General features: G+C 39.5%; 3 protein-coding genes, 1 non-coding gene and 1 pseudogene across 8 annotated transcripts in view; 1 reads left to right on the top strand and 4 right to left on the bottom strand.

Annotated features, from left to right (window-relative positions):
* Positions 1–3,769: 3,769 nt before the first annotated feature.
* On the bottom strand, positions 3,770–15,837 carry LOC124863701 (alpha-2,8-sialyltransferase 8F-like). The gene is made up of 7 exons (XM_047358138.1): positions 15,734–15,837; positions 14,211–14,285; positions 14,005–14,079; positions 13,278–13,422; positions 4,651–4,763; positions 4,472–4,564; positions 3,770–4,391 (listed from the first exon to the last, which is right to left on the bottom strand). The coding sequence occupies exons 1-7, from the start codon at positions 15,820–15,822 to the stop codon at positions 3,914–3,916; spliced, it is 1,068 nt and encodes a 355-aa protein (XP_047214094.1). The 5' UTR covers positions 15,823–15,837; the 3' UTR covers positions 3,770–3,913.
* A 3,556-nt stretch (positions 15,838–19,393) lies between these two features.
* On the bottom strand, positions 19,394–32,331 carry LOC124864174 (annotated as a pseudogene).
* Positions 32,332–38,519: 6,188 nt separating this feature from the next.
* LOC124864518 (60S ribosomal protein L19) lies at positions 38,520–41,224 on the bottom strand. The gene is made up of 6 exons (XM_047359325.1): positions 41,198–41,224; positions 40,754–40,860; positions 39,315–39,437; positions 39,112–39,232; positions 38,873–38,983; positions 38,520–38,713 (listed from the first exon to the last, which is right to left on the bottom strand). The coding sequence occupies exons 1-6, from the start codon at positions 41,200–41,202 to the stop codon at positions 38,590–38,592; spliced, it is 591 nt and encodes a 196-aa protein (XP_047215281.1). The 5' UTR covers positions 41,203–41,224; the 3' UTR covers positions 38,520–38,589.
* A 3,788-nt stretch (positions 41,225–45,012) lies between these two features.
* Positions 45,013–72,089, top strand: part of LOC124864790 (voltage-dependent L-type calcium channel subunit beta-1-like) — a 48,523-nt gene continuing 21,446 nt past the window's right edge. For 3 of the 5 annotated variants that reach the window (XM_047359698.1, XM_047359699.1, XM_047359701.1), the window contains exons 1-4: positions 45,014–45,291; positions 52,776–52,862; positions 71,216–71,335; positions 71,458–71,580. In XM_047359698.1, coding sequence (XP_047215654.1) covers positions 45,199–45,291; positions 52,776–52,862; positions 71,216–71,335; positions 71,458–71,580 — 423 coding nt within the window. In that variant the 5' untranslated portion in view covers positions 45,014–45,198. Of the gene's footprint in view, positions 45,292–52,775; positions 52,863–60,074; positions 60,286–71,215; positions 71,336–71,457; positions 71,581–72,089 lie in introns of those variants that run through there. The other 2 variants (XM_047359697.1, XM_047359702.1) reach the window with 2 other exon arrangements.
* On the bottom strand, positions 52,120–52,191 carry trnac-gca. Its single transcript has one exon. It is a non-coding gene; the product is annotated as a tRNA-Cys (tRNA).

The raw sequence follows: 72,089 nt of genomic DNA on the forward strand, positions 1-72,089 counted from the left end.
TGTTTGTGTTGATTTGGTTTTTAATGGTTATCCTGCTTAAAAACCCAGTGATGACCTTGAGGTGCTTTTCATCATATTTATTCTTTGTTTCACATTAGACCCACCTGAGGTTTTTGCTACCAGTCTGAAAGTGTGGTGGAAAAGCAGTCAAACTCGAGTCAAAAATTTAATTACTTTAGACCCGACATAAAAACACACGCGGATGTTTGCTAGGATCCCACCAATTCTGACATGTGCTGCAAATTTTACCTGCATTACTATTTGTTAGAGCTTGTTTATATAATTTGAATGACTACCGACCAGTTGCAATGACACCAGTGCTCGTGAAATCCTTTTAACATCTGGTAAGGGATCACATCACTCCTCACAAAAATACTTCGACTCCAACCAGCTCGCCTACAGAGCTAATAAATCCACTGAGGATACAGTAGCCACAGACCTTCATGCTGCACTGTCCCATCTAGAACAGCAGGGGAGCTACATGCATCTGCTTTTTGTGGACTGCAGGTCATCATTCAACACCATCATCCCCACAGACTGGTGGACAAACTGAGGGACACTGGACTGCCACACTCCACCTGCATGTGGATCCACAGCTTGCTGTTGGGATTAGCCTGGGTCAGCCCCCTGCTCTTTACCTTTTACACCTACGACTGCACCCCCACTCACCACACCAACACTATTGTCAAGTTTGCAGATGACACCACAGTACTAGAGTTCATCTCTGGGGTGATGAGTCTGCCTATAGGGACGAGGTGAAGCAGCTGACAGCGTGCTACACAAAGAACAACTTGTTGCTCCACATTTCCATAACCAAGGAGATAATAGTGGACATTAGGAAAAAAGAGGATGGATATTTCATCACTGATCATCAAGCGGGGACGGTGTGGAGAGGTTGGCTGACTTCCGCTTCCTGGCAGTCCACATCGAATAGAACCTGACCTGGAGCATAAACATCTCTGAGCTGCTGATTAAGTCCCAGTAGAGAGTGTGCTTCCTGAGGGTTCTTAGGAGAATTAACATCACACAGAGACTGCTGGTGTTCTTGTATCAGTGCTCTTCTGAGAGCAAAATGACCTACTGCATCTGTGTGGTACAACAGCTGTACAGTAACTCAGAGGAAAGCGCTCCAGAGGGTCTTTAATGTGGCCCAAAAGATTGTTGGTAGCCCTCTCCACACACTTAAACAACTTCACAGTTTCCACTGTCTCCAAAAGGCCCAGAACATAAGATCTGATTCACGATCTGTTTGATTTGTTATCATCAGTTAGATCAACTGAAGCAAGAACAAACAGGTTTAACAACAGTTTCCATCCAACAGCAATAGCTAAACTCAAAACAACTAAAATGTAAAGTAGGATTCAATAAAGGGAAAGCGCAGATAGTATGAATGTGTACATGTGCTGTGTTTCCAATCTTTTTATTTTATTCTTTTAACAACTGCTTTTATTTTTCTATTTACATAAACTATTTATTGCTCATGCACCGACCAGAGAGTTTTTTTCTCAATTTGGTTGTAGTTCTGATTCTAAATAAAGTAGTATGTTCAAGATCTTGCGTCACAACTGTGTTTTAACTGTTCCTTAGTCTAGAACAGAAACATGTAAACCAAAAGAAAGGTGAAGGACAATACCATAGCCTTTTCAGATGATTTGTCAGTGTCAGGACATTTTGACATGCCTGTTCTTTAAATACGATGACAGAATAAACAAAGGCATTGAAGCCTTTTTAATTTAGTCATGGGGCATATAAAAAAAACAGTTGAAATGCCAGTAAGAACACTGATTAATACATGTACCTGGGTGTGATGTGATTTCTGGTATGATGAGGTTTTGTTTTAGTTTGATTCATGAAATTCCTCAACAGCCATTCTTGTCACTCCTTGCCAACAGAACTGACATCCAAAGTGAATTCAGCAGTACTACGTGAACTCCAGCAGATGGATTTACAAAAGTGTCATTACAAGCAGGAGACTTGTCAGAGTTGATACGTTGATGTGACAATCATATTGGAGTTTGATCTTTAGGCTGTACTGGGATCTCAGAGTAAGACTATTAGTGGGGTTATTACCTACTATTGCCATTGCTCTGTTTGAATTTCTCACCTGAAAGTAAGAATTTATGACTTCAGAGTACAGAGTAATCATCAGACCGAGATGTCCATAAAACTGGTTGTGTCATTTCAGCTACTGATACCAATCAGGTGTGGTACACAGAAAAGTAATGTGCAAACATGAAAATTAGTAAGATCTGACAAAAGTTGAAAAAACTGTTGCAAAAAAAAACTCTCGTGAACAAAATTTTGCTCTTAAATTGTCTCTTCATGATCATATTTTCTTACTTCAGGCTGTAAATATTGCATTTATTAATTTACAACTGCGCCAGTACATGTGTATTACCAGCTGTGGGGAGCTGTACAATGCAGACAAAGCCCCTCATACCTTTGAAGTCTCCATATTTAACCTGCTTTACTATTTGTTTGTGGAAAATACATTCATTACTATCAGTTTTTCTAATTACAAACATTTTTCTTAACTAAGTTACACTTTGTTTAAACAGGTTAAAAGCTTTGTTATGGAAAAATGTCTAAAGAAGTTTCCTAGTCAGTGTGAAAGTGGTTTCATTGAAAATGCTCAACCCAGGGCAATGGGCCACCTTGAAAATACAATAACTGTGATTTGAAAAGTTATAATTAGTAACTAAAAGACAGGACTGACTGCAGACTTACAATAACAATGATTCAAAATACCTGTTTGTGCATTCTTATTACAACAAACTTCCCGTGTTTCAACAGCTTAAACTATGTTTAACACCAGTAACTCTCAGTAGTCACTGTCTGTTTAACATTTAGTGTCTCACATTTTAAAGAGGATTTTTAGCCCATTCTCCTTACAACATTATTTTAGTTTGTTGAGGTTCGTCTGTTTATTTCTGCACATCTTTCTCAAGGTCTTGTTGCAGCAATTTAATCAGGTTAAGGTCTGGACTTTGACTGGTCCATCACAACAGCTTTATTTATTTGTTTTTTATCCACTCTGCTGTCAATCTGATGCTACATTTGACATTATTGTCCTGTTTAATTTGGGTCAAGCATTGGCAGTTGCATAGCACTCTACATTGTGGTTGTGGCTCATTTAGTTGCAGCCTTGCAAACTGATTGCGTTGCCATGTTCATTATTTAAAGAGAAGAGGCTTTCTTCTGGCAACTCCCATGAAGTCATACACGTTCAGACGGACGATGGAGTTGGCGACGCGGTTAAATTAAGGCGTAAGCCTGATTCTGTCTCTCCCCTTCAAAGTGCACAGCCTCTCCTGCATCACTTTCGTCTGCTCCACTCGGGCTTTCACAACATCAAAATGTTCAACATCCACATGTGGCTAATATGCAAAAGCTGTGTTTCACATGTGATTACAACATGTGTAACTTCACATGTGGTTAAAACCAGATGTTAATTTCATATGTTTTGTCTGTCAGGGCAGCTTAATAATTAGTAACACATAGCTGCCACCTCCTCTGTTTATTCTACATGGAGAAATCAATGGAACATCTACATTTCCTCCTGGGTGCATTGACAGCACATTTTATTACTTCTGGTACTGAGATGTCATTAGTTATTAGTGTTGTTAAATCAAATGGAATACCCTTTTCTGTGCAGCCTCTTTTGTAAATCTCAAACACCTTAAGAAAGCTATTGGGCAGGTTGGTTCTTATTTGCTGTTTTTGTCAATTATTATCAATATAAACAGACCTTACCTCTTTTGAAGAATACATTGTATGTTATGGTAGTTTAACAAGCCTAGAAAATGTTTTTCAATATTTGCACTAGGCACAGTCCCTTCTTCAAAAAGGATTAAGTGTGCCAATCATTTGCATCCTGTCATCACCAAGCAAAGACTCTTTATCCCTTACGTGATTAGTAATCATTTGGCTTACACTCGCCAAGGTGTAGGCGTAGCACACCCTGTTTGTGTAGCTGCAACAAAATGTTAAACTCAACTGGCATGGAGTGAAAATTTGTACTTGGCTTCATGTCATCATAATAGTGGTTGGTCAGGTTCTTGAAGCTGTATGGATGAACACTGAAGGGCCAAAACCCGTAAAGATGCACATTGTCACAGAGCTCCAAAGCCAGGCTTGTCATCATGACTCCAGTGCTGAGCCGTGCTTCTTTCAGCCCGTGTGAGCGCCAAAAGAGAGAGAGTTTATAGAGGTACTCAGGGTTGAAGAAAACAGGTTGGATGGCACTTTGAAAGTCCTGGATGGTGTAAAGAGCCCGCATACATACAGCTGTGTTCATTCCAAAGGAGAAGGCAGGAAGGAGCACCATCGAGTTGCCGTAGCTGCTCAGCTTTTCCATTAGTGGACGTCGGCGTCCTACAAGAGACTCAAACCTACAAATAAAACATATTTTGAGAAACACAACTATATGTAATATTTGTAAGGTGACAATTGAATTTTAATATCTACTCACTTTTTAAAGAAGATTGTTGGGTTTGCAGTCACAAGGTCTGTCTTGGTACCAACATGTTTCTCATATCCATCTGACAAAGGAGGTAGGTTGCATCTGAAGAACAAACATGAATTCAGATTTGAAAATGTTTTTATTTTTTTCATTTTGAAGATGGGTTTTACCCTCGGTGACTTTCTCACCTGATAACAAACTCAGCTGAGTTGATCATTTCTCCACAGTTGCTGTTTGCCAGGATCCCACCATTCCCGACGACAGCACATGTGTCCCATCTTTTGTTTGAGAAAGGATGCCCCTAGAATCATCACCAACAGAAGATTTATCACTGACTTGGTGCTCAGGGTCAAGTGAGATGAATATCTCAGCTGTCAACAAAGGAAGGGCAATGTACAGCCCAATGCATCACATCATTACCACAAAGACACACAAAGGCAGACAAGCACGCATGTACTTACACCTAATTGCAATTTAAAGTTACCAACTATCCTAACACACATTTATTATTGGGGGCAGGAGATATTGGAAGAGCCGGGAGAACTTGGAGGAAACCCACATGCACAGGAAGCACATGAAAACTCCACAAAGAACGTCCATAGTTATTTTCTAATTTATAACGGTAAACTTCAACTATCAAAATGTATAAAATATAAACTAAAATAGGCACAAAAAGTAATGAAATTTGTGTTTGGTTGATTAGTTCTTGGCAATAAATCCTATACTGTTGGAAAATTTCAGGGTTTCAAGGCAAGCCTATGTTCCACTTAAGAAAAAAGTTGCTATAAGGCAGACATCTACTTAAAAAGAAATTTGGGCAACAGTCGTAGCTGATAAATAGAAGAGGAAGAAATGCTGACTGGATACTTTTGCGAATCACAGAAGTTGTAAAAATATACAGTGCCACGAAATAGTATTGACTTCTTCAGGTGGTTGTTGGTGGGAAGCACTTGGACTTAAGCTTTTGAATTTGTACAGACAAACATGGAATTTGACTCCGGTACACTTTGCTCTGAATAATAAAGAATATCTTTTTAAATGTACATGTATACACAATTTACTTTACAATCGAATAAAATTTGAGATCGGTACAAGTATGCATGGTATTGTTCTGGAGCTCTGACAAGTGTTCATCAGAAAACAGCCTGGTGGAAGAAATTGTCTCTGTGGGAGCTGGTTTTACCAGGCAGCACTCTGTAGCGCCAACCTGAAGGTAAAGAAAATGAGAGAGCAGAGCTCCCAGGCTCCAATCAGTAGCGCCATTGTGGTCTTGGATTCATTAATTACGATATAAAAAATTATACATTTATTGGATAAACTAATAATAAACTGTGCAGTGTAAACCTACAGGTCCTTCTCAAAATATTAACATATTGTGATAAAGTTCATTATTTTCCATAATGTAATGATGAAAATTTAACATTCATATATTTTAGATTCATTGCACACTAACTGAAATATTTCAGGACTTTTATTGTCTTAATACGGATGATTTTGGCATATAGCTCATGAAAACCCAAAATTCCTATCTCACAAAATTAGCATATTTCATCCGACCAATAAAAGAAAAGTGTTTTTAATACAAAAAACGTCAACCTTCAAATAATCATGTACAGTTATGCACTCAATACTTGGTCGGGAATCCTTTGGCAGACATGACTGCTTCAATGCGGCGTGGCATGGAGGCAATCAGCCTGTGGCACTGCTGAGGTCTTATGGAGGCCCAGGATGCTTCGATAGCGGCCTTTAGCTCATCCAGAGTGTTGGGTCTTGAGTCTCTCAACGTTCTCTTCACAATATCCCACAGATTCTCTATGGGGTTCAGGTCAGAAGAGTTGGCAGGCCAATTGAGCACAGTTATACCATGGTCAGTAAACCATTTACCAGTGGTTTTGGCACTGTGAGCAGGTGCCAGGTCGTGCTGAAAAATGAAATCTTCATCTCCATAAAGCTTTTCAGCAGATGGAAGCATGAAATGCTCCAAAATCTGCTGATAGCTAGCTGCATTGACCCTGCCCTTGATAAAACACAGTGGACCAACACCAGCAGCTGACACGGCACCCCAGACCATCACTGACTGTGGGTACTTGACACTGGACCTCTGGCATTTTGGCATTTCCTTCTCCCCAGTCTTCCTCCAGACTCTGGCACCTTGATTTCCGAATGACATGCAGAATTTGCTTTCATCCGAAAAAAGTACTTTGGACCACTGAGCAACAGTCCAGTGCTGCTTTTCTGCGCTTCTGCCGCTGTTTCTGGTTCAAAAGTGGCTTGACCTGGGGAATGCGGCACCTGTAGCCCATTTCCTGCACACGCCTGTGCACGGTGGCTCTGGATGTTTCTACTCCAGACTCAGTCCACTGCTTCCGCAGGTCCCCCAGGGTCTGGAATCGGCCCTTCTCCACAATCTTCCTCAGGGTCCGGTCACCTTTTCTCGTTGTGCAGCGTTTTCTGCCACACTTTTTCCTTCCCACAGACTTCCCACTGAGGTGCCTTAATACAGCACTCTGGGAACAGCCTATTTGTTCAGAAATTTCTTTCTGTGTCTTACCCTCTTGTTTGAGGGTGTCAATAGTGGCCTTCTGGACAGCAGTCAGGTCGGCAGTCTTACCCATGATTGGGGTTTTGAGTGATGAACCAGGCTGGGAGTTTTAAAGGCCTCAGGAATCTTTTGCAGGTGTTTAGAGTTAACTCGTTGATTCAGATGATTAGGTTCATAGCTCGTTTAGAGACCCTTTTAATAATATGCTAATTTTGTGAGATAGGAATTTTGGGTTTTCATGAGCTGTATGCCAAAATCATCCGTATTAAGACAATAAAAGACCTGAAATATTTCAGTTAGTGTGCAATGAATCTTAAATATATGAATGTTAAATTTTCATCATGACATTATGGAAAATAATGAATTTTATCACAATATGCTAATATTTTGAGAAGGATATGCTATATGCTATGTATATGCTATATGAATTTCTGTTTACATGAGTAAAAATCAGATATCCGAATGCAAGTACAGTAGTTGCAAATGAAGAGAGTAGAGGGCAGTAGCATGTCAAGACGTGATTAAACAGCACTAAATAATGTAAAGTATGTTGAACACCACAGAGCTTCAACATTTAAAATTTAAAACCAAATAAACAACTTGACATGTGTCAGTGTCGCCATGCCATCATACTTTTAATCCAGATGGTTTTTTGCATAAACTTTATTGTCTTTTGGTTAATTGTGCACCATTCAAACTAGGGGGGTGAGGCTGTGGAAAAATCCACTACATGAAGAGGATTTAAATATCACATTGAACAGTTCTGAATTTAGAAGCACATGGCAGAAACCCTGTTCTGTAAAATACTAATTTAGCTTTTTTCTCAACATAGTTGCATGATATAGCGGACTATAAAGAGTAAAGCTGCTGATAGACTTGCCCTAAGTATATCAGCAGGATGTGGCTTCGTCGGCTTTTTGGGGATGAAGCTCTCCTGTGGGAGTGTGCCCATGTGCTGTGGGGGGGTGGCCCAGTGGGGAGATTCATGTCGGGTTCATTGAGGATGGAGGGCTCATGGGGTTGGGATCGGAATTCATTGGGGGTTGGGGCTATTTTCTTCTGTGGCGGCTCTGGTTAGCAGGCTTGTTTAGACCATGTAGACCCCTCTTTTGTACATGGCCCCCTCCCCGGATGAGGATGGGGGTGGTTGGAGACTGGGGTGGGGGCGTGGGGGTCGGGGTCCGGGCCGGGGTCACTCAGGTTCAGGCACGAGCCCGGGCAGTCTGCCTGTCTCCACCCACCTCCTGCGTCAGGGAGCTGGTTGTCCCAATGGGCTATCGGCACCTGGACCTGGGAGTACAGAGTATGTATGGGGAGTGTGAATGAGTGTACGACGTCCATTGTTGTTCGTCTTTACGTTGGTTGCGTGGGTGTGAATGTTTTTATGTGTACGCATGAGGGTGGGAATGTGTGATTGTGATTGTGTGTGCCTGTTTTTTGTGCCAGGTCGGGTCTTGGGCTGCTCCCTCTCCTGGATCAGTTTAGGCCCCCATCGAATGTGGGGCCTATTCCCTCCATGCCATACTACCTGCCGGTGGTTGGTATCTCTTCAACCATCTTTTTTTCCTCCATTCTATTCTGCTTCTCTCCCCTTTTCCTTTTTGCCCCCCTTTCACTCTTTTGTGCTTCTTTTTTTTGCCTTTCCATTTCTGTCTCCGTAACAATTGAAATAATTCCAAAGCAGTTTCTAATAAAGTTTATTTTTATGAATATCAAGCAGAGCTTTAAAGTGTTAGCTGTAATGCTCCACTTGTGAAAGTAAATCGATTGGGCTTTTTCTTGGCACTCAGACAACAAATCAGAGAGTGCTACTCTGCCGAACAGGACACGGTAGAAAAGAAAAAAAAAAAAAAAAGACTTGCCCCAAGACGTTTTGTCCTATTGACAAAACGTCTTGGGGCAACACCACCACTCCCCCTCCCCTCCAATAATGAATTCACTGTGATTAACCACATAAGCACAGGTCAGTTTCACTGGTAACCCCCAGACTTGATGACCTGATTTAATTTGCAAAGCAACCATGTTGATGAGACCTTACACTTTTTCACTCGAAATTCCAATTTCCAATAAACTTTTAGTTTAGTTTTCTTACATTAAAGTTGAAAAATGTATATCACTTTTGGCTTGGTTTATAACATACCATAAAAATGGTAAAACTACCTTTTTAACACTTATGTCAACATGGTGATACTTGGTATCTACAACATTTGTTTGTTGAGTTTAACTGTGGGAAAATAATGTTAGAAATATACTTGAAAGTCTCCACACAATATAAATTTACACAATCCCAGGCTTGTTTTAGCAGAAGGCCATACCATACACCTTAGTGCGGGGATGTCAAAGTCAAATACACCGAGGGCCAAAAAACCAAATTTGCTACAAGCCAAGGGCCAGACTGGTTCAATGTTTATTAAAACTTATTGAAATGATTGCACATAGCCTATTGAACCAAGACCTAACACAGAGTACATTATTTAATAATTAAATGAATAAAGCAATATTTTGTTATGGCTCTGTCAGTAACCTCAAGGGGAAACATTTTCAACAGGCAAACAGCAAAATATGTAATTGGTTTGAAAAACAAAGTATGTTTCTTAATATCAAGTTGAATACATAAATAAAAGTGTGTGCATTATAAACTTTATATTGCATTATATTCTTTCATTACAGCCAAACTTTCTACACAGAAGACACACAGGTTTGCCTTTTGCCTCCGTGAACATGTACTCAGCCTCCCACCTGGCTTGCAACCCCCTGTTCTCAGCGTCCACCTTACGTTTAGCCATGTTTGAGGAGCGGGGTACCTGAAAGTTGATCTCTGCTGTGATTGCTGATGAACAATGAAGCCGCTTGTGTGCGCTACAGTGACTTCGCGGACTACCATTGCATTGTGGGGAATGTAGTGTTGGTGCGTGCAAAACGCCAGTGGGAGGCTGTGGCCTGCGGGCCGGTTCTAATAGTAATTAAATATCATCCAGGGGGCCGGAGTCGGCCCGCGGGCCTTGACTTTGACATATGTGCCTTAGTGTGTTCCTAGGAAGGCTTAACAAGACAAAGAAAACTGGATACAGCCCAGGCCTGGAGATAAGCTGTCTGGAATGAGATACTCTGTGCTGAAAGCAGGCTTTGATAGTCGGCTCTGTTCTGTTAAAAAGTTGCAGGTCAAACAGTTTCTAGGCTGTCAGTCTGTGAACATGAACAAAATAAATGGAAATTGCCTTACTGCAGATTACAGGTGCTCGGTTGTATGAGTTGAATCATAAAAAAGTTTACCTGCATATATGACCAAAAGTTCAAGTTGAAAATCCATTGTCCCTCTGATAGAGCAGTGCCGGTTTTTCCACATTTTTCCCATGAGTGTTTGACTAGGGATCAAGAGATCCTCAGTGTCATACAAGTTGTTAAAAGATCCATTGATGCCAGCCTCTTTTCATTTTAATTCCGTTCTGTTTTGCTATACATTGCATTGTAAGTTTAATTACCTGAAGTATTTTTTTTAAACGATTCGATTATTTTAGCATTTTTAGCCTAACTTTTCTTAAAATTGGAGCAGCGTTACTACAAATTTTAATCATTAGATAAATCACAGTGCCCAAAGGGTAAATAAATCTTTTCAATACATTTGTAGTTTCCCAGTTTATAGTTTATATTTTAAGGTAAAGTGAAATTGTAGGTCTTAATTAATTTTCGTTAATCTAGAATAACATCGGATACAAACCAAGACGTTTCACAGCTGAAATCTGGGTTTTCTTTTATGTGTTTCACCCCTTTCACAAAACATTTCAATACAGGATTACAACACTTTTATGTTGTCTCTATGGCATAGGCCCGCTTCAGCGAACTCGTCTGGGGGCAAGCCGATTGGGTGCTACTGTAAGACCTCAAAAAGCAACAAAATGCATAAACAAAATAAATAATGGGTGCCCTTTTCTCATGCTCTGTATTAACAATAAAAAAGAATACATTTAGAAAATATAAACAACAAACTTTTGTAAGGATTATGATTATTGATTAATTAATATTAATCAAGAATTATAATTTAAAATCATACTTTGAATTTTTTTTATTTCTTAACCAAAAATAATTACTTACGAATAGAAATTATAGATGTCCTCTGGTGTTGTGATTATGGGCTCAAAGCTCTTTAATAATTACAAATTATTAACCAAACCACAAACTGTCACTGTTTATTCAACCACCGAAGGTAGGGGAACTTCAACCTTGTTTTGACAGATAAATCACTCTTGCACGAAATAAACACAAATGCTTTTCTTAATTAAATATATGAAGATTTATTGAAGCCAAATAATCCTGATATATCATTATTCTGGTCCAAAAACCTTCCCCTAACTAACAAGCACCATTCTACACAAAGGGAATAAAAATGACTACCTAACAATAATAATAAAAGAAAAACATATATGTGCATTTAGTGTCTATGAAGATCAAACCAGTAGTTTTATGGACAAAATGTGTAATTTGGGTTAAATGGAGAGAGAAGTTCTCCTGGTGCTGATGTCTCGAATGAAGCGATCGCCCCAAATCTTAACAAAGGATCATAAACTCTGAGGCGGGAACTCAGTGGACAATCTCCAGCAATAAAACTGGAACAAAGAGTGGTCGGGTGAGGCCCAGACCGCAGTTGCCTTGAATGAAAAACTTTTAAAAGTCCAACTTCTAACTCCTGGCTGATTTGAGATCAGCCGGACAAAACATGAACCACACACAATTCAGCAGCAAATCAAACACAGCTCAGCATAACATAATTCAATCAGTACTGCATGCAACAAGTTAATACCTGAGATTAACTACTCGTGATCCTACATCACTTTAACTGCCTCATCCTGCCCAGACCTCTAAATGCACCTATCCGCTTTAATATGAAAAGAACGAAATTACTTTGATGTTGATTTCTTCTCTCCACCGGTTGAGGAGGTATCAGGTCTGAAGAAAAAGGAGGGGAGGGGGACCAGGCGTCCGTGATCAAATTAAAGAAAAAAAACCCGGTAATTTCTCATCCGTCCAGGAGGGGAAAAGATGAACCGTTAGTCGACTGCATACACAAGGAGGAAAACTCTTCTCCTTGGACATAGCACCTCTCTGGGTTTCCACCTGTGCTGGGTGTCGGCGTGGTCTTCGATCGGTAAATAAATCTCCTGATCTTCTCGTATCAGACAGATTTACAACTTTCAAGCTCTTCCGGGAATGGCCTTATGGAGCAAAAGTTCACCTGTGAGCTTTTGTCTCTCCAGATATGCGCCTCCGTTGCGCTGTCCTGTGAGACAGGCGGGAAATGGCAACGAAGCATCTCAGCCGGTTTATGCTCCCATTGATGTCTGTTGAGCTGCGCATGTCAAAATGTGCGACCAAAATGGATGACCCCAACACGTTATAGTCTTGGCTAAATTTCGCTAAGTTTCTGAAAGTGCATGTTAGCCTTTAATTTAGCTAAATACTTTTAGCAGACAGGATTAACTATCATTAAAAGCTGACATGAACATATAGTTTGTAGCCTCGGAAAAAAGGCTGCTAGGAGTTGTGCCACAATTTAAACTCCTGGAAGTGTTGAATCAGATGCCAAATTCAATGTTATATTTTCCACCTGAAACAGCTGTAAGGTGATGTTTGAACAGTTTTAGAGCTGAATGGTTGCTGGACTGTATTTACCCTTTGGACAATCCAAGGAGAGGCAATAAAAGGTGGGAAATAATCTTTTAATTGCGTTGTAAAATAATTCATAAATAGAAACAACTCAGTTATTATGACCCGCTCGAGGCACTAGAACTGTATAACTGCTTTTAAGTGATTGAAAAGGATAGGTACTCAAGATCAAGCTTCACTTACCATCTCATCTGTTTTTATTTTACCAACAATATATGAATGAAATACTAAAGAATACTATCTTGCCCTCGTATAAATATTCTAATATTAGCAGAGAGATTTAAAGATTGCAGCATCTTGTATTGCTGGTGAGGAACATAGCTGAAGTAAATGTTGTTTGGTTGTAACAGCTTAGTCACTGCCATACTGTTTGTGATTTTTGGATGTAGTACAAGGTGCAGCTTGACTTTTGCTCAATGTTGGGGTGCTGATCTTCTGTCAGTATATAGTTCAGAATAGTTTGTACATCCCGTCTGACTACAAAGAACAATGCGTGGGTTTTGCTTTATAAACTGCTGAACTGGATTGGATTTTTCCAGTCTTTTACGATATTCTTTCTTGATCATGTTAAAAATATGTTTTGTCGTAACTCATAATTAGAAAACAACTTACTTTTGGAAATGAGTTGAAAATCTGTGGATTCACATCATAGGTCCTCTTTCTTTCCCCATCATAAACAAGTGTCGATCCCACTGGGGTGTTCGTCTGGCTTATGATGGCCTCATCAAAACCGTTGACGTTGGCTTTTAAGTCCAACCTGTGAAACCATGAAAAAAACTTGTCAGCATTTTCTTTTTTGGCATAGTATACTTAATAAATATAGTATACCAGAAAACTGTAAAAGAGCCGAAACTCTAAATTGCTTTAAATCAAGATTAAAAACCTATTTGTTTTAGAGGCCTTTGACTGTGCCATCTAAACATTATTAGTTACATTTTCAGTCCAATTTTCCTTTCATTTTCTTCTCCATCATTCTATTCTCTTTATTTTTATTTTTTTTTTAATTACCTCTGTTGTTTGATTTTCTGTATCATTGTAATGTTGTTCCGTATGTACAACGCCTTGAGTGCCTTGTTGCTGAAAAGCGCTATATAAACTTGACTTGACTTGACTATACTATATTTACTACAACAAAGTTTATATTTACTTGTTCATTTAGGTTTGTCTCATTGTAAAAAAAATGTAATAAAAATTAAAGAAACTCAATAAATAATATCTTTTTAAATAGAAGATAATACCTTTTAAATTGACCTAAAAATACATTAATTCAAAAGGATATGGTGGTACAGTAAATAAAAAGTTAAGTTAAATCAGAATATTAATTTGGAAACATCCTTACCTGAATTTTTCATAATTGTAGTCCTGTTTCTTCCAGGTTTCATAGTAAACCTCTAAAGCTTTCTTAATATTCTCCCTGAGACACATAAACACATTCAACACGGAAGTAAGGTCTTTACGCCTTTTAGTGTTAACATATCTTGATGTGATTCTGACATAACCAAAGAGACCACTAAAGGAAATAGCTGCAGCCGTTGCTTTTCTTACCCGCAGTTTTTACAGGAAGCAAAGGAGCGTGGTGCATTTCTCATCTGGGGCTGAAATTGGTTACTTTTTGCATTACTGTGATACCAACAAGAGAAAAACAGCCAACAGATCAACAAAATGATGACCATATACAAATGCACAAAAAAAATCAAAAGTTGTATTAGTTTCATTTTTTAGAAACCCTGTTATTATTAGTTATTACATCTTTTTTTATATATTATTTTCCTTTTATCAGCTCTGACGGGTTCAGATAACATACTGTGCGTAGACTACTGCCATCTTTAGTAAGACACCTTCCTGCAATAGTAATCCATTATTAAGCATGTACAAATCTTAGCATGTCAGCTAATGTCAGTATTTTAGCAAATAATACCAAATAAGTTGCTGCATACTAGATAGAGTGTGTTCATCTTACCTAACACTGAAGTATTACCCAACATGGTTATGCCAACTAATTATCAAATGATAGCACATAATCTGCAGTTAGTATAGCAGATAGTGTTAGTTTTGATTAGCTAACATGTTGTTAGCACATTATATAACTTTAGCATAATAGATAATGTTTGCTATTCATAGCCCACATGCTATCCCTCCTATTGTGTCTAATCCAGGAATCAACAAGGCAATAGTTTGGACTTTCAAAATAAAGTTTAGAAATACTTTTTAAAAAACTTAAAGCTGATTTATCATAGATTACTACAGTACAAGTGGAGGAGTTAGAGTATCTTGGGGTCTTGTTCACGAGTGAGGGGAGAATGGAGCGCCCCCTTTACTGCGGGTCCGTTGTAGTGAAGATAGAGTTGAGCGAAAGCGAAACTCTCAATTTACGGTCTACGTTCCTACCCTCACCTATGGCCATGAACTTTGGGTCATGACCGAAAGAACGAAGTTTTCATCTTTATAAAGTTTTGCAAACTGTCAGGTTCCATATTATTAATAGCCCTAAACCTGGTATGAAAAAGGGATTCTTTACCAGTCAAAGTAAAGCTCACACAATAAGTATTTTCTATGCATTAAATGTTAGAAATGTAGGAGATGCCTGCAGGGCCAGAAAGTACTAAAAAAACAGAAAACTTGTAAACTAGTGGAACTGGTTAGATGACATTGTTTAAGTATTTCAGACAGATTTTTTGTACCAATAATACAATTTCCACAAGAAGGGTTATTTCCATCACACTGAAAATCACAGTGACATTATTACATAAATAATAAAACATTTTAATCAGTTGATTTTTTCTAAAGATTTCACAAAATTTTCCCGAGTAAATTTGTTTGTTGTCCTCAATAAAAAGAACAACTGTTGGGATAATCATGGAATGAGAAACCTGATTCTTACTGTTTAAGTCACAGAAAAAGGAGTGCCTTTGTGTGGATACATTTCAAAAACCCAGACATGTTGCTTTTGAATGATGTGCTGTAAAAGCAAAGTTCACGGCTTCCTTAATAAACAATAAATAAATTAATTAACATTTTCTAACTGCAAAAATTTGTTTTTGTCTTCTATAAATGTAAAAAATGCTTACTTTTTGTCCAACGTGTACCACATGAGAATAATCAACACGCTCCCCATAAAGACGAAGGAGGCAATAAAAGTGAATATCTGTCTCCCCATCTTTTTTTTTCCCTTCTGCTAACCTTTCCAGCCGGTCACCTCAGCTTTTGTCTTTTTCTTTTCCTTTCTTCAACTGATAACCTTCAGGATGTTTCTTCTGCTGGGTGTCACACTGGGTGTCACACCTCTGATAATTCATGAACCATCCCCTTCCTGCCAGAGGTACTTGCTGTGAGAATGCAAATACACACATAGGCTTCATCCCTGTTTGACTGTTTCATGTGACCTGTAGTGTTTAGTTTCGACTGTATCCTTTTCCTGACTTTCTGGTTAGACTCGGTAAGCGTCTTTTTTCTGGGGAAAGTATGTGCAAGTCATTTTGCTTTTTTTTTTTGCCTCTAATTAAGGCAATTCAATCAACCTCTAAAGGTTTTGACAAGAATTATCTGTTAATAGATGCATGGTCATTTAGACAATTTTAGTTTCAATTTACAATCATCATTCTGCAGTATTGGAAAAATGGTAGCTGGAATAATGTCACTGTCATCATGTATAATGTCCAAATGCATTGAGGGCTTTATACAGGTCCTTCTCAAAAAATTAGCATATTGGGATAAAGTTCATTATTTTCTATAATGTAATGATGAAAATTTAATATTCATATATTTTAGATTCATTGCACACTAACTGAAATATTTCAGGTCCTTTATTGTCTTAATACAGATGATTTTGGCATACAGCTCATGAAAACCCAAAATTCCTATCTCACAAAATTAGCATATTTCATCCGACCAATAAAAGAAAAGTGTTTTTAATACAAAAAACGTCAACCTTCAAATAATCATGTACAGTTATGCACTCAATCCTTGGTCGGGAATCCTTTTGCAGAAATGACTGCTTCAATGCGGCGTGGCATGGAGGCAATCAGCCTGTGGCACTGCTGAGGTCTTATGGAGGCCCAGGATGCTTTGATAGCGGCCTTTAGCTCATCCAGAGTGTTGGGTCTTGAGTCTCTCAACGTTCTCTTCACAATATCCCACAGATTCTCTATGGGGTTCAGGTCAGGAGAGTTGGCAGGCCAATTGAGCACAGTGATACCATGGTCAGTAAACCATTTACCAGTGGTTTTAGCACTGTGAGCAGGTGCCAGGTCGTGCTGAAAAATGAAATCTTCATCTCCATAAAGCTTTTCAGCAGATGGAAGCATGAAGTGCTCCAAAATCTCCTGATAGCTAGCTGCATTGACCCTGCCCTTGATAAAACACAGTGGACCAACACCAGCAGCTGACACGGCACCCCAGACCATCACTGACTGTGGGTACTTGACACTGGACTTCTGGCATTTTGGCATTTCCTTCTCCCCAGTCTTCCTCCAGACTCTGGCACCTTGATTTCCGAATGACATGCAGAATTTGCTTTCATCCGAAAAAAGTACTTTGGACCACTGAGCAACAGTCCAGTGCTGCTTCTCTGTAGCCCAGGTCTGGGGAATGCGGCACCTGTAGCCCATTTCCTGCACACGCCTGTGCACGGTGGCTCTGGATGTTTCTACTCCAGACTCAGTCCACTGCTTCCGCAAGTCCCCCAAGGTCTGGAATCGGCCCTTCTCCACAATCTTCCTCAGGGTCCGGTCACCTCTTCTCGTTGTGCAGCGTTTTCTGCCACACTTTTTCCTTCCCACAGACTTCCCACTGAGGTGCCTTGATACAGCACTCTGGGAACAGCCTATTTGTTCAGAAATTTCTTTCTGTGTCTTACCCTCTTGCTTGAGGGTGTCAATAGTGGCCTTCTGGACAGCAGTCAGGTCGGCAGTCTTACCCATGATTGGGGTTTTGAGTGATGAACCAGGCTGGGAGTTTTGAAGGCCTCAGGAATCTTTTGCAGGTGTTTAGAGTTAACTCGTTGATTCAGATGATGAGGTTCATAGCTCATTTAGAGACCCTTTTAATGATATGCTAATTTTGTGAGATAGGAATTTTGGGTTTTCATGAGCTGTATGCCAAAATCATCCGTATTAAGACAATAAAAGACCTGAAATATTTCAGTTAGTGTGCAATGAATCTAAAATATATGAATGTAAAATTTTCATCATTACATTATGGAAAATAATGAACTTTATCACAATATGCTAATTTTTTGAGAAGGACCTGTACATGTCATGGTGGCTAAAACAAAAAGTACACACCTCTGTTAAAATTCCAGGTTTTTTAAACTAAAAGAATTGAAAGCATAATCAATCATTTCAAAACTTTTTCCACCTTAACTGTCATATATATCCTGTACAATTCAAGTGAAATACAAATCTGTTATGGGGGAAAAATATAAAAAATAAATGAAAATGCAACATGTTGCTTGCTTAATCGTGCATACCCTTCAACTAATACTTAGTTGAACAATTTTTAGATTTAGTTTCAGCCTTTGTTGTTAGGTCTCTTTCGTGCTCTTTATTTCAGACCACCTCTTTGATCAGTAGACAGCACCACCTACTGGTATTGGGGTAAGAAGAAAAAAATGCCTTTTTACAGCTTGTTGCATCTTTTGTCAAAAAATAAAGCCTTTGAATGTTGCCCTGAAATTCTGAGATAATAGTGATCTGTAGCTTGTAAAAATTGTTTATAAAGTTCCAGTAAAAAGTATTTTTAAGGCTCTTTATTATCAAGATAAGCACAAAACTGAACCTCCCTCCTTTAGCGGAGCCTTCACTCTGTCAAACCTTCTTGACTTTGGTAGATACATGCAAGGTTTCTTCCCTCTCTAGTGACAATAGACACAAAAAATTGTTTTAAATATCTATGTTTGCTTTATTTTCTCCCAAAGAGGTTTGATTTATTCCACCACAACAAACACTTAAAATACAAATGTAACGTTTGAGCTCATTACCATTGGAAAAAGGAAAATAAATACCAGTAAACTATTTGAAATATTACAGCTAGTGGAGTAATTAGTAAAATCAACAAAAAATATGTTTTTCTTATAGAAAAAAATCCACTTAAACCCTCAGCACCACTATAGGTGTATGTCTGTCTCCAAACTAAGTTTGCTTCACACTCTGGTTTATAATCTAACTGGTTATGACAAGACATAGTAATTGTGGCATTTATACTTGTATTAACATGTGGTAAGTAAAAAAAAAAGGATTCAGGTTCAGGATCTGTTAGAGACCCGTTAAACCAATGGTAAAATATGGACAAGGTGAGATTTAGTTTAACCTGTTCTGGGTTCTGTTATGACCTCTTCGATGGGTCGTTGATGCACTCTTGGAGTAATTTTGGTTGACCAGCTGCTAAGATCTACCTCGGTTTTCTCCATTTGTGGATAATGGCTCTCACAAGGGTTTGGAATGTACAAAAATATTATGATAGCATTCTTTGTGTAACCTACAACTACTTAAGGCATGAATTTACGTGGGAAATGTATCACACTGGTGGATTTCTTTTCGTCACTGTAATAAAGCCTAACAATATAACAATAAACCACGGGTTTCCCATCCTAAAGAGACTAAACTGTGTCATGGTAAGGTAATTGCAAGCACATTGCAAAAAGCACATGTTTAGAGTGGGTCTACCCCATCACAAAGAAGTTTTATTTAAAAGAAGATTAGGTTCCTTGCCAGCTTGATCATTTTTTGTGACTAATAATAATCTGGTTCACAGTCCCCCAAGTGTAGCTGTAGCACACCTTGGGTGCGCTGAACTCAGTTGGCATGGCATGGACATCCTTTTTAGCTGGTTTATCATCATAATAATGGTTGGTCAGGTCTTGGAAGCTGTGTGGGTGAACACTGAAGGGCCAGAATCCATACAGAGGCACATTGTTACAAAGTTCCAGTGCCAGACTTGTCATCATAATGCCAGTGCTGAGACGTACTGCCTTCATGCCCTGAGAGTCCCAGAAGAGGGCCAGACTTTCAAGGTACTGTGGGTTGAGGAAGACAGGCCGAATAGGGCTTTGAAAGTCCTCAACGGTGTAGAAAGCCCGCAGAGACACAAGGGTGTTCACACCATAGGAGAAGGCGGGAAGAAGCAGCGTAGAGTCACCGTAGCTACATAGCTTCTCCATTAATGGACGCCGACGTTCCATTAGAGACCCATACTTATGAATATAAAGCACACATGAAGAGACTTGGCTATATATAACTTTTAGGGTACAAATAACCTCTTAGATTATTTTACTTACTTACTTATCTAAGAGGATCTTCGGGTTTACAGTCACAAGGTTCGTCTTGCTACCCACATGTTTCTCATATCCGTTTGAAACAGGAGGTAGGTTGCACCTTAGATGCAAAATAAACACAGATGCTGTTAGATGGAGTTTTTATAGCTAAGTCTTATCTTCACTGGACAGCTTTCTCACTTGATGACAAACTCAGCTGAATCAATCATTTTTCCACATTTGCTGTTTGTCAGGATTCCACCGTTTCCAACAACAGCACAAGTGGACCTTGCTTTATTTGAGAAAGGATCCCCCTGGAATCAAAGTTCAAAGAATTAATCATTATTTGCCAGTTTTTGGCTACTTTCTTGCTTTGTGAGTGGTCTGATATATTTGTTCATCTTTTCCATTTTCAGATTTGTTTTTGTTATTGACTTCTGGACTTTAAGTTTGGTTTTGACTGGGCTCTGTGCTTCTTTGATGCTTTCTTGTGCATAGTTGTAGTTTCATAGATCCATTGCTTGCACACAGATTTTCAGCACTGGCAAAACCTTTTCCATGGGACCAATTCAAAACATTGTCTCTGTTGTCCTTGGGTCAGTGTGTTACAGATGTGGCTGTATCATTAGGGTCATTGTCCATCTGGACAGGGTCTTTTACATTTCCTCTGGGCTGGATGCACACATTTCGCACCAAAACACATTTATCCCTCAGACCCTGAACACGTTCCTTTCACAAACAATATGATGGCTGAACATTTAGATACTGTTTAGGCTTGCTTGTAATTGTCTGAAAACTTGAACCTTTGGCATGTTCAGGCATCTGGAAATTGTACCCAAGGATGAACCAGACTTGTGTATGTTCATAAATCTCATTTGAATATTTTGCCTCATTTATGTAGATCTTTCCATGACGTCACAGAAGAGAGCAGTGTGTTTGAGGAGTTAAATACATTAAAATACATTCAAAGGTGGGCCTGCGTTTAACTCAAATGTTGCGAATTAATTTTATCGGAAGCTGACTTAACAACGGCATCATGAGCTTGGCTTTCTCAAATTCTTTAAAGACATAGTAATTTTATGTATGTATGTAAATCTCTGACTTTGAAGGAATTAATTAAAGAATCACCCCCGAAAAATCTCTTACTCTTGTAATACTAGCATGTAGCAAATATAAATTATTTTGGAAATCTTAAGTACACTAAAAAGAGAAACAGCTTAGACTCCTTTTGTGTCTAACAGTGAGGAAAAAAGGGTATCAACTGTATATACAGATTACCTTTAATTGTTAATATTTAAGGCAAGTTTTCATATTTTTTTCTATTTTCTATAGGGTTGAACTGATGAAATTGAAATCTATGTCCGAGTTTCCTATAGTGTTCTTTATTAAAAGATCTATGGGAGTGTCTGAGGTTGATTTTATGTGGTAGTTAATAGCACTGTGTCCTCATAGTAAGTGGACCTATGATCTGAATACCAACTAGGACCATTTTGTATGGGGTTTGCCTATTTTTGTCTTTGCATATGTGTGATTTCTCTTGGAACTTCAGCTTCTCCTCACAGTACAAAGAAATAGATGTTAGATTAACTGGTATCTTTGAGGTGTGAGGGTGCAAATGCATGTGTGCCTCTGTGCTGCCCAGGGTGTACCTCAAACCACCTATCGCTGGAAATACAGACTGATAATGGTTTTAAAAAATCTAGACAAGGCTTTCATCAACATATATGTAGTTTTTATTTTAACAACATTTAAAAAACAGAAAAACTTACTTTTGGGAAGGTGTTGAAGATTTCTGGCTTCACTTGGAGGGTCCTCTTCTTTTCACCATCATAAACAAGCTTCAATCCCAGTGGAGTGTTTGTTTGGGTAATGATGGCCTTATCAAAGCCGTGGCATCGGCTGCTGAGCTGAAACCTGGGGAACCGCAAGTACTTTGTTGACACTCAATTTCAGTTAGCAAAGATGTTTCACTGAAAGATCAGGCATTGTAAAATTAGACAAACATATAATGATCTGTTATAAAGTAAATAAATCTGCCATTAATGAGCTCAGTGATGGACCGTACTCCTCCATCGACCAGCAAAGTTAAAGTATTGTTATTTGTCTCTTTTGGGAGAAATTTGCTTTGGACAGAGAAAAGGTAAAAGATCGATGTCCTTATTGAATTTTTGCATTTCGTTGAAAGGAATAATTGAAGCAGTCTTGGGTTTTTTTTTTAGGAAGAAATCTGTTATGCACTTAAACCATTCCATATCAGTCTATTTTTACTGAAAAGCTTACATTTGAAATATAATTCAGTTTACAAATTAGATTACAGGTTAGGACTTCAAATCAATCGAAAATAACTAAGTGAACTCCTGTTAGTAGATATTATCTATCATAATCACATAACTATTTCTTAAAGTAGAGTGAATTTGGTTATTAAAGCAGATAAAATTAGTGCCTGGTCAATATAGAACGTCTTGGGTCAGACGGCTCCCTGGCAAATGGAAATCACCAGAAATATGCACTTTTTTACTGATATACACTACCACTCAAATGTTTGGGGTCACCCAAAAATGTCAAATTTTTCCAAGAAAAGTCACATTTTATTAATCAAATAAGTTGCAAATGAATAGAAAACATATTCACGCCATTCTTTAGGTCAGAAACAAACTTTTGCACTTGAAATAATTTTGTCCTTCAAATTTTGTTTTCATTGAAGAATCTTCCATTTGCAGCAATTAAAGCTTTGCAGACCTTTGGCATTGTAGCTGTTAGTTTGTTAAGGTAACCGGAGGAAATTTCACTCCATGCTTCCTGAAGCACCTCCCACAAGTTGGATTGGCTTGATGGGCACTTATTACGCACCATACGGCCAAGCTGGTCCCAAAACAGCTCAGATAGTTTAGAACTATGCTTTGGGTTATTGTCTTGTGGACCAAAATTGGCTCCAGTAAAGCGCTGTCCACAGGATATGGCATGGCGCTGTAAAATGGAGTGATGGTCTTTCCTATTCAATATTCCCTTTCTCCTGTACAAATCTCCAACTTCATCCAGCAGTGTCAAGTACTCCTCCAGTATCTTCCCATTTTTTCTGCGTCTCACAAATGTTCTTCTTTGTGATCCAAACACCTCAGACTTAGAATTATCTGTCCATAACACCCTTTTTCAATCCACCTCTGTCCAGTCTTTGTGTTCTTTTGCCCATCCTAACCTTTTCATTCTGTTGGCTAGTCTCAGATATGGCTTTTTCGTTGCTACCACACCAAGTATACCAGCACCCTAAAGTCGCCTGTTTACAGTTGACTAGTGTTGTTTGCATAAAATTTTATTAGGCTGCCAATAGAGGACCTGTGAGGCATCTGTTTCTCAAAATAGAGTCCCTGATGTGCTTACTCACTGGCTCAGTTGTGCACCGGGGCCTAACACTTCTTGTCCTATTTGGGTTAGAGCCAGTTTGCGCTTTTCTTTGAAGCGAGTAGCACATACCGTTGTGTGAGGTCTTCAGTTTTTTGACAACTTTTCTCAGTTCCTCAAAACAAAATATGACTGATCAGTTTCAGTTGAAAGTTCCTGTTTTTTGGACATTTTAAGACTATCGTCAAATGCACAAATGTTGATGCTCCAGACACTCAACTAGCCAAATGAAGACCAATTTTTTGGCTTCTATAATCAGTAGAACAGTTTTCAGCTTTTTAAATGATCATTTTGCCTTTTACATTTTATACTTGGATTGGCTAACAGAATCTGCCACTGGAACACAGAAGTGATTGTTGCTGAAAAAGGGCCTCTGTACACCTATGTAAACATTACAGCAAAGATCCTGCTATATTGGACATTTACCTCTCTAGACTGTATTTCAAAATAATTCAGTGTTATTTTAATTGAAGAAAGTTCAGTGCTTTTTAATGAAAAATAAGGACATTTCAAGGTGATCCCAAACTTTTGAGCGGTACTGTAAAACCACACAGCTGTATTCAATATTACTAATTACGTGACTCATGAAGGGATTTTGTTCCACTGGATATTATTTAAGGGTTTCAGATTAACTGGAGCTAAACTTAAAACGCAAGCAGCGCTTTTTATTTACCTTTTGCTTGCAAATATTTTTTTTAAATAGAGTATGTATCCTTTCTTAGCAACATCACAATTAGGCAGCTCCTTTGCATTGGTCTTTAACATTAGATTCATTTGAATCACAGTGAAGTTTGTGATTGTAATGTGAAAAAACTTTAATGAAGTGTGGAAAAGTTAAAAGGTTGCAGACTCGGCTCTCAGATTTGTCTACATAAGACTGGAAATTTAATCAAGGCAAAGGAAATACCTAAAACCAACCAAAAAATTCAACAAAATAGGCTTTTACCTAAAATGTCGAAAATTGTCCTCTTGTTTTTTCCAGGTTTTGTAGGAGAATACAGATGATGTAAGTATATGGAGGCCATTGAACATACATAAAACGAAACAAGGCTCCAACAATTTGTTCTCACCCGCAGTTTTTGCAGGAATTAGTGGACCGAGGCACAATTTTCATTTTGGGCAGGTGTCTGCGAAACTTCATATATCTGATGAGATACCAACAAAAGTATCTGTATTATTGTTATTATTGTTTTTGTGTGATTGATTACTTAGCTTGACGTGCCGCTGTTGGTTGGGTTGTGTTTATATTTGCCGTGTTAACCCCTGTAAAGCACTTTGTGATACACTTGGCTGTATAAAGGTTGCTTAATTAATAAAGATTGATTAATTGAAGGTGGAAAAATAAAAAAGTACAAACTTAACACAAAGTATTTTTCTCAAGACTCAATATAAACTGTTTCTTAAGTAAGACATATCTTACGATCTATTTTAGGTCACAGAAAGAAAAACTTTATCAGTAAAAATGGATGCAGACAAAGTTAAAAAATTTATTTGTCATAGGTTCTTTTTTAAGCACCTTCTACCACTTTTGACAAACTGCAGCAATGTTCACAGCAAATAAAGCCAACTTACTTCTTGTCCAGCATGTACAACATAAGAGAGGTCAGCAGGCTCCCCAGAAAGAGGAGAGTGATCATGAAAGAGAAAAACTGCCCCATCATGCTTCTCCTTTGGCTCTTCTCACCCATCACCCCCTTCATGATCTGCCTCCTTCTCTGACTGTTTCACAAGCATTACTCGCCCTCTGCCTCCTGCCACGCCTGCTGTAATTTTCAGAGTGTTATCCACCCTTCCCCATGGGATGTTTGCTCCTTGTATGAACACATATTCAAATACTTCTGCTAGTATGTTGCCTCTTTCTGTCATTCCAGGTAGTTCTCCAGATCCAGACTTCTTTGCTACTTCTTTCTTGGAAGAGTTTGTCCGGACATTTTCTGTCGTTTGGTTGTTGCATGTGATTTGCATTTACATTTACATGTGTGAATGCTGCATAAAGCCACTGGTTTCAATGTCTATCACAATGCAGAAGGAAGACAAGGCCTCAAGCTTGTTTCTTTTTTTATCAATGGCAGAAAATGATAAAAACGACCTGAGTTCCCAGCACTGAATTAGTCCACAGTTTTTCTCTTGTCAAGGACTTGATGCAGTTTTTAACATCAATGAATGATGCGTTCTTCAGCTGCGATAAGCAGCAATCTCTCCAGATAAAATATTTATTAAAACAAAAATATATTTTGTGTTTTTTTGTTTTCATCAGCTGCTTGAGACTTCATTTGTGTTCATTGTGCAAATGGGGCCACCTTGTCACACGGGCAGTTAAAAGGGGTCACAGATGTTTAGACAGTATGAAGAAACTAGCAGATTATTAAGGCCTGGAAAAATTCAAGAGATGTAGTTCATGCAAAGGTTTTCAAAGTAAAGCATTCTGTGCTTTTAAGACTTCTACTGAGTATACTACAAGGTTTACTTATCAAGCCCACAATGATGGTTGAGTTTGTCAGTCTCCCCTGGCACCATTCCCTTAACCTCACCTTCTTAAACTGCACATAAACCACTCCCTGTCCATCACCACTCATAAAAGAGAGTTTTAAAATCATTGGGAAGTGCATTTCTAAAGAAACAGTTTTTGTTAAAAATCATCCTCACCAGTCTGCAAAGAGAAAAGAAACAGGGAAAGAACATGAGAATAACTGTTGATAGAGAGCTTTGCACAAATGTTCAAATTAAATATTCATTTTGTCAAGCTGAAACCCCCAAACCTCAAAGTATTTAAGTGGGATTCTTTGAAGGTTTTTAATTCTTTCACGATTAAATTCTGAAACGTGTGGTGTACATTTGTATTCAGCCCTTCAAAGGCAGTAGTTTGCAGAATCACCTTTCCATTGCAATGTAATAAAACATGTTACCTGAAAGCGTCTCTGTAGCTGTCTTTTATCTGTCCATCTATTTTTTGTACCCGTTTCTTCTATACAGGTTCGCAGGGAGCTGGTGCCTATCTCCAGTGGTCTACAGGCGAGAGGTTATTTACACCCTGGACATGTCCCTAGTCCATTACAGGGCAACACAGAGACACACAGGACAAACAACCTTGTACACAACCATTCATACCTAAGGGCAATTCAGAGAGACCAGTTAACCTAACAGTCATGTTTTTGGACTTAAGCAGGAAGCCAGAGTATGCATGAGAGAGAATCCATGCATGCATGGTGAGAACATGCAAACTCCACGCTGAACCCAGGACCTTCTTTCTGTGGGGCAACAGTGCTACAAACCGTGCAGCCCAGTCTTTTAAATAGCTTTAACTTAATGCCCATTGGAAGTACCACATAACTTCTATTGTGAACTCCTACATCCAAGCAATGGCATTTCTCTGGCTGTGCTGTTACAACCATGTTTATTGATTTTTGCCAAATGCCTCACATATGCCCAAGTAGCTAATAGAAAAAGGTGAAAACAATTCAGCAAGTGTATAACTGTAACATGTACATTTTGCATTTTCAGTCAGTCAGTCAGTCATTTTCTACCGCTTATTCCATAGTGGGTCGCAGGGGAGCTGGTGCCTATCTCCAGCAGTCTATGGGCGAGAGGCAGGGTACACCCTGGACAGATCGCCAGTCCATCGCCAGTTCTTCTATACAGGTTCGCAGGGAGCTGGTGCCTATCTCCAGTGGTCTACGGGCGAGAGGTTATTTACACCCTGGACATGTCCCTAGTCCATTACAGGGCAACACAGAGACACACAGGACAAACAACCTTGTACACAACCATTCATACCTAAGGGCGATTCAGAGAGACCAGTTAACCTAACAGTCATGTTTTTGGACTTAAGCAGGAAGCCAGAGTATGCATGAGAGAGAATCCATGCATGCATGGTGAGAACATGCAAACTCCACGCTGAACCCAGGACCTTCTTTCTGTGGGGCAACAGTGCTACAAACCGTGCAGATAAAATAGATATGGCTCCTTAATCATCATCGTGTAAGATAAAATAGATATGGCTCCTTATCCTGTCTCTTTTTTTCTTCTTTCTTCATAAAACTGCTGCTCCAAGTCATAAGATATCACTGCTTGGTCCATCTGTGGAACTGTCGTACCCTGCGTTGGCATTTTGGCAAAAGCGATCTCTCCTCTCTCACTTTGGTTACTTCTCAGAGGGCCTTCACATATCTAGCCGGTGAGATTGTTTGCTTAACCACATGCCACACCGGTGCATGGCGCTGACCTCCATCCATATGAAGTCTTGCTCTTCTGATCTGGGAGTCTTCATCATCCATGTCTTCCAGCACCAACCTCTTATAATGTCTCTGAGCTGTTCCTTGTTTGACTGAGGGATGTGCTGTTACATGGCTCAACCATAATATTTTGGCCTCATCACTTTCAGTAGCATTGGTAATCATCGGCCACACATCTTTGATGTAATCTTAATTTCTTTCTTCTGGTCTTTTCTCTGTAACTAAGGTCTTGATCTTTTTGTACTCACGGAAAACATCGGTTTCTGGACTGGATGCATTTTTCCTATGGGCTTGCTTGTGGAATGCAGTGCTGGCGGCTGTGAAGGTTCTTCCTCTTCTTCCTCAGCTGACAGCTCATCAACCTTCTCTTGTGCATACTTGCATCCCGCTTTCTTTAGTCTTCTTAACATCACATCATGCACAACACCTACATAAGCGGTCCTGAATTAGCTGGTCAGGGGTTGAGAAGTTGCTAGGGTGTGGTAGGATGGCATCATTAAGATGTTGGCCCATTCCCCGACTGTTGCCTTTACCTTGAGTTCGACTTTGTCTTCCAGGCAGCCCATACAGCCGGGATGTGGTAGTCTCTCTGTCCAGCTTTTGGTATGCATGCTATAATAATATAATAATAATTATTGCATGGATTACACCAAAAGATGAGAATTTCCATTCATTTAACTGTGAGCAGTTAATGAGTGCTGCATGGATTACATGGAAAGATCTCACCTCATTTTGACACTGTGGAAATGGATGTTGCATTCAAACAGTGGATGCATAAATCTGTTTGCAATGAAAAAGCAAACAAAAGAACATATGGATATCTTCTTTTCTGCGTAAATAAACAGTATTGTCAACAGTTTTGGCAGGTTTGAGGTCATGTTACAGCATCTCAATGGGATTTAAGTCCAGACTTTAACTAGGTAAATGCATTGCCTTCATTTTCTTTGGACCATTTCCTTCTTGCATAACCCAAGCTTGAGCTTATTGTCACAAACAGATGGCCAGATATTCTCCTTCAGGATTTTCTGGCTGAGAGCAGATGTCATGGTGTCTATAATTAAGGCAAGTGGTCCAGATCCAGAAACAATAAATTAGTGCCAGACCAATGCACTTCTCTGAGATGGTGGACCGGTTTAAATGTAACCAGAGGCACAACTTCCAAAATGTTTTGAAAGGTGTGCTTATGTTCTGTATGGTCAGCAGTGGTCGTATTTAGCGCCTGATTATGCGCCACACATTTTCAATAGGAAACAGGTCTGGACTGCAGGCAGGCCAGTCTAATACCCGCACTCTTTTAATGTGAAGCCACACTGTTGTAACTTGTAGAAAGTTGCTTGGCATTGTCTTCCAGAAATAAGATTTTTTAGAACGTGTTTTCTTAAGCCATTCGTTGATCATCATGAATCTCTCATCTCCACCCCAAACTGTCAATAGAGGTCCACTGAACAACACCTGGATTTTGAGACCTTGGATTTTGTTCAGTAACTGAATAAAATCCTCTTTCGAAATTTCAGATTTTTGCTTCATAACATCAAGTGTTCCTGTGTGAACAATGAGGTTTTTCACCGTTGGATGGTCTTCCATGTTCATTAATATTTTGTTTTTGCTTTTGACAAAACTAAGTACTTTGATATTTTTCTTGCTGCAAAAATGTTTAATCTCATTCACAGCTCCATCACCTACCATGTTCTTCTTTGTGATCCAAACACCTCAGACTTAGAATTATCTGTCCATAACACCCTTTTTCAATCCACCTCTGTCCAGTCTTTGTGTTCTTTTGCCCATCCTAACCTTTTCATTCTGTTGGCTAGTCTCAGATATGGCTTTTTCGTTGCTACCACACCAAGTATACCAGCACCACTAAAGTCGCCTGTTTACAGTTGACTAGTGTTGTTTGCATAAAATTTTATTAGGCTACCAATAGAGGACCTGTGAGGCATCTGTTTCTCAAAATAGAGTCCCTGATGTGCTTACTCACTGGCTCAGTTGTGCACTAACACTTCTTGTCCTATTTGGGTTAGAGCCAGTTTGCGCTTTTCTTTGAAGCGAGTAGCACATACCGTTGTGTGAGGTCTTCAGTTTTTTGACAACGTTTCCTCAGTTCCTCAAAACAAAATATGACTGATCAGTTTCAGTTGAAAGTTCCTGTTTTTTGGACATTTTAAGACTATCGTCAAATGCACAAATGTTGATGCTCCAGATACTCAACTAGTCAAATGAAGACCAATTTTTTGGCTTCTATAATCAGTAGAAGAGTTTTCAGCTTTTTAAATGATCAATTTGCCTTTTACATTATATACTTGGATTGGCTAACAGAATCTGCCACTGGAACACAGAAGTGATTGTTGCTGAAAAAGGGCCTCTGTACACCTATGTAAACATTACAGCAAAGATCCTGCTATATTGGACATTTACCTCTCTAGACTGTATTTCAAAATAATTCAGTGTTATTTTAATTGAAGAAAGTTCAGTGCTTTTAATGAAAAATAAGGACATTTCAAGGTGATCCCAAACTTTTGAGCGGTACTGTAAAACCACACAGCTGTATTCAATATTACTAATTACGTGACTCATGAAGGGATTTTGTTCCACTGGATATTATTTAAGGGTTTCAGATTAACTGGAGCTAAACTTAAAACGCAAGCAGCGCTTTTTATTTACCTTTTGCTTGCAAATATTTTTTTTAAATAGAGTATGTATCCTTTCTCAGCAACATCACAATTAGGCAGCTCCTTTGCATTGGTCTTTAACATTAGATGCATTTGAATCACAGTGAAGTTTGTGATTGTAATGTGAAAAAACTTTAATGAAGTGTGGAAAAGTTAAAAGGTTGCAGACTCGGCTCTCAGATTCATCTACATAAGACTGGACATTGAATCAAGGCAAAGGAAATACCTAAAACCAACCAAAAAATTCAACAAAATAGGCTTTTACCTAAAATGTCGAAAATTGTCCTCTTGTTTTTTCCAGGTTTTGTAGGAGATCTCTATGGCTTTCTTTATACTCTCTCTGCAACAAATAAATGAATACAGATGATGTAAGTATATGGAGGCCATTGAACATACATAAAACAAAACAAGGCTCCAACAATTTGTTCTCACCCGCAGTTTTTGCAGGAATTAGTGGATTTTGTTCAGTAACTGAATAAAATCCTCTTTCGAAATTTCAGATTTTTGCTTCATAACATCAAGTGTTCCTGTGTGAACAATGAGGTTTTTCACCGTTGGATGGTCTTCCATGTTCATTAATATTTTGTTTTTGCTTTTGACAAAACTAAGTACTTTGATGTTTTTCTCGCTGCAAAAATGTTTAATCTCATTCACAGCTCCATCACCTACCATGTTCTTCTTTGTGATCCAAACACCTCAGACTTAGAATTATCTGTCCATAACACCCTTTTTCAATCCACCTCTGTCCAGTCTTTGTGTTCTTTTGCCCATCCTAACCTTTTCATTCTGTTGGCTAGTCTCAGATATGGCTTTTTCGTTGCTACCACACCAAGTATACCAGCACCACTAAAGTCGCCTGTTTACAGTTGACTAGTGTTGTTTGCATAAAATTTTATTAGGCTACCAATAGAGGACCTGTGAGGCATCTGTTTCTCAAAATAGAGTCCCTGATGTGCTTACTCACTGGCTCAGTTGTGCACTAACACTTCTTGTCCTATTTGGGTTAGAGCCAGTTTGCGCTTTTCTTTGAAGCGAGTAGCACATACCGTTGTGTGAGGTCTTCAGTTTTTTGACAACGTTTCCTCAGTTCCTCAAAACAAAATATGACTGATCAGTTTCAGTTGAAAGTTCCTGTTTTTTGGACATTTTAAGACTATCGTCAAATGCACAAATGTTGATGCTCCAGATACTCAACTAGTCAAATGAAGACCAATTTTTTGGCTTCTATAATCAGTAGAAGAGTTTTCAGCTTTTTAAATGATCAATTTGCCTTTTACATTATATACTTGGATTGGCTAACAGAATCTGCCACTGGAACACAGAAGTGATTGTTGCTGAAAAAGGGCCTCTGTACACCTATGTAAACATTACAGCAAAGATCCTGCTATATTGGACATTTACCTCTCTAGACTGTATTTCAAAATAATTCAGTGTTATTTTAATTGAAGAAAGTTCAGTGCTTTTTAATGAAAAATAAGGACATTTCAAGGTGATCCCAAACTTTTGAGCGGTACTGTAAAACCACACAGCTGTATTCAATATTACTAATTACGTGACTCATGAAGGGATTTTGTTCCACTGGATATTATTTAAGGGTTTCAGATTAACTGGAGCTAAACTTAAAACGCAAGCAGCGCTTTTTATTTACCTTTTGCTTGCAAATATTTTTTTTAAATAGAGTATGTATCCTTTCTCAGCAACATCACAATTAGGCAGCTCCTTTGCATTGGTCTTTAACATTAGATGCATTTGAATCACAGTGAAGTTTGTGATTGTAATGTGAAAAAACTTTAATGAAGTGTGGAAAAGTTAAAAGGTTGCAGACTCGGCTCTCAGATTCATCTACATAAGACTGGACATTGAATCAAGGCAAAGGAAATACCTAAAACCAACCAAAAAATTCAACAAAATAGGCTTTTACCTAAAATGTCGAAAATTGTCCTCTTGTTTTTTCCAGGTTTTGTAGGAGATCTCTATGGCTTTCTTTATACTCTCTCTGCAACAAATAAATGAATACAGATGATGTAAGTATATGGAGGCCATTGAACATACATAAAACAAAACAAGGCTCCAACAATTTGTTCTCACCCGCAGTTTTTGCAGGAATTAGTGGATTTTGTTCAGTAACTGAATAAAATCCTCTTTCGAAATTTCAGATTTTTGCTTCATAACATCAAGTGTTCCTGTGTGAACAATGAGGTTTTTCACCGTTGGATGGTCTTCCATGTTCATTAATATTTTGTTTTTGCTTTTGACAAAACTAAGTACTTTGATATTTTTCTTGCTGCAAAAATGTTTAATCTCATTCACAGCTCCATCACCTACTATTAAGGTTTGTGGCCTGGTCTTTCTGAAGACGTTTAGGAGAAAACTGTTCATAGGACAATCTGTTCTCACTGGTGACAGATGAGCTTTCCTTCGTCTTACAGAAGTGGAGCAAACCTGTTTTCTAGTTGAATTCCTGTGTTTTCAGTTGGTTTGCTCCTATTGTTTGTTGTGAAAGCAGTCCACTGTTGTTTTCTCCTATTTGCTGGGGTTGAAGAGACGTTTCTCTGTATTGGCAGCCAAGCCGTTTCTTCCTGTTAGCTGTCTTCCCACAGTGAAGGAAGGGATTTGTCCTTTGACTTTGCGACAAGCAAGTTCCAGGGAGGACTGCTGGTTTACTCTTATATACTGCAATATTCTGTCGTGGTGGTACTGGTTAGTTGTCTTTCAGTCTTAACACTGTTTAGAATCATTGGTAGGGTTTACCCCACATCCACTTCAAGCTGAAGAATTAACATTTCCATCACTGTTATTTTCTGGAGAAGTTTGCCCCAGTCATCTGTGGAAAAAGAAGGCATTGTGTACTGATTAGCTTGTGCTGCAATGAAAAGTGCAGCTGTTTCTAATGTTGTCTGGTCCTTCTTTCAAAAATGATTAGAATAAAATAAATTTTTGAGTGAATCCTTGATTGAAGTTAAAGTAATTATTTATATCAGATAATCACAAAAAAAATTTTTTTAAATAACTGTTAGTCCAGAAGTACAGGGAATTGATACCGGACTGTGTAATCATAACCAAATATTTGTATAAAGTAGAAGATGCGCAGAAACTGCAGGATGACAGAACATGAGGATGCAGAACCGCCACCTTAACGTGGTGGAGGGGTTTGAGTGGTCGAATAATCCTAGAGGCTATGTTGTCTGGGGCCTAAATGCCCCTGGTAGGGTCTCCCATGGCAAACAGGCTCTAGGTGATGGGTCAGACAAAGAGCGGTTCAAGAACCCCTCATGACGACTACAAAATCGAGGCACGTGATGTCACCCGGTATGGCGGAGCCGCGGTCCCACCCTGGAGCCAAGCCTGGGGCGGGACTTGTCGGAGAGCGCCTGGTGGCCGGGTTGCTCCTCGCGGGACCCGGTCGGGCCAAGCCCGAACGAGAGACGCAAGGCCATCCCCCAGTGGGCCCACCACCTGCAGGGGGAACCGTGAGGGACCGGTGCAAAGAGGATTGGGCGGCGGACGAAGGTGGAGACCTCGGCGGCCCGATCCCCGGATGCTTAGGCTGGCTCTAGGGACGTGGAATGTTACCTCGCTGGGGGGGAAGGAGCCTGAGCTTGTGTGGGAGGTCGAGAGATATCGACTAGAAATAGTCGGGCTCGCGTGGGCTCTGGAACCCATCTCCTCGAGAGGGGCTGGACTCTCTTCTACTCTGGAGTGGCGGCGGGCTGGGGTGGGTTTTCTTGTCGCCCCCCAGCTCAGCCGTCTCGTGTTGGGGTTTACCCCAGTGGATGAGAGGGTCGCATCCCTGCGCCTTCAGGTTGGGGAGAGGTCTCTGACTATCATTTCAGCCTACGGGCCGAGTGGTAGTGCGGAGTACCCAGCCTTCTTGGCGTCCCTGTCGGGGGTGCTGGATAGTGCCCCTCCCGGGGACTCCATTATTCTGCTGGGGGACTTCAACTCCCATGTGGGAAACAACATTGACACCTGGAGAGGCGTGATCGGGAGGAATGGCCTCCCCGATCTGAATCCGAGTGGTGCTTTGTTATTGGACTTCTGTGCTAGTCACGGATTGTCCATAATGAACACCATGTTCAAACATAAGGGTGTCCATCAGTGCACTTGGCACCAGGACACCCTAGGCAGGAGGTCAATGATCGACTTTGTTGTCGTATCATCAGACCGCATGTTTTGGACACTCGGGTGAAGAGAGGGGCTGAGCTGTCCACTGATCACCACCTGGTGGTGAGTTGGATCCGCTGGGGGAGGAGAAAGCCGGACAGACTTGGCAGGACCAAGCGCATAGTGAGGGTCTGCTGGGAACGTCTGGCGGAGCCCTCGGCCAGGGATGTATTCAACTCCCACCCCCGGGAGAGCTTTGACCAGATTCCGAGGGATGTTGGATACATAGAGTCCAAGTGGACCATGTTCTCCGCATCTATTGTCGATGCTGCCGCCCGTAGTTGCAGCCGTGAGGTCTGTGGAGCCTGTCGCGGCGGCAATCCCTGAACCCAGTGGTGGACACTGGCAGTAAGGGACGCTGTCAAGCAGAAGAAGGAGTCCTATCGGCTGTGGTTGGCTTGTGGGACTCCTGAGGCGGCTGACGAGTACCGTGGGGCCAAGCGTGCCGCGGCCTGGACGGTGGCAGAGGCAAAAACTCGTACTTGGGAGGAGTTCAGTGAGGCCATGGAGAAGGACTACCGGTTAGCCCCGAAACAATTCTGGCTTTGCAGCAAGAAAGTCCTAGGTTTGACTCCTGGCCGGGGGTCTTTCTGCATGGAGTTTGCATGTTCTCCCGTGCATGTGTGGGTTCTCACCGGGTACTCTGTCTTCCTCCCACAATCCAAAAACATGACTGTTAGGTTAATTGGTATCTCTAAATTGCCCTTATGTGTGTGAATGAGTGTGTGCTTGGTTGTTTGTGTGCTGCCCTGCGATGGACTGAACCGTTGATACAAGGCAGGATGGATCCATGCTTTCATCTTGTTGACGCCAAATTCTGATCCTACCATCCGAATGTCGCAGCAGAAATCGAGACTCATCAGACCAGGCTACGTTTTTCCAATCTTCTATTGTCTGATTTTGATGAGCCTGTGCGAATTCTAGCCTCAGTTTCCTGATCTTAGCTGACAGGAGTGGCACCCAGTGTGGTCTTCTGCTGCTGTAGCCCATCCGCCTCAAGGTTCAACGTGTTGTGCGTTCAGAGATGCTCTTCTGCATGCCTTGGTTGTAACAAGTGGTTATTTGAGATGCTGTAGCCTTTCTATTATGGAAGCAAATCGTTACCATATTTCAAATGAAAAAGCATTTTAAGAAATGCTTTTTCATTTTAAGAATGTGGCTGCATTGTTTGACTCATAAATGAAATTAGTAATCAATAATCCTATTTGCATTTTAATTTTCTTCTTCAAGACTGCTCATTCTTTCACTTAATTAAAATGAAAAAGACATTTGAGATTTATTTTTCAAAATATGCCCCAGCAAATAGATACCAAAATTCAATTTGAAATGTAAAATTTGAAAATGAAAAAGCATTTCCAGAAATGCTTTTTCATTTTAAGAATGTGGCTGCATTATTTGACCCATAAATAAAATTAGTAATCAATCATCCTATTTGCTTTTTCTTCGTCACGACTGCACATTTTATGCCATAATCAAAAAGAAAACAAAGCAGACAATGCTTTTTCGCATTGGCAAGTTTTACGGCCGGTCTGGCACCTTCTGGCATCCTCGCGGAATCCCCTGCCACCCTGCGGCAGGCTGTGGCAGCTTCGGTGGCAGGAGCCAATGCGGACGTGCACAGCGCCCCCTACCGAACAAGCTGGGTAGCTCGGTCAGCAGGGAGCTGAGGAAGAAATAGCAATGTCTGCTTTGTTTTCTTTTTGATTATGGCATAAAATGTTCAGTCGTGACGAAGAAAATGCAAATAGGATGAATGATTACTAATTTTATTTATGGGTCAAATAATGCAGCCACATTCTTAAAATGAAAAAGCATTTCTGGAAATGCTTTTTCATTTTCAAATTTTACATTTCAAATTGAATTTTGGTATCTATTTGCTGAGGTACATTTTGAAAAATAAATCTCAAATGTCTTTTTCATTTTAATTAAGTGAAAGAATGAGCAGTCTTGAAGAAGAAAATTAAAATGCAAATAGGATTATTGATTACTAATTTCATTTATGAGTCAAACAATGCAGCCACATTCTTAAAATGAAAAAGCATTTCTGTAAATGCTTTTTCATTTGAAATATGGTAACGATTTGCTTCCATAGTCTGGAACCAACAACCATGCAACGTTCAAAGTCACTTAAATCACCTTTCTTCCCCATTCTGATGCTCAGTTTGAACTGCAGCAGACCGTCTCGACCATGTCTACATGCCTAAATGCATTGAGTTGCTGCCATGTGATTGGCTGATTAGAAATTTGCATTAACAAGCAGTTGGACACGTGTACTGTTGGAGTTATCCCTAAACTCCTGCATGCTCGTTTGTTTGGTAAAGCTAAGACCTCCTATACTGTTATTAATAAAAAACAAAGTAATAAAAGAAACACAGAGACTGCAGTCTTTAGATGCCTGTACAGGGAGAAGATTGTCCGAATCCTTCTGAAACTTCTGATTACTTCCCCAAGAACAGCAGTCTTTATTCAAAAGCCAGGCGTATACTTGTACATAAAAAAACATACATTTTAATCGACTGTCTTGATTTCATATCTGGAGCTGACCCCCATTCAGCTGACTTTTCGACACTTCCTGTTTTTCTACTTTTGACCTTTATTTACATATGTAGAAATATAAAAATATCTGTTGTCACTGGGCAGAAGTTATCTAAGTCAAACACACACCGGAGCCTGTTAGCAGACCTCCTCTAAATTACACAATACATTTTATTTAACACATTATTAAACATACTTAAGCATAGCCATACCAATCTTATAAGCATAGCATGAATATTTTCCAACAGTACCTAATAAAGTGGCCGGTGAGTGTACATACATGCTCTTTAACTGACTAATCTGAGTAATCAAGATGGCACGATAGAGGCTGCTCATTCATTCAGGACATTTATGTCTAACTGTTGTACAAGGGTTACACAAATGTGCTACACAGGGATGTAGTTAAAACCTTGAAATACAGGAGCAGTGTCACCTGCACAAGCAAATATGTAGTTTAGGTTTAGACATTGTCGTTTGTAATAGACCATATCTTCTAGATGCACACTTAAGTTAGGATAGACGAAAGGGTAAGCCTAGTTTTAAAGAGGCTTTCATGGAGTTCTTGAGCATAGTTTTGAAGATGAAGATGGCAAGTAAGAGTGTTTTCGCAATTTTCATGAAAAAAAGCAGATTGCATTAAACTCATCTGAATGTGGTTCTACAAGTCAGGTCAAAACTGACTTGTTTTCTAGGGTAGCTCTCCTCCCTGTTGTGCTACTAAAGATGAAGAAAACTGCAAAGTAGCAACAGCCGTAAATGAAGGTCTTTTTTTTGCTGGATTTATCCCACGTGAACTGCAGCTTCAAAAAACCCTGATCACAGAACTTACTGAATATTCAGTCATCTTAGGTAAACTGAAAACGTATACATATCTGCTATTCTGGCTGGTTAACTGGTTGAGTAATCACCTTTCCACAATATTTGCTCTTATCTTAAGACAAGCTTCGCTTTGCTAACAGTGGCTGCAGTCCTTTTTAGCATCACTATTGTAATTGTAGATCCTGTAAAAACATCTAGGGATGTTTATCTAATAAAACTTCAATTTGAACGTTAAGCTCTAAAACTACCTGAAATACAGGTAAAATATGAATATCCAGCAGATATGACCCAAAACACACATCTGGTAATTTTCTACCTTTTTTGCAGGGGTTAAATTTTCACATGAACAGTCCTGGCTATTTCAGGCTCTCATTGAAGTTTTGTTACATTTTGGGAGGCTTGAATACCAAAATCACTGGAAAAATGGACAGATGTGCAGTTTTATGAAAACCAGCATTAGTTATCATGTGGGGAGGGGACAGGGAATACCATCTTCAAATGCAAATATTTTTTCACTTTTATCCACACCTGGAAAATACTTAAATCCCATACTTTGACTTTCCAGGATTTAGGAATCCAGAATATCAATTGAATTCCTAAGTGTTGAATTCTTAAAATTTTTTTTGGACAATAACACCAGTAAGATTTACCAAAATTAATAAACAAACAAACCCATTAAGAGTTTTAAAAAAATGCTACATTTAAACTTACATTTCACAGGTTTTCAGTTTGGTCTGAACTGAAGGAATAATGGCATCTCGAAGAAGTAAAAACAGCAGACAGCGACTTGTCTTTATGTACACTTTTTATTATCAGCACTCGACAGGTGGCAGTCAGGTGGTATAAAAAGAACCAGATTACTTCTTGGTCTCCTCTTCCTTGGACAGGTTCTTAATGATCTCCTCCTTCTTGGCCTGGAGGCGCTCCTCTCTGCGCTTGCGGGCCTCCTTTGTCTTGGTACGACGAGCCTCGGCCTGATCGCTGCAGAAAAGACGAACAGAGGAGGGTTCAATTGACACATTCCCAAAATATTTACATTGGTAAAATAAAATCTGAAGCATTACAAAATACCACAAACTGATTAGAGACAATATTGTTCCACGTAAAGGATCCGGTTTGCACACGGAGATGAATACTTACGCCAGTAGCTTCTTGCGGGCCTTGTCTGCCTTCAGCTTGTGGATGTGCTCCATCAGGATGCGCTTATTCTTAAAGACGTTACCCTTGGCCTTCAGGTATAGGCTGTGGTACCTGAAGGAATTCAGATGGGTAAAATTAAAACAAAGCACCAGGATACACAATATGTCTGCTGACGCTCACACATCACAACAGACCAACTAGTTCACGTGTTAAAACGGCTCCAAATCCAGGAAACCTACATGTGCCTGTCGATTTTTTTGGCCTCCCTGTAGCGACGCAGCAGACGACGCAGGATCCTCATGCGACGCATCCAGCACAGCTTCTCTGGCATACGGGCGTTGGCTGTACCCTTTCTCTTACCTGGATACACAAGTTGAGAATATCAATAAAAAAGATAAAGATATTTCCCACTCTCATCTTCTAAACACAAGCTCCAACATACCGGTTCCCATGTGCCTTCCCTTGCGGCGTGCAAGTGTGTTCTTGCGGCACCGGGCCCTGGAGTGGACCGTGACAGGTTTGCGAATGATAAGACCATCTTTGACCAGTTTTCGGATCTGCTGGCCTGCAAAAAAACAAAATAGGTGATATAGAAGACTGAATGAGCTAAACACCACAGAAAGTTCATTCAAAGAAAAATAAAACAGGGAAACTAGAAGTTAGAAAAAAAATAGAGATGATTCCTGATAATTTTACAATTATTTCACCTGCGATATCGCTTCACTCCTTCGATATGAAGTGAGGCCCTTGTGTGATCAGAGTTCATTCTCAACATTCAAGCAAAACTTTTCTGCAGGCTAATGTCGGTTCTGGTGATAAAGTTCACATGCTTTAAAATCTATCCCTACAACGAAGACGCAAAATATTCTCCCATCACCAGGTTTGTATCGAATATCAAAGTCAACTAGTTTTCTATAACTATCACTTGTGAATGTCTTAGTTTTTCAAATCCAAAGACCAAGACAATACTGCATTTGTATGAATTAAATAAATGCAAGAAAATCTATAATCCATAAACTTAATCCATGAGTTGTACTAGGGGACACCCACACTTGATTGGCTGAATCGTCCCTTTAAACACCGCTTTTTGCTCAATTTTGTGGGTCACAGTTTTAAGAATTTCCAAGGATAGCGTAAAGTAAGCATAACCTGAGTAACACTCATTTTATTTCTATCATTCCTGGTAAAGATATGGCCAGGGATTATTGCTGAGGACTTGGTCCAGCACAACGTTTTAAGTCTGTTATTATTTAACTACCAGCATAATAAAACTTATCTGATTTGATGAGAACATGCCCCAACAAGATCCACACAATTAAAACACTGGAAATTTCTATCTTAATTTTTGGATTTGACTTTGAGGTTTTATTTGAACAATAATGCAAACCAAATGTGTTTGGTTCAAGCAGAATGTCCTTTATTAAGGCTTAATATTTTATGCTAAAGTAAAAATAATACATTAATACCTGACCTTTACTGTAATCAGAAAAAAGGCAGAACAATCCCCAAACATTGATGAAAATTTAATGACAATATTTTAAACACAAGGTTTTGAAGTTGACTTAACTTCTAAACTTAAATACACCTTAAATGTAAACTACTGGACAACTTCTCTTTGAATATCAGTCTTTTAAAACACCAACGCTTTCATTTTTAAACTTTAATATTGGCATTTTAAACTTTTATTTTGGCATTTTAAACTTTTATTTTGGTATTGTTTGAAAGATATTGTAACAGCTTTTCAGGTGAAAAGGTTTAGACATTCAAATTTTCTGGGAATTTTGCTAATACTTCCAAATGAATGAACAATATAGATCAACACTTTCACGCAAACAGCCGGACAGGGAAAAACAAACAAAATGTGTCTGATGCTGTGCTTACGGGAGTTGGCGTTGGCGATCTCGTTTGTCTCGTTGGGGTCCAGCCAGACTTTCTTCTTCCCGCAGCGCAGGACGCTGGAGGCCAGCCTCTTCTGGAGCCTGAGCATGCTAAAACGAAACACTTATTCAGAAGGTCGAATCTTTCTTCATAACACAACATGTAGGGTATTAAATACTGAACTAAAACACAGTAACAAGAGGTGCTAACCACACTGCTAACTTCCAACTACCCGGTGGCTAGCAGGTTGCTAACATGGCCTCGCTGTCGCTACATCGTGTTAACTAAAACACGTAAATATGTTAAATTTAAGGTTGATAAAATGCCTGAAACACAAATACTCATTAAGAAGGAACTCTGCTTTCCTAGTTTTGCAGATTAGGGGACTGTGTGTGTATTTAAACAGCTATATTGGGACTTCTATTTTGCTATGAACAGCAATCCTACCTCATGGCTGATATACTCTGTAGAAAAAGGGAGACTTGAGAGGCAGCCTGGAAGATACCTCTTTCAGGGAGAGTCCATCTGTAATAATGAAATAACTTGGATTTAATCAAAGTAAAACTGGGCCGTTATTACTGTACTTATTTTAACATACATACGCAACATACATTATACGTATATATCTTAAGATTAAGAAGGTATAAAAAGGACTAAAACAAAGCGACGTTAAAAATGTCCCCTTCCTCGTCAACGTATTGGTACGAACCGAAGCGTTCACAATGCATTATGGGTCAAATGCCACAGCGATGTGATCTTCTCTATGAACACCAGAGGGCGGTGTTGAAGCAAGAATCACCTAATACTCCCTAAGCACAAAAATTGGCTTTCCAACAGAACCCTAATAATCTTTTTTTCTAAAGTTAGTGTAATATTTATCATGTAAAATTCAAATACAAAACTAACAGATATGTTAGGAGGAGAACATAAAAACGAGAAAAAGTCGCAAAAACCTGGTTGCACACCCTTAAACTATTTCTTTTAAATACCTTGTTGATTTTAGATTCAATGTTTTAAGCTAATATCAGTTCTAGTGAACCTAATGAACCAGAAATAAAGTGTAGCCATGGTGGAATTTTTTTGACATTTGATAAAACATTATTAATAACTGGAGAAAATAGGGGACAAGCCATTGCAAAAACTGGAAGCTTCTCCAAAATGAATGAAAAGACAAGACAGAAACATGTCAGGAAGGCTGCCCAGGGGCCTACAGGAACACTAAAGAAACTGCTTTATGAATTTCTTCCCAGCACTGATTGTGTTCTACGTGTGAAAGTTATTATGCCTTCAAAAAATCTGAAAATATGTAGCAAGAACCTGAGAGAGGTATCTGTTTATCATTTACTTTGTGCTGGCATTCACTTTGTTGCTACGTAAAATGCTGTTCTGTTTGTCCAATTGTGTAATATGTGCCATGCTTGTTTGATTCAGGAAATAAATATGGACACTGTGTGTCTTGTTGCACGCTGCTGGTAACAAACAAGTTAAAAAGCCAATTGACAACGTTCATGGCAACGTTTTATGTAATGCTTGAATGCAAAACTGGTTCATTTCCTGGGCTGCGGCATGTTTGTATAAATTATTCATAGATCAGAGCTAAATGGCTCAATGAATAAACAAAAAACTATTTGAAAATATACTATAACAAAGCAACATGTCCTTTCCCAAAATTACTAACTTTAGAAAGCTTGAAGTAATATTTTGATCCATTCTTGCATAGAAGTGTATACTGTACAACTGCTTCTAAGACAAACAGGTCAAAATCTTATATGTTCAATATAAAAGAGCAAAAAATAAAGATGTGATTTTTCTCTTTTTAAGTGGCATCCATTAGGAGGAGGAAGTGGAAACAGTGTGTTGGTGTAGCGGGTGGGTACTTGTAAAAATTCTTGTAAAAATAGCCAACTGGTACAGCACAAGTTGACCAGGGATCATTGCATCCTCGACCTTCTGAAGCGCCATCCCATCACCACATGGAGGCTGCAAGCTTACAGTGTGGGTGTATAAGGACCTCTTCTGTGACGTCTTCACCTCATGTAATTCAGAGCGGCGAATCAAATCTTACAAATGGGGCAGAGTATTCTTCAGCAATGTCTAACGGAGCAGAAAAACAGAACCTATAAGAGTTAAAGATGTTGCACTGTCTGATGATGACCTGCTCTCTGTTCAGAAGAAAGGTATATTATGAGTTGGAATATGACTTTTGGAAGTATCTGAAAATACTTCCTGAATTTAGATCGGTTATAAGTATAGAGAGCTCAGTGTTAATGGTGAAAACCACTTTTAAAAGTATTTGTTAATTATTTTAAAAGGAGAAAAGCAGGTTTTAGGCGTCCTCCCACCAGCTCATCGGACATACAAGCTGGAGAAGCCGAGGATAATGTTGTGGGTGTTCGGTCCATCAGCTCTGATACAAACTGTATCATGGAAAAGCGCCTCTATTACACACATTATTATCTCACTAGTGCAATGTGGGCAGAGTATTTATTAATCTCCATATTCAGACACATATATGCAAGTATTCATCCAGTTGACCAATTTCATGTAGAACATTGCCAACTGTAAAACAACTTTTATTGTCTTGCATTTATTTTTTTACGGGTTTTTCTCAATTTCAAAGAGCACTTTCTTCACAAATTGTCCTTTTAAGAGTGAAATTGAAGAAAGAACATAGAGACATGTTGGTGGTAAATACATAACAGAAATTAACTTCTCCTAATGATGTTCTGGCCTGTGGACAGAGTGGGCTTTTCCTGAACGATTGATATATGTAATGATGATTTGTAATGTCTGTATGAACATATGTTTGAGGGTGAATAAAAACAGAATCCAGCAAAATTAGCGGCAACAAAACGACAGCACATCACACGAGGTCAGTGCTTCTTCACAGAGCAGAAGCTCAGCTCTCAGAGCTTCGATCATTTCTTCTGCTCTGTTGTCTACATTCAGCAGCTTTCATCTTCTCCGCAGTGAGGTCAACATCAGGTCATTTATGTTCCTGGAGAGAGCAATGGTGTTGTCCTCAGTGTAAAACCAGATGTGTTATTTCTTCAGATCATAATGACCTCAGACACTGTGCCTTCCTGCTTTACTTCATAAACTGAAGGAGAAGCTGAACCATTTTCTGCCCCATTTCAGCCCTGCAGGACCTCTGATCTGTGGATCTGTGTTGCCTGGCCTTCATTACACGGAGCTCTGCTGCTCTCTCATCACTCACTCTGTGAAGGTGGAGTCTTCTCATTTGGGCGTGGACCTCAGCTTCCAGTCTGAGTATGTTGATCGCTCACAAGCAGCACAAACGATGTAAAGTCGGGCAACAACACAGATACAGGCTGATAGCTAGAGGATGCTTCCTTAAAAGTAAAAGCATCAGGGTTTACCATGATAAAGTGGCTGGAGGGGCTGAATCCCCTCTTGTGGAGGCTGAGGGGCATGAAATGTTACAACAGCAACAGCACAAAAAAAATCTAATTTTCTTTATTTATTTTTATTATCTAGCTTTATATCTGCAGCACAGCTAGTTGCTACAGGAAGTTAGAAAAATGTAAAACTCCTGTAAATTAACGATCCTGGACTGTCAGGCTCAATTACTCAATAGTTTTCAATGTTGCTTTTGCTGTTGCTGTTATTTTGGTGATTAATAGCCACCAAACTTAATCTTACTGTAATGGTCCTTGTTTTACGAGACTGTGAACACAATGCTTTTGTCGACGCAGCTATAGACTTTATATTATTTTAATATCGTTTGTATTAAACATCAGGGATTAATGTATACACAGTTTTAATTAGAAAAGCTGTTGGGAAAAGTACAACATTTTATATGCAGTTATCAATATTATTATTATCAGTGGACCTGAATTTTCCTATAAATGTCATTTTAAACGCGTAATATTTGACATATAACAATGTGTATTTATTTTGTATTTATCCATTTATTTATTCACTTTTGAAGCTGCTTTTTTCCCTTTTTATAAGGTTGAACATGTTGGATTCTGAATAGAACACCAAACATAGATTATATTTTATTTTGTTAAACTTTTCACGACATGAAATTTATTTGATCTCTTTAAAGTGAAATCCCAAATGCACTCTAGACTTGTTAATACTTTTATTTATTAAGGTCATATGAACGTGTAAATATGTATAATATGTGCATTATTATTATTATTATTATAACTCGTGTACTTTTAAAATAGTTTTATTGCTCTAACCGGATGCGTCCCTGCGTCATTCCGCACACTTGACAGCCGTGTTAGCGCTCAGTGCGCCAGTGTGTAACGCTAAAGACTGGAAGGAGGCAGCTGTTGCTATTATTTTAACCAGCCAGCGCAGATCCTTCTCCGAGTTCTCCCCTCCCGTGGACAGGAAAAAGATGACCCTGTCCACACCATCATAAACATACGACAACTGAAGGAGATTTTTTTTTTTTTTTTTTAAAGTGAAATCAAATGGTACAGAAAAGTAGTAGTATGTCCAGGACGCCTTCGACCCCAAACCAGGAGATCCCAATGGGCATGATCGACCACCATCCGCACACGCAGGTGAGACCAGAGAAACGGGGGGAAATTATGATTTCATTTTGACAGAAGTGAGGGACAAGTTGCTTTTAAAATGCACCAAGCTGTTTTACTTCTGGAGATTAACAGGTTGTTCGGCTCTCCGGGTGCTCCAATTGCCTGTGCGCTCATTAAAGCATCAATTGATTAAAAATCACTGTATGTAATGTGAAGGAAAAATAACACCCGGGTGGTTTTATTTAGAATGGCAGCTCTGATCTGTGTTTCCCTGTCAGCTTTCTGTGTTTTTTTTTTTTTGATCAAGTCACCGAGAGATTAAGCCATGATGTAACGCTTGTGTCTTTTCTGGCTAGCCGGATGATTCTGAGGAAAACCGCACCTTTGTTTAATTAATCTGTTATAACAACACACAAACTGCTATTCTGATCAAATGGAAAACATTTGTTGTCATCGGTAACAAAAAGAGAAATGTTCCACTTTTAAACCGGTTAAATCATACATTTGGGATATTAAATCCAATGCTATTATAGGGATTAGGATAAAAACGTGTTTAAAAAAACTTCATTAAGTTTTTTGTTTTTTTTGCCATTTTAATTTTCCTTCCTTTGAAAGGTTTCAGTTTTTGAAGCCACAACTAGGCAGTGATTTGTGTGTGATGTGGGCATGTTTAGTCATAACTCTTTAAATTGATGTAAAATGAGGAGAGAATATCTAGACAATATCATTGTCTCTCTAGAGAAGAGAGAGAGGAGAAAAAACATCTCATGAGAGACAACCAGCGCTTCAAACCATGCCAAGTCCTGCTCTCTCCACTTTACTCCCACTCTTCCCAGCTCCCTCTCATCTCTTTTATCCCCCTCAGCTCCTCCTAGTTCTTCCCCATGAGTGTCCCACTATCACCATCACCATCTCACCTCATCATGTCTGTTTTTAGAAGTCTGAGCTTTATTTGCAGAGTGGCTGCAGCGAGAAACAGATGGACTGCCTTGTAGTACAGGCAGCAGGGTGTTTGTCTTATTTTGTCTTTTTAGTGTGTTGTAAGTGTGCTCCTCCCATCAATCAAACAGAACGCTCATGTTGGGGTAACTCTGCTTCAAAGAAACCAGCAGCTCTAACGTTCTGAATGAAATGGCCCGAGTTTGCTCAGCTTTTCAATAGAAACGAACCGTAGGTCGAGAACTCATCCCAATTCAGAGCTGGAGGACGTCTTAGATTAAAGATCGTGTCTGCAGACAGCACCCAGATTGCAGATCAGAGCAGATATCTGAGCAGAATAATGGATTGGGGATTCTGCCTAAAAGAGTTAAGAAATTTGTGTGCTCCCAAACCACCTGCTACCCTCTTAGTTTAAAACCTCCTTCTCACACACCCACCTTAATTACACTCCTAATCTGTGAGGATGTTTACCAACAGGAAGCCTCCCCTCCCTACTTCCTCTGGTATTTATCTGCCCTTTGCTGACATGAACGCAGCAGCATTCGGCTGCAGCATCTTTTCACAGATCATCTGCGCTCCATATTGAACACCTAACGAAGCATGAGTTGGCTTCCCCTTTTTTCCCTCTGATCATAAGTCTAATGAGTCCTTCAGCTGTGATATTGCTTCATCTAACATCTTAATTGCTAATATATTTGGCGGCAATGCATCATCTGCTGCTCGACAGGCGCTCAAACTGTTGGTTGCAAACCAAATTTACTTGATGCAATCTCATTTGGTAATGCTTGTAACATCCTTTTTAACTGAGCAATTTTAAAAAGTAAAACTGTTTTGCTTTACTGGGGAAATGTTTCAAGTTTAAATGTGTTTACTTTTTTTGAACAAACTGCTGCAGATTAGCTGCACTGGAAAGTAGCTGTGTGTCTGGTTATTTATTTATTCTGTGCCTGGGCCAATCAGCTGTTTCAATGAGATCTGAAAGGACTGTTTATGTGGCTTTGAATTTGGATCGAAATGCAAGGTTTACATCTTTGTTTAGTTTAACCATCTCATCCTTCATGTAACATTACGGTGCTTTGCAAAAGCATTTTGCAAAGCAAAGCACCACCAAAACTTCAAAGGATTTCTGGGGGATTTTTATGATGGACAAACCAAAAGTGATGCATAACTGTGAAGTGGAATAAAAATAATTAACGATTTTCAAAGTGTTTTACAAATAAGAATCTGGAAAATGTGAGCATTTGTATTCAGCCCCCTTTACTCTGACACCTCCAAATAAAATCCAGTGCAGCCACATGCCTTAAAGAGTCCATATGTGTGTAATTTAGTCTAAGAATAAATCCAGCGGTTGTGTGAAGGCCTCAGGGGTTTGTTAGAGATCACAGAACAAACGGCATCATGAGGGCAAATGAACAAACCAGAGAGGTCAGAGGTAAAGTTGTGGAAAAATTCAAGACAGGGGCATCTGGTTATAAAACAATAGCCAAAGCAAACCTGGTCTTTATAGAAGATCCAATTTCAATTCAATTTAATTCAATTCAAAAGTACTTTATTAATCAAAAAGGGAAAATAAATGTTGTTGTAGCTCATATTATGAAGGTTTCCTCAAAGAGCCGTTGTAGATGCTGATGGCTGTGGGCAGGAAGGATCTCCTGTAGCGCTCCGTCTTACAGCAGATCTGAAGAAGCCTCTGACTGAAGACACTCTGTTGTTCTAGGACAGTCTCATGAAGAGGATGCTCAGGGTTCTCCATAATGTTCTTCATTTTATGAAGAATCCGTTTTTCCACAATGATCTCCAGAGGTTCCAGAGGAGTCCCCAGAACAGAACCAGTATTTTTTATCAGCTTGTTGAGCTTTTTTAAGTCCCTGGCTCTGATGCTGCTTCCTCAGCAGATGATGGTAGAAGAGATCACACTTTCCACAATAGACTTATAGAAGATATGCAGCATCTTGCTGCAAACACCAAAGGACCTAAGCTTCCTCAAGAAGTACAGTCTGCTCTGTCCCTTCTTGTAGATGGCTTCACAGTTGCATCTGTTGTCCAGGTGAACACCGAGGTATTTATACTCCTCCACCACCTCCACTTCTTCTCCCATGATAGAAATAGTTTTTGACTTATTCCTGTTTCTCTTAAAATCTACAATCATCTCCTTTGTTTTAGTCACGTTCAAAATTAGATGATTGTTTCCACACCATGCCACAAAGCGGTCCACCACCTTCCTGTACTCAGCTTCTTGTCCATCTCTGATCCAGATCAGAGATTTGTGGAGTGCACTTTATTGACAGCAAACATGTGTAAGAAGGGGATCTAGTCACATGACATTTATGTTGAACTTTTTGACCTACATGCAAAACGCTATTCGTGGCAGGAAATGAACACCAGACATAACCCCTGAACACACCACTCATACCATGAAAGATGGCAGTGGCAGCGTCAAGTTGTGGTGATGCTTTTCTTCAGCAAGTGAATGAAATCAAGTCGGAGTTGATTGGAAGATGGATGGAGCCAAATGCAGGGCAATGTTAGGAGAAAACCTGTTAGAGGCTTCGAAAGACTTGAGATTGGGGCAGAGGTTGACCTTCCAACTGTGAAACAATCCTAAACGACCAGAAACATCTACATTGAATTGGTGAAAATCAAAGCATGTTCATGTGTTATAATGAACACAACCTAAATCTAATTTAGATATTTTTGCAAGAATTGAAAATGGAGGTTTGTAGATTATTTCCTTCCAATCTGACTAAGCTTGAGCTTCTTTGAGCAGATAAATTGGCAGAAATGTTATTTTCAAGATCAACAAAGCTGGTGCTGACACACCCCAAAGGACCTTCAGCAATAGGTCATCCACAAAGTATTGCTTCTGGGTGGGTTGAATACAAAAGCGAGCTAAACAGATTTTTCTTTGTAAAATAAAAAATTAAAATCAATTTCCTTCACACTGTTGTATAACAATAAGCATCACAGGCGGATAAACAGAAAGGGTTTCATAAGGACGGGTTGTGGAAAAAACATTATTTTGGCTGAGCAAAACTAACCAGGAACTTCATGAACCATCCTTCACCCCCTAGTTCTGCCGATCTTACAGACAGGATGTTAAGTGACACTTTTCTTTAATTAAAAACAAAAAAAATAAATGCCATTTTTCCTACAGTGCACAAAAAAAGAATTTTGTACCGTAAGGATTTTTGCTTTACAAGTTATCATCTTTACTCACAACTGTAGAGTTTTTTTCAGGAATAGGTTCTAGTTGGAGAAATCGTTTTTTAGTGGCACTATGAAACACAGGATTTATATGCAAACAGACAGGTATGGTAAGGCCGGGTGGAGTTTCAAGAAAAGAAAAAAAAAAGAATAAAGTGAAAACTTGAGATAAATTAGGAATAAATGAAAGTTGTGCCGGCTGCACCGTGGCACAACTGAGTTTGGTTATAGTTTTTTATTTGATCTTTATTAGAAAAAACCCTGTTCCTTCAGAAAATGTTGCTGCTGGTTCAAATGTAATATCAGTATTTTTTAATATGGGTATCAGGTTTGAAAATTTTAACATTGTTCTTCTTGAAATAATAAAAAACTAAAATGCAAATGTTGGTGAACAGTATTTTTGATGATTATCCGACTTCTTTTTTATTCTGTGTAGGCGGACAGTGATATCATGCTCTATTTCTGCTCCTGAACAGTACAAAGTACAGTCACACATTGTGCATTTTGATGATGGATCATCACTTTATATTCTCTGTTCTAATATTTATTGTTTTATCAGAAAGTATTCCATATTTAGATTTAAGTATTTTTTTTGTTGAAAATTGATAAATGGTGATCCAAATAAAAACAAAAGAAAGAAAATCCCTGTTTTTTAAAATAAACATTAAACCATGATAAATGATTATAAAAAAAACTTTTACCACTTTTAAATGTATATATACCCGGTTCAACCAAAAAGCAAAAAATTGTTTGGAGAAAACAATAAAAAATAAAAAAGTTGTAAAAAGTGTGCACAGCCTTCAAATAATACTTGACTGAATCACAATTTTCACCATTCAGTCATTTTGAGATTACATTTGTCATCAATTATAGTGAATCTGATTGACCTGAAATGAAATTCAGCAGTCCTGCCAGAGCTTATAGAGAGGTTACATCCATGCATTTTCCAAACATGTTTCTTCCATACAGAGTTGGTGGGGAGCTGGTGTCTATCTCCAGCAGTCTATGGGCGAGAGGCGGGGTACACCCTGGACAGGTCGCCAGTCCATCACAGGGCAACACAGAGACACAACGAATACACACTCACGCATTGAGAGATTTAAGTTATTAATAGAGACCAATTAACGTAACAGTCATGTTTTTGGACTGTGGGGGGAAGCCGGAGTACCCGGCGAGAACCCACGCATGCACTGGGAGAACATGCAAACTCCATGCAGAAAGAGCCCCGGTCGGGAATCAAACCCATGACCTTCTTGCTGCAAGGTAATAAATAGTGCTACCAACTGAGGCCCAGAGAAGCCACAAGGGATCTAAATTATCTAATTTTACAGAGGTGTCAGGAAAAGGAAAGGCACAAATTCTACTATATGTTTTTATACTGTGACACACTGAAGACACTCATTGATATTTAGAGCAAATATAGGACATGACTGACCCCACAAAAGCAAAACTGATGAAAAGAAAAGATGCAAACTGGTCAGAAAGGCTCCTAAGAGGCTGACAGCAAACCTGGAGGAAGTACTGGTTGTTTTCGAAATGTGACAGCAATCTCCTTCACATGTCCTGGAGATTGGGTTGGGGCAGCAAAGCAAAAGCATTTTGTTCCAAAGAAAACATAGAGGCAAAGCAGACAGATTCAAACAAAAAAATTGGAAAGCTAAAATTGTTGCATCAGTGTGGTTGCACATAATGTGCAATAACCAGGTTATTGCACATATGCATTCCCCTGATTTATTATGCAGTGCAGGATAAATACCACATTAATATTCAAAACTGTTCGTAAAAGATTTGCAGCGGTCAAATGTTTTTACATGAAAACAATCTGGCATTTTAACATAGGTGTGTCCACTTTTTATATCCACTGACGTATAAAAAGTGAAAATGTGTTTCATTCAGTCAACTGAAATAAGCATAAGGGGACCCAAATGGTGTTACTTAACATTTCAACAATAATCAGCAGAAAATAAGATGCAGACATTTACTTTACATTTTTTAAATTAATTTACAAAAATGTCCAAACATATTTTCACTTCCTCATCCCAAGCTTTCTGTGAAAAGGAAAACTATACCAAAATTGGTTTTGGAATAAGTCTGCAACATAAAATGTGAAAAGTCCTGGTGCTACTAAGGAATTCAATAGAACAATCTAATGAACACAGACATTAATGCAACACGCAGCTTTAGATTTATCCTTTCCATAAGAAAGCATAATTTCTAGTGCAACAGGAGGGTTGAGATGAATTCAGGTTCCTCTAATATCTGTCTCCTGTGGAAACGTATTGACCGAGTGTGTTTTTTTACATTAGCACAAGTCGTGTTTGCTTTAAGGTGGCACGAAACCTTCCTTTATGCACATTGGACACCATATGACTGTGATGACAAAATAACGGTGTGGGTTACTTATTATGGGTTCCTTGTTAATCTGTCTCTGTGTAATCTGCAAGTCAACCACAGGGGCCCTTTGAGGCAGTTGCTCATTGTGTGTATTAAGTACGTGTGTATGAGATCGAAGGGATGACTAGGTTACTGTAAGAAAGTGTGTGCATTCAGTTGTGCATGCATATAATTGTTTAAATGCACTGTAGGCTGGTTATTTAAAAGCATTACATTTGTGCATGACTCGTGTTAGGTGCGGGAGAATTGTGTAAACAAGATAAAATGTACTCGTGTCACGCTGTTTAACACACCCTCATGGTTCAGAGCTGGAAAAGAAGGGGGCATCCGGATTTGAACCGGAGACCTCTTGATCTGCAGTCAAATGTTCTACCACTGAGCTATACCCCCCCAACAGTTCACAGGGGGAGGGTTTAAACCTGTACCTGGATTGTGTGTACATGTTGTTGGTGTATTGATGTGTTTGTTCTTCACCAGCTGTCCTCTTTTCATGCTTAACTAGCCAGCCTCCTAATTCTCAACAAATATGATTAGTCTGTATTGTGTAACCACGACAATGTGAGCTGGGTAGGCTCATAATGCAATGTGTGGCCCCGGCCTAACCCGAATAGGCCATCTGCCAGAGGTCTTCCCATCAGATTACAGGGTCTCAGTTTGAATCACAACATGAAAAATGGCAAGTAAAAGAGGATGGTCATGAAGACGCTGGCCACATTTTCTTTGGTTGACTTCCTCTGTGGTCTGGGACTCTTGCCGCCCTATCTCTGGCTCCATCTGACTGCCTGATCGTTTTCAGAGGCTTTTACAAATGCTCTTCCAAATGTTAATGGCTGTCAAGCTCCCCGGAAATGAGGGTTTCTCAGAAAAATGTCAAGTTAATTATTAGACTGAAAAATGACTCAACATTTTCTGTTTTTTTCTCTGTCCTCCTTGTTCCTAAAGCCTCCTTACCCTTTTGCTCTCCATCTTTTAAGGGAAAGTATGCTAAGAGGAAGAGCCGGTTTAAGCGCTCAGATGGGAGCACCTCTTCTGACACCACCTCGAACAGCTTTGTCCGCCAGGTAACATTTCACACCTAATCTTCTCCTTCTCTGCCCTTTTCCTTAATTGGACATTTAGTATAATTAAAGTAGGCACCTTTAATGCCAAGAAGTCAGGGATTTAACTTAAATATAGAAAACGTTTATGTCTTTTCTGCTGTGTTTTAAGAAGTCCTGGCAAGCTATTTTTTAACTTTATGATGGCTTGAAATGTTTTAATTACACAGAATGCACCTGGTGTTAATGGTTTACATACTTTTTACCCACAAAATGGTAGAATTAATTCATGTTTTTCTCTGATATTTCTAGTTGTTTGATAATCATTTCTTACATTTCAGGCTTTAAACAACTAAGGACTTACTAAAGTTTGTTTGAAAATAAATGGCTTTGTCACTGTACCATAGTTTAAATACTGAAGACAATGCATAGGCAAACATCATAGGTTCCCTTCTGTGCTTCTTAAGCTGTGTATAGTGTTTTAAATATCGAAAATAGGTGAATTAAAACAGGAAAGACGATAGGATCTTAACTAGGGACTTCTACAGTTCTCATTGTTAGTAGCTATCATGGAGGAGCTTTGTAGTGTAATTTCCAATTTCCGTTAAGAAAACACAAAATTTGAACAGCTAATTAAAATTTTTGTATGAAAATAGACTTTTTAAATCAGCAGTGTGTGAATGTTTATGAGAGCCTGAATGTGTAAATCTGGTTAGCTGTGAACTGTCGCTACATAACTTTCTATTCTTAAATGAACCGAATGTATTTTATTTAGTGACAAAGTCACCATAGCTGTCAGTGGTTTGGCTTTTAAATTATATAACACTGTTAGAAACTTAGGGTTCATATTGGATCAGGAGTTTAAATTCAATTCAAATCAACTCTGTGGTTTTTATCATCTGCGTCTTCTGGCCAAAGTTCAACCTTATACCTTCCTGACTTGGAGAAAGCCATTCCTGCTTTTAGTAGCTCTTTATTTGAATTATTCCTTTTACCATCAGGATGGAGATACAAAAAATCCTTTATCCCCGCTGCTATTAGCCTGCTCAATTTCAGGTCCACATTGTAAGGACATGATATTTTTTGTTGTTTTGTTTAGTTTTTTGTGTAGCTGATTTTTATGTTTTCACTGCTGTCTGCACTACAAATTACCCCTGGGGGATAATAACATTTACTTGACTTGACTTGACTCTAGACTCAATTATTGCAGTGGACTCTATATTGGTGTCTCCCAGTCTTCCCTGAAACGTCTTCAACTTGTCCAGAACACGGCTGCCCGTCTTTTAACCAACACCTATCAACGTGAGCACATAATCTTTGTCTTATCCCCTTTACACCGGCTTCATGTCCTTTTTATAATTAATTTTAAACTTTTATTGTTTGTTTTTAAAGCTCTTAATGGATTGGCCCCGCCTTGTTTATATGACCTTCTACATCTTTCTGAACATGGCAGATCCCTGAGGTCTTTAACTCAACTTTTATTTGATGTTCCAAGGACTAGACTTAAGCATAGGGCATAGGGTTGACCGGGTATTTCCAGTGGCAGCACCCTGACTCCGGAACCAACTTCACTTTGACCTTTTTGCTCCACCAGGCATCTTTAAATCTAGGCTAAAGACCTATTTTTTCAGGCTGGCTTTTAATATCAAGTAGTATGATGGCATTTTATCTATGATTCTTATTTTCCTGTTGTCTGCTTTTATGGTTGTATGTATTTATGTTTTTTTTCTCTCTTGATTCTCACTGTGTTTCTGTGATCTGTTAAGCACTTTGATCACCTTGGCCATTTGTTTTAAAGCACTATATAACTCAATAAATGAAATTAAATGAAAATAACCAACCCAAACAGGCTTTAATTAAACAGGATAAAAACCAGAGGCAGGTTTAAATAGTCCAGGAACAATGAGCCCTAATATTTCCAGTTTTCATAGCAGGCACAACTTATATACACTGCTCAAAAAAATAAAGGGAACACTCAAATAACACATCCTAGATCTGCATGAATGAAATATTCTCATTGAATATTTTGTTCTGTAAAAAGTTGAATGTGCTGACAACAAAATCACACAAAAATCATCAATGGAAATCACATTTATTAACCAATGGAGGCCTGGATTTGGAGTCACACACAAAATTAAAGTAGAAAAACACACTACAGGTTGATCCAACTTTGATGTAATGTCCTTAAAACAAGTCAAAATGAGGCTCAGTATTGTGTGTGGCCTCCACGTGCCTGTATGACCTCCCTACAACGTCTGGACATGCTCCTGATGAGACGTGGATGGTCTCTTGAGGGATCTCCTCCCAGACCTGGACTAAAGCATCCGCCAACTCCTGGACAGTCTGTGGTGCAACATGACGTTGGTGGATGGAGCGAGACATGATGTCCCAGATGTGCTCAATCAGATTCAGGTCTGGGGAACGGGCGGGCCAGTCCATAGCTTCAATGTCTTCATCTTGCAGGAACTGCTGACACACTCCAGCCACATGAGGTTTAGTATTGTCCTGCATTAGGAGGAACCCAGGGCCAACCGCACCAGCATATGGTCTCACAAGGGGTCTGAGGATTTTATCTCGGTACCTAATTGCAGTCAGGCTACCTCTGCCGAGCACATGGAGGGCCATGCGTCCCTCCAAAGAAATGCCACCCCACACCATTACTGACCCACTGCCAAACCAGTCATGCTGAAGGATGTTGCAGGCAGCAGATCACTCTCCACAGTGTCTCCAGACTCTGTCACGTCTGTCACATATGCTCAGAGTGAACCTGCTTTCATCTGTAAAGAGCACAGGGCGCCAGTGGTGTATTTGCCAATCCTGGTGTTCTCTGGCAAATGCCAAGCGTCCTGCACGGTGTTGGGCTGTGACCACAACCCCCATTTGTGGACGTCGGGCCCTCATACCATCCTCATGAAGTCGGTTTCTAACCGTTTGTGCAGACACATGCACATTTGTGGCCTGCTGGAGGTCATTTTGCAGGGCTCTGGCAGTGCTCCTCCTGTTCCTCCTTGCACAAAGGCGGAGGTAGCGGTCCTGCTGCTGGGTTGTTGCCCTCCTACAGCCTCCTCCACGTCTCCTGGTGTACTGGCCTGTCTCCTGGTAGCGCCTCCAGGCTCTGGACACTACGCTGACAGACACAGCAAACCTTCTTGCCACAGCTCGCATTGATGTGCCATCCTGGATGAGCTGCACTACCTGAGCCACTTGTGTGGGTTGTAGAGTCCGTCTCATGCTACCACGAGTGTGAAAACACCACCAACATTCAAAAGTGACCAAAACATCAGCCAGAAAGCATCGGTACTGAGAAGTGGTCTGTGGTCCCCACCTGCAGAACCACTTCTTTATTGAGTGTGTCTTGCTAATCACCAAAGATTTCCACCTGTTGTCTTTTCCATTTGAACAACAGCTGTGAAATTGATTGTCAATCAGTGTTGCTTCCTAAGTGGACAGTTTGATTTGGCAGAAGTTTGATTTACTTGGAGTTATATTGTGTTGTTTAAGTGTTCCCTTTATTTTTTTGAGCAGTGTATATGGAATCACCATCATCATTTTAATATCAGTGCATGCAATATTGCAATCGCAGATTACTGCTTGGTTGCAGTATCTGGTAGGTTGTAATAATTCAGGTGCCATGCATTCATGCTTTCGGCTAATACATTTGGCTATTTGTATGGGCACTAACTGTCCTTTACGCCCACAGCTTATTTAGATCTTTGTGGCCAAGATAAGAAAGCTTAGGGAGAGTGGTGAAGACATACTGGAAGAGTAGGAAAATTTATACTGCAACTGCAATATCAAACCATAATTGGAATATGAAATTTTCTAAATATTGTGCAGCTCTAGTGTATGTAATCACTCCACAAAGTTGTTTTTAGTGGCCTTCCTTTTGTAGAACATACCTAGAACAACTCCAAAGAGAAGCAACAAGAAGGCATTCTAACTAAGTTTGCGAATCACCTTTTCAAGGTAGAGGAGCCCCTATTCAAGCTCCCACTGGAAGGTCTAAGCTTCTTGATCTTTAAGACTGAGCCCCAGCACCCTTTGTAGAAACTTAATTTCAGGCTCTTGTGTCTGGGATCTTTTTCTTGCCTTTTGGCTCAGAAGAGACTTCATCGTTGTGGACTACCTTCATCTACAGTTCCATCCTACCATCTCTACTGAACAAGATAGAGTTTGTGTCTTTAACTGACTGCAAAGACGATGTCCATGCATGAATAATTAACTGGAATTTGAAGTTGAGTTACTTTAGAAGCAACATTCCTACTTTTTTGTGGTTGAAAATTATAGCCTAATAAGTCATGAGTTTCTTGAAAAGGAGCTCATCCTCACCCTTTTCTCCACAACATCTCTTTGGGAGGCTCAAGGAAAGGCGGGCAGCCCTGGAGAATTTCAACTAACACAAAAAACAAGGATGATGACCCAGCTTTGGTCAGATGCAACAACAGTGACTAAATACAGCCAAAAGCTTCTTAGAACAGTCACCGGTGAACAGATAATCACTATAACTCTCACACAAAGCTTCTGGCCTGACAATGAGATCCCATAGGCTAGTTTCAAAAGCTTTAACTCTAAAAAAAGAAAAATAACAAAAAAATAAACTCACTTCTCAGACTATTACAGTGCCATAATATACGTCTCCTGGGAGAGAGGGTTTTATCTCCACTGTTGACATGTTTTTTTTTTGGCTATTACTAAGTCGGTTTTCATCCTAGATTGTCTGTTACTTAGTTAATCTGAGTGCCAAAAAAACCTTTAGTTTCTTGTCTTTAAATGAGAAATGTCTTTCTTTCTTTACCTGTGTGTTTAACTGGTAACAGATCGTAGGCATCGAGATGGCTTTGTTAGCATGAAGCTAAGTTTCAGCACAGCCAGAGCAGAGATACCGTTGATGGTGGATGCTAGACTTGACCTGGAATGATCACTTCAGAGCTTAATCCCAACCCACCAAGCAGATGTTTCAGTTCATGCATTCTGTGTAAACAGTAGTATATTTGTACCACACGAAGGCTGGAGTAAAGCATCACCCACCCATCATGACCCGTGGAGCTCTCCGTGTCTGGACATGACATTTCTGAAAGCTGTGCGTTGTTTTAGCTGGAAGAGCCACCCTTTTCCTGTCTGACCTCTTCATTTGAGAGAGGAACTGATGTGCTTGGTGCTGTGTGACATTTAACTGTTTGGTTTGGTGCTGCTTAAAAAAAAAAAAAAAAATCCCATCACTGACGGTGAACACAGGGACCTAAAGTATCCTGTGGTTTCTAAAGGTTAGCAGCATTCTTGCCTGCACACATTGCCCTTCTCATTGCCTTGTACTTCATTAACTCAGAGCAGAGAAGACCCACGTGCAGTGCAGCCTGACAGTAGATAGTATTTATCATATCTCTCAGTGTGTAAGCAACACATTATCTGTCAGGAGAATGAATTATTCTCCTCTATCTCCTGTTGCTGCATTGCATTTCGAGCATTATTCCGACATTGCAAACTCAAGCTGTATGCAGGTTTTTAACACACATGCTGGTGCTTAAATAAGCTCAGAATTGCCAGTAAAACACCAACATATAGGATTTTGTAAACATAGCCTCGCATGACAACTGAAAGCATAGCCCCGTATAGGCTTTACAGTCTAACACATGCCCACGCGAGCTCACACTCGCTCACCGTGTACACACAAACGCACAAGAGCCACAATCAACCAACGGTAGAGCCGGCTGGTACACTCGGCCTGGTTTCTATGGCAACCGGGTTGCTGAATCTTCCCCTGTGTGAGAGGCGACGGTGGGATGGAGAGATGAAGCAGAGGATGTTTCGATGGATTTGTGTTTGGGCGCCCGTGTGTGTGTGTTTTTTTTCTTCTTTTCTCCGCTGTGGGTGGGTGTGAGGGCGCGGCCTATGTGCTCGAGTCTTGTAAGTTTGTGTGTCGAGTTCAAAAAAAGCACACTCTTGCCTGTAGGCACGCAAAAAACAAGGCAAACGCTGTCTGTTGCAGCAGTTCGACCATGATGATGTGCTTCCTGTTGCTCAGACTGAGACTGTGGAGGCTATCAATGGGAAAAAGCTATTTCATGTTTCATTTTACAGCAAAACATTAAGAGCCAGAAAACACTCACAGACCCATTAAACGATCATGATGCAGCATAAAATTAAAGGGTTCATTCCAATTTATTATTAACTTAAAGACAAATAGCTAATGGGCGGTTCTCTTTGCATCTCTTTATTTCTTATTTGCTTTCCTACAAAGGGAGGAGGAGGAGGTCAAGTTAAGCAATGATAAACCTCCTTTCACTGGGTCAGAGGTCGCCCTCTTGTGGACCAAGTCATTTTTTAGCATTGAGGACCATAAATAACTTTATGTGGGATCATTTAAATAAGCCGTAATACATTTGTTACATGAATAATAATGTATCTATAATTAGCTGTGTACTTACCTTTTTTATTTCCTGTGCAACAGTCCATCAGAAAATACACTAGATCACTAGAGCTGGTCAAAAACACATATAAATATTTATGAAAAGCTACTTTTTCCATAATTGTAAAATTTTTTATATAAATCGTAACAAATATTTAGTTAACAAATAATTTATTGGATTGTGGTATTTTTTGTCCCTGATTTAAAAAAATGCTACTGATAAAAAGAAATTTGAGCGATTTATGTGAATAATCATTTTCAGTACTATATGCTCTGTGACATTTAAAACATACTTCAAAGGCTCAAATCATTAAATGTCAGTCAGTGGAAACCGGTAAACTGAGACCATTGCCTTCAGTTTACTGCTGCAGCACCGAACCCCCACCTTACATCGCTTCCTGACTTCATCCATAATGATTCTTATTGTTCCAGATGACACAAAAAGGGACAAAAGGAGATGCTGGGAAGAATGGCATTAGAGCAGAGGTTCGGAGTAATGGAACAAAAAAGAAATGGAAATGGGGGTATGCGGGTTCCCTGTCACTGCCCACTTCTTTCTCTTGTCAGCTGGACCACTGAATGGCTGATGACTGCATACCAAACCTCCATCTGGGTCTCAGTGTGTTCAGTCCTGCCAGGACTAAATATATTTACCCAGATTGCAAATGTAGCACAAGTCCTGAAACCTGACACCCGCCCCCCCCCCCCAATCTATAGCCAGCTTCGGCTCCGTACTCGCTTCTCGGGGGTTGTGGAGGTGGGTACGTGCGTGTGCGCGTTCATGTATGACAGGGGCTGGAGGTTAAGAGTGCGCTCTCTTACTTTCAAACACATTTCTGGCTGTCTCCTTTATCATACACACCACACACCCGCACATACACACAAACACACTCATGCACTTGTTAAACTAACATACAGACATCTTACACACACACACCCGAACAGAGTGGACTCTGGCTTTGTTCCCTTGCTGTGCCGGGGTGCGGCAAGCGTGGCAAACGAGGTATGGAGAGGACTGAGAGGATTCCAAGGCCCGTAATGGTAAGAAGTATCAGGATAAATTTACAAGCTGCGCATGTTTGGCCACATCTAACTGAAATGGAAGCATGGTATGCAAGCCTGTAGCTGAGTGAGCGTTAGTGTGTAAAAGGACAGAGTTTTAAAAGTTCACTAGACACATTTCATTTTACATTTGACAGCTTAAGTAGATCTTTCAGTCACATCCCAGTTTGTATCTGTCTTTGCTCCCCCTCTTCCGACTGTACCCTGCAATTCCATTTTGGGCCGGACCACAGCTGCTCAAAAGGCGTTGCGTTTTTAATTAGACCTCCAGTCCCAGTGTCTGCGTCGGTCGATCAGCCTTCCCAGCATTGTCGCTATTTCAGGGGGCTTTTCTCACTGCTGTCCCCCTTATTCACTCATAGCCCCAGCTTCAAACTGCTTGTGGTAACCTAACAAATAACTTCAAGCTATACAACTTCAATATACACTTGTTGATGATTGAGTTTTCATAATGCTTGAAGTTAGGAATAGCAGATGTATGCATTTAAGACACAACCAACAGTTATATTTGCTATTTCTGTAATGTGTTTTATGTTCCAAGTAATATATTTGAAAAGATTCAGAGCTTAAAGTGGCAAGCTCAGACTTATAGCTTCATCCCTAGCTGTCATAAATCCTAAAATAGTCGCATCTAAATGATGGTTCCCATACAGAGATACTGTATTTTTTGTTTGTTTGGCAAAATCAGTTAAAGATTGTCCACATGGTTTTGATTTGAGGGACTGAGGCAGAAATCAACAAATTATTGATTGAAAAATTCTGTTGTTTTGTTAAACAGAAGAGTATAACTGTTAAGTTGATTAGCCATTACATTATGACCAGCCGCCTGATACTGACTATTTAGCTGCTAACACAGCTCAGACGTATTCGATGTACTGAATCCAATAAATCTGAAAGTGTGCTTTAGTGTCTGGCACCAAGCTGTTAGTGGCAGATTTTCGTTTTATTTTTGCAGGTTTCCAAGTTGGGTCTTCATGGATTAGACCTGTTTGTTAGTCTCATCCAATGGATAGTTCTCTTGAGTAGGATTTGGGGAATTTGGAAGGTCCAGCCAACAGTTTAACTGGATTTGTTGCCCAGCCATGTTTGCAGGGTGGTGAGGAGGATTATCCTGATGTAAAACAATGGAAAGAACATGGTTAGTAATAATTTGCGATATAAATGACATTTCAAATACTAAAAAAATAATTTTTACCCCTGTTCAAATGCATTAAAATTTAAAATGTTTTTTTGTCTGTAAACATATTAACAAACAAAATTTGCCCTTTGAGGCAGTTTGTTTTGAGCTTAGTAAAAGCCATATAAATATTAGGGACATGTAAATAATTCAATAATTTTCAGAAAGCCCTTTTTAGTTTGTGTGTTATCGGCCTGAGTAGGCATAAGCCTGTATGAGATTCTCTCAGTATGATAACCTTGACAGTTTTTTGATATTATGCACAAAAAGGTAAGGCAAAAGTATATTTAATGATGTCAATGCCCTAAACAGAAAAGCAGCAAGCCTCCCTGATATAATTGTTAAATTATAGTAACAACAATGCTTTCTAATACATATATTTATTTTTGTTTGGATTTTGATACCTAGATTTACATCTCTAGCAACATTGCTTACGTATTGGACAACAAGTCTTCAAGCAGAATTTGGTCCAAAACAAAAAATCGTTGTCTGAACTTGTTTAGCGCACATGTCCAATCATGTGTCTTCATATTCAACACACACAAGGTAAAGATCCAGTTGACATAAAAGCAAAAGGTATTTTGCTTAGAATAGGCAGCATGGGTCCCACATGCCAGTATGCAACCATGATGTGTTGTGTGTTCCTGGCTTCTCTATCCAGAATTATTACTGATCACACGTTTCCCCCAATCGTGCTGCTATTATTCTTTGTTCTCCTTTCTGGAAGTCTCTGACCTCTGAAGCCAGTGAGCATCCTTCAAGTTCTGCAACAGTTAGAAAGCTATTACAGTTAAGACACCTGAATCCTGCATTTTTGTGCTTCATGCATCTAGTTTCAGGGAGGGATGTTCACTAACAGCTAATATACATACCATAATAAAATAATAAATGCTGGCTAAGAGATAAGATCCTAAGCAGATTTTCTTGAGTAGAAAACATAATGTTGTCTTTCAACTAAGACATTGATGATCACACCTTTTTAAAAACGTTTTTGCCTCCTTAAAGATTTCTTCTAATTTAACTTATTTGTCGCATTTATACATTTCAGATGCAAAATCAAATTTTAATATCAGACTTTTTTATCTTGAATATACCTAGATCCGAGTGAAGGTACAGCTACATCGAGGACTGAGGCTTCCGTATTTGGGTTGCACGATCTATCGCCACGCAGTGCACCGCGCCGTAAAAATGCAGTGTTAAAATAATTATTTTGTTTATTACACAGGAAAAAAAGTATCAAAACCAAACTGGATCCATTTGAAAATGCTGTTACCCATAAAACCTAATAAGTGGCTGTGCCACCCTTGGTGGTAACAGCTTTTGTCAAGCATTGATTGCAAATAGCAATAAGTCTTTTAGATCGGTGTGAAGCGTGATGATCTATTCTTCTTTGCTGAATTGTTTTAATTCAGCCATGTTGGAGGATCTTCAAACAAAAACAGAGTGTAACAAGGCCATGCTACAACATATCAATCAAATTTAAGTCCAGACTTTAACTAGGTCATGATTGCAGCTATTTATTTAGGTCCTGAAGAAACAAAGCAGCCCCAGACCATCACACTACCACCACCATGCTTGATTGCTGGTATGATGTTTTTTTTTCTAAAATGGTTTGTTAGTTTTTTGGCAGACGTCTGTGATGAGATCATCAATATGTTTTTGGCAAATGTGAGATGAGCCTTTGAATTATTTTTGGTTCTTAGTGATTTTCACCGTCCAACTCTCCCATGGAGGCCATAGATAGATAGAGAGAGAGAGAGAGAGAGAGAGAGATAGATAGATAGATAGATAGATAGATAGATAGATAGATAGATAGATAGATAGATAGATAGATAGATAGATAGATAGATAGATAGATAGATAGATAGATAGATAGATAGATAGATAGATAGATAGATAGATAGATAGATAGATAGATAGATAGATAGATAGATAGATAGATAGATAGATAGATAGATAGATAGATAGATAGATAGATAGATAGATAGATAGATAGATAGATAGATAGATAGATAGATCGATAGATGTGACAAAGACATGGTGAAAGGCCAGTTTCAGCCACCAGATTAGAGATCCAGAAGGGATACTGTAATTTGCATACATGACTGTCCTCTTGGACTCCATCTTCCCTTCTTTTGCGTTTCTCCACCTCATTCTGTCCTAACTAAGCTAAACCCGCTCTCCTTATGAAGTTATTGCACATTTTGCCCCTTTTCTTCTCTGGATTGTGTGCTAAAACTCAGAGATAAAGCAAGAAATGATATTTAATTGTCTCACTTTTCATCTTTTTTATTCATTATCACATCATCCTGTGTGATAAGTCTGCAGATATTTGTATCTGTTTAATTATCAGGTTACAGGGTTCGCAGTACGTGTTAGCTCTCTGATGGTAATCACCTCTTAGTCATACGCTGTGGATTCTTGCAACACCTGCTGTGATGGTCCTGTTGCTTGTGGCAGTAACAGATTCAAATCTTTAAACTCTGCCCTGTTTTCTGGCACTGTTACAGAATGGCTCGTTTGATAGTAGTTACTGTGTTTATTTTTTCAAACATTAAACAAAGGAATGAATGATTACTAAATTATCATACCATTAATACCGAGTCAATATTTGCTTAGTCTTGTAGAAATCTTCCTTTTCGTTGCTGCTTCAGAAAACAATGAGTTCATCTATATCTTTGCCAGAGGACCTTATCATTTTTCTAAGACACTCATGTTTTCCCATCCTCTCCTCTCTCCTTATTACATTACCTTCCCCCATTCTGTTGCTCTTTTTTCCCAACTCTATTGATTAAGTATGTTTTTCAGCCAGGAACCATATTTGGCAGCTTGATGACTGAATAAATAATAGAAGTTGGTAGTAGACAATGGAATACTCTCAGTAAAACACCAAAGATTTGAGCAATGTTACAGACAAATGATGGCATCTTAAAACTCAGCCGTGAGTCAGATAATTTCAAACTTCTGTGTTTGTTTTATGTCCCCAACTGCTTCCATTCTTACAGTAAAACCACTGAAAATTAATATGTACAGGGGTTGGACAATGAAACTGAAACACCTGGTTTTAGACCACAATAATTTATTAGTATGGTGTAGGGCCTCCTTTTGCGTCCAATACAGCATCAATTCATCTTGGGAATGACATATACAAGTCCTGCACAGTGGTCAGAGGGATTTTAAGCCATTCTTCTTGCAGGATAGTGGCCAGATCACTACCTGATACTAGTGGAGGAAAACGTTTCCTGACTCGCTCCTCCAAAACACCCCAAAGTGGCTCAATAATATTTAGATCTGGTGACTGTGCAGGCCATGGGAGATGTTCAACTTCACTTTCATGTTCATCAAACCAATCTTTCACCAGTCTTGCTGTGTGTATTGGTGCATTGTCATCCTGATACACAGCACCGCCTTCAGGATACAATGTTTGAACCATTGGATGCACTTGGTCCTCAAGAATGGTTCGGTAGTCCTTGGCAGTGATGCGCCCATCTAGCACAAGTATTGGGCCAAGGGAATGCCATGATATGGCAGCCCAAACCATCACTGATCCACCCCCATGCTTCACTCTGGGCATGCAACAGTCTGGGTGGGACGCTTCTTTGGGGCTTCTCCACACCGTAACTCTCCCGGATGTGGGGAAAACAGTAAAGGTGGACTCATCAGAGAACAATACATGTTTCACATTGTCTACAGCCCAAGATTTGCGCTCCTTGCACCATTGAAACCGACGTTTGGCATTGGCATGAGTGACCAAAGGTTTGGCTATAGCAGCCCGGCCGTGTATATTGACCCTGTGGAGCTCCCGACGGACAGTTCTGGTGGAAACAGGAGAGTTGAGGTGCACATTTAACTCTGCTGTGATTTGGGCAGCCGTGGTTTTATGTTTTTTGGATACAATCCGGGTTAGCACCTGAACATCCCTTTCAGACAGCTTCCTTTTGCGTAAACAGTTAATCCTGTTGGATGTGGTTCGTTCTTCTTGGTGGTATGCTGACATTACCCTGGATACCGTGGCTCTTGATACATCAAGACTTGCTGTCTTGGTCACAGATGCGCCAGCAAGACGTGCACCAACAATTTGTCCTCTTTTGAACTCTGGTATGTCACCCATAATGTTGTGTGCATTTCAATATTTTGAGCAAAACTGTGCTCTTACCCTGCTAATTGAACCTTCACACTCTGCTCTTACTGGTGCAATGTGCAATCAATGAAGACTGGCTACCAGGCTGGTCCAATTTAGCCATTAAACCTCCCACACTAAAATGACAGGTGTTTCAGTGTTTTGGGTATCCTTCCATAAGCTTCTCACTGCTGTGACTGGGTTGGGTTTGTAGACCACCTTTTTGTCTACAAATTCCATGCACCACAGTTTTGTTATAGTCACATCCAAACTTTGACTTTATCGTCCTTCAGTCACCTTTGACCTAATTTGTTGTTATGCTATGAGTCATTGTCCATCTGAAATGTCTATTTGTTCCATAGCTTTAACTTTCTGATGTTTTAAGGTGTTGACTGTATAATTTCACTTTATGCCTTTTCCTGATGATACCATATCTTTTGTGAAGTGCACTAATACCTCTTGCACCCACATAGAATGATGCTACCACCCCCACACCTCAAAGTTGGAATAGTGTTATCAGGCTTTGCATGTTTCGCCCTTTTTCCTCTGTAGAATCAGAATCAGCTTTATTCGGTAGGCTTGTGCACACAAATAAGGGATTTGAAAAATAAGATTAGTGAATCTGACTTTGAATTGGTTTCATCTTTGCTGAGTGGTCTTTCAGCCCATGTTGTTACAGGACTTGTTTCACTTTAGATACTGGCACTCTCTTACCAACTTCAACCAGCATGTTCACAAGGGGTTTTCCTCAGGGCGTTTAGCTATGTTTATCAGATGTGCATTTCCGACCAAAACACATTGTGGGACATTAAGCCTGTCTCCCTCCTGAATGCTATGTGGATAAACATTCCAGTGCTGTTTATTCTGCTGTTTATACTGCAAACAGATTTCACTAACTAACCAGTGTACTGTAATGGGAAATTGTCTATGCTACTGTTTTGTTGGTCCAAAGCTGAAACATTTGGAACATCTTGGCCTTCTAGGAGCCATTCATGTCAATTATCTGCCTTTTATATTTATTTACAATCGATTCCCATATATAGGCCATCACTTTCTCATTGCTTATGTAGCCCTGACTCTCTCGCTGGCTGCTTGCAACAAGCTGCTCCGATGGTTACTATGACACTGCTGAGGTCCCTGCCATGGCTCTTCCAATAGAAAGGCAGCTCTGCCATCAGGTGGCCTGTAGCTATTTTGAACAGGAGCTGTCTGTGAAGTGAAGCAAGCAGCTAAATTAGAGACACAACCTAATGACATCTGGGAGGAGGAGTAGTGAGGGGGTAGGAAATGAAGAGTATTCTCTCTCTCTGCGGGTCTCTCTTTTTTGATTTTCTTTGATATTTATAAAATAAATGGATGACTCAGACACTCATCCACCTTTAAAAAGTCATTGCTTATTGATCTCCCTCCCTACTGTGTTTTCTGCATCACCAACCTGTTGTTGTGGGTGGGTTAGATGATGCTCTTGCCCTTTTTTTCCTTTAAAATGTTCCAGCAGGACCTTCTATCAGGTATTTCTTAGTCACTGCTGCATGCTGGGATGCACCTGAAAGGCTCATAAAATGACTCAGGCCCACTAAGTGAGGTGCTGCTGTTATTGAACTCATTAGATGCTGCTTGGAACTCACAGTGCCACCGGCGCACCACTTTGACCGTTTCCTTAAGTAAAACAGGAAGTGGCGAGCAGCCTTCCATCGCCCTGGTAACAGGGAGTGCCTGCACTCATTGTGCTGTTGCAAAGACACAGAGTGCCTCTGTGAAACAGGTGGCGGAGCGAGAATCAAGATCAATGTTTGTCATTTCATTTTAAATCCTGCAGATTTACATGGACAGCCATCAGAAGCAGAGACAATGAATAATCATACATCAATGCATTTGCAAACATTGACTCATAGCAAAGCTGCTTCACCCATAAGTGTTTTTTCCAGACATTTGACTCCAGCCAAAGATCTGTACAGTTTTTTGTGCTTTAATATAGTTGAAAAAACGTAATGTAGTATGTGAGACCCCGCAGCTTTAAGAAGCAGCACCAAAACTCCCTACCATTATAAAAATGTCTACTGTTTGGGAACATTAAAGTTTCTTATTTAACTATAGTGACGATGGGAACAGAAAGGTGGACGAAATCAAACCCAATGCCGATGCTTCTTTACGCATTTGAAGAAAGGCAAGCTAAATGTAAACTTCACAGAAAAGGAGAAAGGTGATAAATAATATTCAGTTTCCTGTAGCATTCAACCAACCCCAGATGCCACGTGAGTCTTTATAGGAGCAGATCCTACTGTGTCGAGGGAGTCCATTCAATGAGAGGGGTTTTCCCAGCAGTGCTAGGAGCACAAATAAAAAAACCTCCAAAACCAAGTTTGATTATTACCGAAAAACAAAAACCATGTGGCTATTTCATGTTATTTGACATTTTGATGGCAGATGGGATCATTTAATTGCTCTACTAATTCAGTCTATAGTTTGCCATCCTAAACCTTTAGCGAGTGGGAAGTATTTCAGACTCACAGTTCGGGATGTGTGTTGGGTCAGAATTTTCTGTACCTCCTTAAGGGTGGATTATTCATACGGAGACTGCAGGTAACAATGATCTTTATTATCCACCATCTTTATAGCTGATTTAATCAGGAACTGAAGCCTTGACTATAGCACATTATCACACTTGCAATGGTTTACTGGTAACACCATATAATTTGTATAAGCCTTCTAACTATATGAAGTACATCCTCTGTTGTAGCTTACCACAGAAGCTTCCAACAAGAGTATGTAGACTAACACACTGTGAAAGAGCTCAGGGCTATGTTCCCAAATTGATCTTGGGTCAAATATAATCTCTTTTATCTTCCTAGTGTTCATTACAAGGCGATCCACAAACTACTGGCTTTTCCAGTTGCAGAGTAGGCAGATAAGGATGGTGTCATGAGAAAATTTCACGTTGTAATTTTTTAGGTTTATACTGACACAGTTAGTACAGCTCTGAGGAGGACCCGTGCTGATCGGCCTGGGATCCGAGATAACCTTGTTAACCTTTACATGCTGAACATTATTTAAAAAGAAAAAAATGTCATTTAATAATAAAATGACTCACTTATTTAATTTCATTCGGTATATGCCATAATAAAGAGGGTTGGAGAGCATTCAAAGCTTAGCTAAAATATATAAAAAATACAGTAAGCCCAATCTGGGCCATTCAGTTTTTATTAAAATATCCTTCAGATGTCTGTCCTGTCTGTGTTTTTTAGCCCAGACAGGCTGGAAAATGTCCTTTGTGAATGTGTTGCAGACCATAAGTAATGGAATCAGTATGATTTTCTTCCCCACTGCATTCGAGTGTTTAGCTATATAGAGGAAAAAATAAATAATATCACACCAACAGATCATCAGGGATGAAGTTTGAGAATGTGTGTTACTGTTGTAGCCTCTTAGGTGTTGTTTTTAGCAGAATAATACATGGAAATTAAGAAATCTACTAATTAAATGTCTAATATGAGAGGAAACAGAAAGTTTACAAAAATCTTTAAAAATCTTTAATTTTCAGCAAGCTGTTGGATCATTATTTAATAAAATACTACACACCATTCAAGATTTAGACGAAGATTTAGATGAAAGGTCTACTGCTCCTTAGGATGTGAGAACAGATCACTTTGGTTCTCCTGATCTGACTATAACTAAGATGTATTTATGCAAAATTCAAACAGGCTGCGATTCCATAGAGAAGTAATTTGTTAACTTTCTATATGGTTTCACAAGAAAAACACGGGAGAACCAAGACTCCCTGCTATCACTAAGAGTATTGGCTTATTGGTTCCCTACCTGACTAAGACCTTTCTTCCCCAATTACTCAGTTTGATCCAAAAGCCTTAATCCATTTTAAAATAAAGCTGTAACATAACATAATGTAGAAAAGTAAAGTACTGTCCATATATATTGCCCATACAGACCCCCTGATCACATACTGATGCCTGTAAAAATCTTAATTTAATTTAGTCACATTAGATTTTGTTCCGAAAACAAACTCCAGAAGAATATCTGGTGGCAGACATTTGCTGGACCTGACGGGTATGATGTGTGACTACACTCGAGCAGGGAATTTTTTAAATCAACAGTGCATATGGCGTATGTCATCTTTGTGCATTATCAGAACTATTTTAAAAAGCCTACACCTAGTGAGTCACTTCTTCTGCCTGGCACATTCAGCTGTCCCACATTCTTGTCACTACCTCCTACAAAGCGGCAGGCAGCCTGTCAGCTAAAAAATACACAAAACAACAAAAAAAGCTAGAGAACAAGTGTGACGGTTATATAAATTGAACACTCAAACTCTTCATAAGCTGAAGAATGGCCAGGCTTACAGGACATGCCGCTTTTTACCTGGCAGGCTTGTCTGGATCAGGGTCAGCAGAAGAGAGTCAAGTTACCATGCATGAGTGGTGAATGTGCTGGAAACTTTAGCCACTTCATGAGAATTTTATATCCTAGCTGATATTATAAAGAGTTCCCGGTCTGTGGTATTGTCCATACTTGAGGCACCCACTCACTGAATCCCTCATGCAGGTTTGAGACCTTGTGTACACTGTCAGTCACTTGATTATTTAGAGTCAGCTTAAATGCAATATGAAGGGGCCCTTTGTGTTACTGTATGCTCACCTGAGGCAGGCTTTACAGCTCAGGACAAGAAGGTTTACAGTGCTGGCTGCATTTAAAGGCATCGCTGGAAAAGATGTGTAAAAAGCCTAGAAACAGATATAAACCTTTTAAAGCAGCTGCAACATCTCACACTAAACTTGTTTAGAAACAAACCTTTCATTAAGGTCTATCTATTCATGGGAGGAAACAAAATGTAGATATTATAGGAAATGTTAGAAAAAATAATTGTTTTCACAAAATCACCAGTGGCACAATTAGTGGTGCCCCAAATTATCATTTTAAAATAAACGCAGCTGAAGCATTTTTTATTTCTAGTTTACTTTCTAAATTTGATCACAATTTCTAGGAATTTCCAATTAGTAATCCAGGACTCTTTTTGTTCTCTGCGGTATAAACGTGATGCGAATGTGCAACATGGAAACAAGTCCAGATTGCAACACTGGAAGAGTATGCATTAGTTCCACTTGCAAAAAAAAAATTTAACAAAAAAATACAAAACATCAGGAAATTTCTCGTACCTCACTGTCATTACAACGCGTTCCCCCTAGAGGGCACATGCCACACTTGAAGAATTACCGGTCGACAATGTATCTCATTTCCACTGTTCAGTACGGCTGAGGAAATGTGATCCTGTGGGCCTGTTTCACTTCTTCTGAAAAAGCAAGAACGTCTAAAATAATGAGACATCGTAAATAAAAATATTCTGGTAGCCTTTTCCTCAAAACCAAAAAAGGATAGTCATTGGAGTTTTTGGCAGGAAAATCGTCTGAAAGACAGGGTCAAATCAACACAGCAATGGTTCACCTTGTTAAAACGCATCACAAGAGAACATGAATCCAGTACGAACAGAAAAGAAAGAAACTAGTTAGTTGGGGTTCTTGTCAGCACGGTGTACCCTGAAAATTATTTTCTGCTTGCTAAACATCTTGTCACTTTTGTTAAAAATGAACTGTGTGTTTTAGGGCTCTGCAGACTCCTACACCAGCCGGCCGTCGGACTCAGACGTGTCCTTGGAGGAGGACCCCGAGGCTCTGAGGAAAGAGGCTGACAGACAGGCTCTTGCCACACTTGAAAAAGCAAAGGTCAGTCATTAGTAAGATAATGTTTTGGCCCTCGTTGACCTGTGCGCCTTGAGATCTGTATTCTGTCAAGCACCTTCCAGCATACTGGTATCTAATATCTGCTCCTGCTGTTGTGATTCCAGACCAAACCAGTGGCATTTGCTGTGCGCACCAATGTTGGTTATAACCCAGGTCCCAATGATGATGTTCCTGTGCAGGGCATGGCCATTTCCTTCGAAGCCAAAGACTTCTTGCACATTAAAGAGGTTTGAACATTGCCTACACACTTTTAAACCTTTGCCTGGAGAACGTGAGGTCATAATTGACCGTGGTCTCTGTAGCTGAGTCCACAAATGTAATCTAAAGGTAAGTGCAGTGTCAGAGCAGCCTGGATGCTCCACAGAAAGAAATGTCAGGAGCAGGGCTCCAGACTTCTCTGCCATAAAACAACTTGCAGTGATAGTGGGCGGAAAGCCAGTGAAGTTTTATACTTTGCTGCATCGTACTGTACAGCCACGTTCCATCGAAACCGTAGCAGGCCATGAGTGGGTGTTGGTAGCAACAAAACTTACAGTGCAGTAAGAAATTGGTGCTCTGGTTTTTAGAGGGGAAAGAATACCTAAAAAAATATCCTAAATTCTCAAATTTCAGTGTTTATATGTTGCACAGTTCTGCACATAAGTCTGAAATTACCAGTGAGTCATTGTATTTGAGTCTTTATTTTTTCCTCCCTGGTGGGCCAAACTTTCATTGAATGTGGTCTTAATGAATACAG

This window comes from Girardinichthys multiradiatus, chromosome Y (genome assembly GCF_021462225.1).
Source record: "Girardinichthys multiradiatus isolate DD_20200921_A chromosome Y, DD_fGirMul_XY1, whole genome shotgun sequence".
In the NCBI taxonomy this organism is placed as follows: domain Eukaryota; kingdom Metazoa; phylum Chordata; class Actinopteri; order Cyprinodontiformes; family Goodeidae; genus Girardinichthys; species Girardinichthys multiradiatus.

Bases quoted from the DNA above. Each gene is read 5' to 3' on its own strand.
- LOC124863701 (XM_047358138.1), bottom strand. From the start codon at position 15,822: ATGGGGAGACAGATATTCACTTTTATTGCCTCCTTCGTCTTTATGGGG. The intron at 14,286-15,733 runs GTAAGCATTTTT...TTGGTATCACAG, and splicing joins TGGTACACGTTGGACAAAAA to TAATGCAAAAAGTAACCAAT. The intron at 13,423-14,004 runs GTAAGGATGTTT...ATGGTTTCACAG, and splicing joins TACAATTATGAAAAATTCAG to GTTGGACTTAAAAGCCAACG.
- LOC124864518 (XM_047359325.1), bottom strand. The intron at 39,438-40,753 runs GTAAGCACAGCA...GTTTTTTTGCAG, and splicing joins GATCGCCAACGCCAACTCCC to GCCAGCAGATCCGAAAACTG. The intron at 38,714-38,872 runs GTAAGTATTCAT...TCTTTTCTGCAG, and splicing joins GCCCGCAAGAAGCTACTGGC to CGATCAGGCCGAGGCTCGTC.